The sequence below is a fragment of the Mus musculus genome, chromosome 13, assembly GCF_000001635.26.
Source record: "Mus musculus strain C57BL/6J chromosome 13, GRCm38.p6 C57BL/6J".
NCBI lineage: Eukaryota > Metazoa > Chordata > Mammalia > Rodentia > Muridae > Mus > Mus musculus.
In genome coordinates this window covers 65,174,260-65,246,348 of record NC_000079.6, presented here as the reverse complement: position 1 = coordinate 65,246,348, position 72,089 = coordinate 65,174,260, and the positions used below count along the sequence as shown (strand labels likewise).

Genomic DNA, 72,089 nt, shown 5'->3' with positions numbered 1-72,089 from the left:
TGTGAATACCTCTTGTGTATCTTATGTGATATAGGGACAGAGTTCAAATGGTGAATATATGGGAGCATGAGAAGAAAGCCAAAGGATTAAACTAATCCACAACACAGTAGACACACACACACACAAAACTCTGTCCTGTCTAAAAGAAATGCAGGGGCAAAGACGGATCAAAGACAGAGGGAATGGCCAATGAAAACTCGCCCAACTAGGGACCCTTCCCATGGGCTAGCACCAATCCATGACAGAATTAGTGATATTCCACACAGGAGTCTTGCATAACTGTCTATTGAGAGGCTCAACCCAGTAGCTGACTGAAACAGATGCAGAGAACCACAATCAAACACTGAATAGATCTTGGAGACTCTTATGGAAGAGTTGGGGGAAGGATTGAAGGCCCTAAAGAAGATAGGAACTCCACAGTAAGACCAACTGACTCAACTCTCCTGGACCTGTGTGGACACTCAGAGTCTGAACCACCAATCAAACAGCATACACAGGTTGGACTAAGGCCCCTGGCACATTAGTAGCAGATGTACATTCTTCATGAGGGTCCTCCAACAACTGGAGCAGAGGCTGTCCTTAAAGCTGCTGCCTATCTTTGGAATCTGTTCCCTCACTGAGCTGCCATGTCTGGCCTCAGTGGGAGAGGATGCACTTCATCTACCAGAGACGTGACATACCACAGTGTGGGGATACTTATGGGCCCACACCTCTAAAAGGGGAAACAGAGGAGATTGGGAGGAGGGACTCTGTGAGGGCAAGGGACCTAGAGTTGGGACAGTGATCAGGGTTATAATGAATATATAACTTATTAGAGAAACAAACAAAAAAGCAAGAAAGCAATTTTATTTTTAACTCATACACACTATCATCTCCCCAAAACGAATCTGGAAAGGCTCCTCCTACAAGAACTTCCACAAGTTCCATCTTATCTAGAACTTTTTTTTTAAAAAATCAACTGCATTTAGACCCTGGACACTATAGGCTCATGTTCATCCTGTGATGAAAATGCATTCAGTCTACAGTGATCCTCATAGTGTGTAGGAGACCCTGCACTGTTCAATGTCTAAAGTCTCTTCTGACACTCAAGGCAATATTTGAAGGCCACATACAAAGGATGGACTGAGGCCCCCACCATATATGTAGTTTATGTGCTACTCAGTCTTCACGAGGGTCCCCCAACAATTGGAGTGGGGGATGACCCTTAAGCTGTTGCCTGTTTGTCCAAACTATTCCCCTAACTTGGCTGCCTTGTTTGACCTCAGTAGGAGAGGATGTGCCTAACCTGCAGATTTGACATGCCAAGGTTGAGGGATACTCAAGTGGTTCCCACCCTCCCTGGGAAGATAAAAAGGAGTCAGGTATGAGGGACTGTGTAATATGGAATGGGGAGGGGATAGCGATTAGAATGTAAATTGAATAAATAAATAAATGGGAAAAGTGAAGAAATACATGTAAATAGAATAAAAATATACAAATTAGTACATAATTTTTAGATTTTTGCCCTATTCAGTATTTCAGGGAAAAAGCTGAGTAGGAAAGATTTTTGGCCAAAATATCACACAAATGACCTCTAGCTAAATTTCTCACAAAGTCTATTTTCCACTGACATACTATAACCTGAACTTCCTCTGGCTGCAATACTGTCAACACTCCAATCTTCCAGGTCCTATGAGAGCAACCAATTAAGCTCCATGTACAGCTTTCTATGACTTTTGCCATCTCATTTTCTGATACTTTCCACACTCCTTCAAAAGAGAACATAGATTCTAACAACAAAATCTCATTTTGATACCATTTTTTTGGGTTGTTAATGTTCTAACTTGCTACTCTGCTGCTGTGATTGAATCCTGAGTAAAATCATCTCAGGTAATAAATGGTTGTTGTACATGGTTCTGTCAGATCACAGTCCATCATTCTGGAAAGTTAAAATAGAAACTAAAGGCAGAGAATGAAGGGGAAAAAAACGAAAAACGAAGGACAAACACTGTTTCCTGGCTTGCTTTCTTGCTTGGTCACTGTCACATTCCCACCTAGCTTCATCTAGCCCAGACCCACTTGCATAGGAATATTGACACCCTCAGTAGAAGAGCCTTCCCATATCAATCATCAACACTCTCTCTCATAGATACAGAAAGCAGGCATTCTGCTGAGCGCACACCCTCAATTATAAGGCTCCTTCAAATGACTGTAGCTCTGAAATGTTGAAAATTTAAGACAATTATAACACAGAGACAGTAATAAATGAGGAACTTGTAAAAGCCCAAAACCTGAGCTAACCATTACAGGAGGTCCTGACACCACAAGAGGGAGTTGGAGTTGGGGCTGAGTCAGGACAAAATGGGAAATGCAGCTAGCTCAGAGCAAGGAAGGATACACTGAAATGGGGAGTTCAGAGCCTGTGCTGCCCTGGGGTGAGCTGTCTTTAACCCTGGGTTCCTAGGCCAGTGAAACTAAAGAGATGGCTAAAACAGCAGGAAGGTAAACAGAGGAGCAGATTGCCCAACAGACCTTGAAATAAGACTGCTGGTCTAAGGAAGATATGGTAACTTTGTTGGAATGGATGAAGAACTTTCTATCTACTGACAGCTCCAAGTTCAAAACTACAGAGTCACATATGGCCTGGGAACAGAGTCAATCACATGGGGGATAAATGAGGTCTTTGTCCTTTCCAACCTGTAAAACAGGGTAGGGAGAGCTTGATTTTGCCCTGGATGCTGTCTTGAAGAGCTTTCCGTCATGGGCAGTGTAGGTCCTGGTCCTCTTGGTAAGGATTTAACTCCAAGGTGAGTAACTAAATTGATTGGGATGGAAAGTCTCTTCCTCTCAGTCACAGAATAGTAGTGTCACACACATAAAAGACAGCCACAAGGGGGAGGTAAAGGCCACCCAGCAGATTCCTCCATTTGCACAGAGTAGAAAATGAAGATAGATAGGATGGCAGCTGTAAATTTGCTCTAACCTTCCGAGCAATTACTACCACGGGCACACCGTCCCCTATACCAGACTCTGGAACATCTTCCAAGCCCTTTGTGGCTATGACTCTCCAGAGTATCATTGCAGTGGTGTTCCACATTCGCTTTGGTCATCTCCCTCCACAAATACTCAAGAAAAATCCAAAAACCAAAACACACAGAGAAAAATTTGACAGACAAGCCACTGACACAAAGAACAACAATGACTCATCTTTACAGTCAGCCTTTTGCGATGATATCATAAACAGCCAGGGCCTGGGGGTTGAGGGGGTGCCCTGGGGGAAGAGGGGGCTGCGAGGAGGGGGAGAAATACAAGGCAGGGATGCTGCAGAGGAGGGGGGTGCTCCTCCCTGCAGGCCTGGACCTGCAGGGAGCAGGATGGAGAGGACAGTGGAAAGGCACAACTGCAGCATCAAAGGATGGGGCAGGGGCAGGGGGTGCCAGGGTCACAGGCAGAGATTCAGGCCACTCTTGACCCCTCTGGTCACTCTCACCCCCGCCCCATCCTGCCCCGCAGCAGCTTCGGCCCCGCCCCAGCCCCCACCCCTGGCAAGGAGATTAGCCGGAACATTTTTAGACTCAGGCCAAAGCAGCTGCTCAGAGATGACCCCGAAGACCAGGCTTTTGACCCCTCAGGTCTCTTTAGAGTCACTCTCAGGTGTGCTGGTTGGAACACAGCTATCAGGGTTGGTGCACCTCTCTCCCCCTTCCTTCCTGGCAGTGACCCTGTGAGGTCACACTGTCCGCCGTGGCCACGCCCCCTAACCATCGCCACTCAGGTCCCTAACGGGGACACGGAGCCCACACGTGGCATTCACGAAACAGCCCTGGGACACCCGTGATTCCGCCCTACCCACCCCCGCGCCTGCCCGAAGTCCTGCGGAACCAGGACAGAAAAACGAAGTTGCAACCCCAGGCCAGCTCCACCAGCGCCTACAGCACTGCAGGGTCATTCCAGTCACCACCCAAGGAACGGTCACGCGTGCCCGGGCGGGGGTCCGAGTTCGGCGGGGTGGGAGTGGGGGGTCACAGAGTGTCTCTGGGATGGCGCGGTGCTCCCTGTCCACTGAGGTAACCTCTGACATCCCACGTGACCCTTGACCTGTTATTTGGAGCTGCCCTCACACTTGACCCCGATAACATACGTGAACTCCTAACCTGTGACCCCAACATCTATATTGCCTTGTGACCCCGACTGTACCGGTATACGCCTATCTTCCTCCTCTCACAGCCTCGGCCACTCCACGTCCTGGTCCCTCCCCCACCCACCGGCTAGGGATTCCCATGACCTCAGATGTCCTCCTGTGACGTCACAACCCCCCGCCCCCCCCCGTCTAGGCTTCCACATTGTCACTCACCTCTCTAGGTCCTGTTGTCGTCGTCGTCCTCCTCCGGCCTCGTGCTGGTCGGGCGCAGGCGGGGGCGCCAAGGGACAGCGCGTGGGCAGGGTCAGAGGTCGAGTGGTGGGGTGTTGCGGCATCGTGGGTGGCGGGGTCGGGAGACTCGGAGTCACGAGTGGTTCACGGTTAGAGAGGTCAAGGGTCTTGGGGTCGGGGCTCGCAGGGTGGGGTATTACGGGGTCACGGGTGATCGAGTCAGAGGTCGCAGGGTCGGGGGTCGCGTCCTGGATGCGCCGCAGCCGGTCCGGCAGAGCGCGGTGTGTATTGGGATCGCGGATCCAGCACAGGAACAGCTGGTACATCTTAATCTGCAGCCGAGGCTGCAGCGGCTTCCCAGGCGGCATGGCGGCGACGGAGGTGCGGGATGGGCCAACAGACTGGCCCGAAGACCCGGGACACGTCCGCGGACACACAGACACACAGACGAACACACGGACCCCGGAACAACCGCTAAGATCTGAGGCTTAAAAACCGCGCTCTGGTACTAGTGATCTATTCCGGCGCGGCGTGATGGCGTCACAACCCCGCGACCAAAACAAAACGGCCACGCTGAGCGATAACTTACAGGGCTGAGACTATAACCAGGCGGCGTTGCTTTCGGCTAAAGGGGATCAGTTCACAGGGTACTAAAAGCGGGCGCGCAGCGATTGCGTCACCAGGCGGGAAGACAACAAAGAGGCGGTGCTGACGGACCCGGGCCAAGGAGTGAACAAGGTGGCTGCTGTCAAGTTTCGAAACAGTCTCGGCAGCCCCCGTCAAGAATGCGGGCCAGCAGTGATGGCGTCACTGGCTTCATCCAAAACAAGGCGGTCGCGCAGATGAACAGGGCGTGTGAGGGTACTGTCAGGAGCTGCAGCAGAAACAACAAAAACAAGAGGGCAGGCCCACCGTGAGACTTGGGTGGCCGGTGACAGCACGGACTTGCTTCGTCACATAACAACCCCTAGCGGGCTCACCAGTCCAGGGGAGTAGCCGCGAGGTCGCCCTCGCAGTCTCCCGAGGAGCTCGCGATGGTGGGATTGAGGGGGAAACGAAGAGACTTGTACGCATGCGCACTTCCAAACTCAAAGGCCAGTCCCACAACCAGGCGGTTGGACATGCGCACTAGTGCCCACTCGCTGAGGGGACCGGGACACATGCGCACTGGGTTTTCCATGCTACTGAGGCAACTACATAGTGCGATCTTCCAGTTGGCATGCGCATTGGGTGAGTTGCACGGTGCTGAGTAGCACCTGCACACTGTGAAGATGCTGGCTGAGCCTCCCCACGCCCTCAGGAAATCTTAGTCACTGAAACAGAGGCAGGGGCCTGGCTCTCGTCACTCAACCCTGTCAGTCACAGTGACAGAGGGCAGGACCAGGCTCCTGTCAGTCACCACGCCTGTCAATCACTGTGACAGAGGGCAGGACCCGGTTCCAGTCAGTCACCACCACACCTTCCCCACCCTTCCACCAGTGCTTGCCCGGATCTGGCTCAGAATTGAGTAGGAGGTAGGTGGGGCGGGCAGGAGCTGAGGCACAGAAACAGTGTGATTACGGAGCTGAGGGAGGGGGATGGCTAACCTTCCCAGCAATTAATATCAGGGGCACACTGTCCCCTATACCAGGCTCTGGAACATTTTCCAAGCCCCTGTGGTTACAATTCGGCAGGGGTCCCACTGTACCAGGATTCCAAGTTCCAACTAAAGAGTCAACTCCTTCCAGGAAGACTCAAGAAAAATCCGAAAACCAAGGCAAAAAGTTACAATGCCAACCAAGTGCTTGCTGACAGGAGCCTGATATAGCTGTCTCCTGATAGGCTTTGCCAGTGCCTGGCAAATACAGAAGTGGATGCTCACAGCCATCCATTGGACTGAGCATAGAAGTCCCCATTGGAGGAGCTATAGAAAGGATCCAAGGAGCTGAAGGGGTTTGCAGCTGACAGCTCAGGAACTTTGGGAAGGTCATGGAACACTTGCCCCTACAGAAGGGAGAGAGAGGCTAATTAACATTCTTCTGACCACAGGGCCAGAACCAACCTGTGTCTCCCATAGCTCACCTTCAGACAAGGGAAGTCCTTACCACATCATCCCCTAAAGACCAATCACTTTAAAAAGTCACACTGTTCTGCCAATTACATTGTGCCTAATGACTGCTGCCCTGAAAATGATATAAAACCTCACTGAAGGAGCTGCGCTCGGGGTTGCTGCCACTCCTTTGGGTCTGGGACAACCCCAGTGTCCTGGAACAACAAAGGACATCGTCTCTTCTGGTTCCATGTGGTTCATTCAAGGGGTCCCCAGTAAGCTAAGGCTCTCCGGAGTCTTACATAGCCCCATAGGAACAGCAATACCAACCAGTACCCCCAGAGCTCCCAGGGACTAAACCACCAACCAAAGAGTACACATCTCCATGGTTCCAGCTGCATATGTAGCAAAGGATTGCCTTGTGGGACATCAATGAGAGAAGAGGCCCTTGGTCCTGTGAAGGATCTATGACCCTGTGTAGGGGAATGCCAGGACATGGAAGCAGGAGTGGGTGTATTAGTGAGCAGGGGGTGGGGGGATGGGATGGGGTGTTTTCAGAGGGGAAATGAGGAAAGGATAACATTTCAAATGTAAATAAAATATCTAAACAATTTTTAAAAAAATGTTCTAAAAGAAATGGATAATTTCCTTTATAGATACCACTTACTAAAGTTGAATCAAGATCAGATAAACAGTATATATATATATATATATATATATATATATATATATATATATATAACCCTTGGTGAAATAGAATTCATTGAAAGACTCAACCAAAACATCCAGAGGATGGATGGTATTAGTGGAGAATCCAACCAACCAGATTTTCAAAAAGCCCTATCCTAAAAACATTTTAAAGTATTCTAAAAACTGAAATGGAAGAAATATTACCAATTCATCTTATGAAACCACAATTACCCTGGTACCCAGAGCATATAAATATTCAATAAAAAATTACAAAAATATCCCTCAAGAACATAAAAGCAACAGCACAAAATAAAATACGCTTAAAGAACAGACAAGATCACCCACAATGTTGGAGTAGGCTGCATTCCAGAGATGCATGGGTGGTTTAATATTCAAAAATCAATGAATGTAATCTCCATATAAATAGACATGAAACAAACATATAATAAACCACAGTATCATCATCTTAGACACCAATAAAGCCTTTGACAAAAAAATCCAACACTGGGGGCTGGCGAGACGGCTCAGCGGGTAAGAGCACTGACTGCTCTTCCAAAGGTCCTGAGGTCAAATTCCAGCAACCACATGGTGGCTCACAACCATCTGTAATGAGATCTGACGTCCTCTTCTGGAATGTATGAAGACAGCTACAGTGTACTTACATATAATAAATAAATCTTAAAAAAAATCCAACACACAAATCATGATAAAAGTCTTAGGATATCAGACATACAAGAGACATAATTAAACATAATAAAGGATATATACAGCAAGCCTATACCCAACATGAAATTATATGAAGAAAAACTCAAAACAATTCCATTAAAATCAATAACAAGTCAAGGATGTCCACTTACTTTCATATCTAGTCAATCATGTTCTTGAAGTTCTTGTTAGAACAATAAGACAACTGAAAGAGATCAAGAGGATATAATTAGGAAAGGAAGAACTCAAAGTATCCTAATTGGCAGGTGATATACAAAAGTGACTACAAAAATTCCATTATCAAACTCTTACAGTTGATAAAGTGTAAACACTTCCAGGAAATGGGTTAGATCCATGATTAACTTAAAAAAAATTCACTAGCCCACATATATAAAAATCACAAATGAACTGAAAAAAAATTGGACAAACAACACCTTTCACAATAACCTCAAATAATATAAAATAAATTGGAGTAACTGTAAAAAGCAAGTGAAACACTTGCATGATAAAAATTGCACCATTGAAGAAAGAAATTGTAGAATAAATCAGAAGATGTAAAAATCTCCCATGTTCATGGATCAATAGAATTAACCCAGCAAGAATAGCTATCCTATCAAAACCAATCTACAAATTCAACAGAGTCCCTACCAAAATTCCAACAAAATTGTATAAAAACTTTAAGAGGAAATTCCCACTTTATATGGCATAACCAAAACCCTGGGCAGCTAAAACAATCCCGATCAATAAAAGAACTGCATGGTATTAGCATAAAAGCACGCATTGATCGATGGAATCTAAGTGAATACCCACATATAATTTTACCCACATATATGGATGCCTGATTTTTTATGAGGATTCCAGAAGTACACAGTGGGAAAAAGACAGCACCGTCAATAAGTGGTGCTAGATAAACTATATCTCTTCATGTAGCTGCACATGGCTCCGCGCATGGTCACAGCGCCTCCAGGGAGTCATCCCAGAAGTCCTACAGATCCACAGAGCTGGGCAGGGCCCTCAGCATGCTTGGCTCCAGCTGGAACTTGGGATCGCCTGGGTAAAGGAGCCCGGCTGGGAGAGGGAAGGGGTCAGGGTGAGGAAGAGCGCTGGGATGAGGGGAGTGTCTCATGAGGTGGGGCCTAGCGCTGCTGGCAGGGCTAGACTGGCAGAGCTTAGGGAAAGTGGGCGGGACTATTGCTGATGCGTTGATGGGCAGGACACATAGATGGAGTTGGGATGGGACTTGTCAGAGATCATAGGTCATGGTGTGAGAAGACTGCAACCCCCAGCTGTGTGGGGTAGGCAAGGGGGCTTGATCCGGCCCCACCCCCATGCTCGCCCATCAGTCCATGAGTCCCCTCACCGCCTCTTCTTCCTGGGCCACCAGGAAATCAAACTCCTCAGCCTAGTACTTCTTCCAGTCCGAGAACATGTTGAAGAATGTGCCCACAAGCTTGCAGTGCTTTAGGACCGCAGTGTGGTCCGGCCTGGGGGAGGTAGTGGTCACCCCGGGGTCACACGCAAGGTCACCCATGATGTCATTCGGGGTCACAGAGTCACCCAGGGTCAGGGGTCGCCCGCGGAGTCACAGCATAAACTATGGGATCCTAGGGTTGCCCTCAAGGTCATTAGGGGTCACAGGATCACATGCAGATCCATTTAGCATCAAGGGCCATCCTCGGGGTCATTCAGAGTCACTCTGGGGGTCATAGGTCGCCCATGGAATCACAGTTCATCCAGGACATTCACAAGTCACCCTGGGCCATCACAGGTCACTCATAGAAGTCACAGGTCACTGTGGGATCCTGAGTCCCTCTCCGGTCACAGGTCACCCACAGGTCCCCCCTCGCTCCCCCCACCCCCCACGCTCACCCGGGCTGCGCTACTCGACCAGGTTGAGCACCTGACACTCAACCTATTCTCAACCTGTGGGTTACAGCCCACGCGGTTTATGGTATCTCTTGATAATACTATGTTTTTTGATTAAAAGTAATGGGAACCTACAGCAGCCTTATCCAGACAGGATGACAATGAGCACAGACCCATCAGAAATGAAGCTATGAATCGCTCCTTTAGGAAAAGTGCCAGATTTGCTGAGGTAATTACCCAGGTTGAGGAAAAAACAGAATGAGTAGTAAGGGAAGGTAGTTATAAATATAAACAAAGGCCACATGACTAATTGCAGAAATGGGGATTATAAGTGATGTGAGTGTTCAAGTCATATTTTGTTAAGGTTATATTTCTAGAAATAGTTGTGTTTTCTTTCCTCAATTTCAGTAAATCAATTTAGAGAATATCAGCGGTTATCACAATAGAAGTTGAGCCACTGAAAAAATGTTCCCATGACACATTATAACATTTTTATGTATCTGTGTTTGTACAAGGGATAGTTCAATCATTTTAGGCATAATTATCACCTGGTCCAATATGTAATGTTTTTCATTTTTGTTGGAATAATAACATTTAGGTATTATTATGAGAATTTTTCTTCCTTTGAAAATTACCCATGACATAAGAAGATATGATTGTATGTGAAGTTGGCATGATTTATAGTTGAGATTGCTATCTTGATTGTTAACTCTATTACATCTGAAATTAATTAAAACCCAAACATGGAAGTATTGATTTCTGAGATGAGAGGTGACAAATCTGGTGCAAACTGACAATCGGTGATACTGTGGCTGGATCCTAAACTCACAGAAGGCTTGCGTGGATGTCAGGATAAGACAATTTGCATGCCTACCTCAAGTACTTGTCACTAAAGGCTTCCAGAATTTTCTCTCTTGACTGGGAGTGATCCAGCACAATTGGTTGGAAGCACAAGAGTCAAGTGTAGTCTGGGCAAAAGAGGTGTGTTCTCCAATAAGAACGTTTGTTACCGTCTCAGAGGCCTCACGTGACAGCTACAAAACTCTTTAACTCAAATTGTGGTAGAATCTGATGCCTGCTTCCCACCTCTGTGGAAATTGTATGCATGTAGTGCAAAGACATTCAGCAGAGTGGACACCCATGTATTATTAATTTTTCTTATTAAATAAATGTTATTTTAATTGTTATGTTCCATAAAAGTGTTTTCTGTCATCCTCCTTGCCAGTGTAGTTTTTATTATGTGCACTGCTCCTCAGGGGACTCTTTTCTCTGCACTCTTATTTAATTTAAAATGATATTGATAGGAATGATAATTTGTAGAGTTTTTGTTTAATGTGTGTAAAGGCCTGGTCTGATTCACAGTACTGTAAAATTAGACTTAGTGCCCATTCTTATAACCCCAGCACCCAGGAGTTGGAGCAGAAAGAAAAAGCACTGAAGAATATCTTCAGGCAGGATACAATGAGTTTGAGATCATCCTGGATCACAGTGTATCACTAAATACATACAGTGAGAACAGCACATAGGCCTTTCCCAACATCAAATAGTGACACTTGTCAGATGGCTTCTCTATGGTCCTGTTTTCTTATTTCTTTTTGGCCTGTCCTCCCTTTGAGTATTATATAGTGAAGGTTTTCAAATATCCTAAATTTTGTGGTGTTAACATAAAATTTCTATATCTATCCTGATGTAAATCAAATTGCTCCTACTCTATAAACTTCTTTAACTTACACAAAATGGAAGCACATCATTTGAAATTGTGGTTTAGAGCACAACTCATGCCAGATTCATTAGAAAGTAGATAAAGTATCTGAATAAAGAGAAGATCCTGATGTGGTACAAACTTTTAGTTGTGTGTTTCTGTGTGTGTGTCTGTGGTGTGTGTGTGTGTTTGTTGTATGTGTTGCATGTTTGTCTATATTCTGTCTCTTGCTTTGTGTTTGTGTGTGTGTGTGTGTGTGTGTGTGTGAATTCACTTCAGGATGCTTGTGCTGGGGATTTTTGTAGTCTTTGTTTACATGATGTGATAGACCAAGGTATATTAAAGGAATAGATATATCAAAGCTACAGAGGATGATAAGAACAACATATTGTCTCATTCCCAAGCATGCTCAATGGATCTGCATATAGTCCATAATTCACACAAAATATTAGTTCCAATCAGCATCTTAGGTTTTCTTCAAGGGTCCATTTTATGAAATTCTGATCCTTTGGTTTGCATGGGCACCACAAATTCCTGAACTACCTTCCTTACCTAAGTTGTAGATATGGTTTTATGGCAATGTGTCTTACATTGCCTTTCCCATTCTTCAGGTTTCTCACAAATTCTTCTGTCTTTTCATGAATCCATCACTGGTGATGCTGTGGCAAGATGAATATGAGTGGGTTGTCACTGTAGTCACTTTTGAGAAGATATCTGCCTTTTTTGGTGTTTGTACAATGGATCCTCCTACATTTTTAAAGTGACCAAAGGAGTGATAGATATACAAAGAGCAGCAATTATGGTGCCTCAGAGAAGAGTCCTTCTAAGGGGCCAAAATAAAACTAAAGAGATGACAGAGATTCTGAAAATAATCTCTATATAAAACCTTCTTGTTAAAATCATTACTCTCTTTAGAGCTTTCTAACTTTTTATATATGTTAATACCATAAGATACAATAGATTTAACCCATAAATTCACAATCTGTTGTGAGAATGTTTATTCAGGGGTGGGGAATAAGCAAGTTATATCCCCTCTTTTTTTTCCATTTTTTTATTAGGTATTTAGCTCATTTACATTTCCAATGCTATATCAAAAGTCCCCCATACCCACCCACCCCCACTCCCCTGCCCACCCACTCCCCCTTTTTGGCCCTGGCGTTCCCCTGTACTGGGGCATATAAAGTTTGCAAGTCCAATGGGCCTCTCTTGCCAGTGATGGCCGACTAGGCCATCTTTTGATACATATGCAGCTAGAGTCAAGAGCTCCGGGGTACTGGTTAGTTCATAATGTTGTTCCACCTATAGGGTTGCAGATCCCTTTAGCTCCTTGGCTACTTTCTCTAGCTCCTCCATTGGGAGCCCTGTGATCCATCCATTAGCTGACTGTGAGCATCCACTTCTGTGTTTGCTAGGCCCCGGCATAGTCTCACAAGAGACAGCTACATCTGGGTCCTTTCCATAAAATCTTGCTAGTGTATGCAATGGTGTCAGCGTTTGGATGCTGATTATGGGGTGGATCCCTGGATATGGCAGTCTCTACATGGTCCATCCTTTCATCTCAGCTCCAAACTTTGTCTCTGTAACTCCTTCCATGGGTGTTTTGTTCCCGATTCTAAGGAGGGCATAGTGTCCACACTTCAGTCTTCATTCTTCTTGAGTTTCATGTGTTTAGCAAATTGTATCTTACATCTTGGGTATCCTAGGTTTGGGGCTAATATCCACTTATCAGTGAGTACATATTGTGTGAGTTTCTTTGTGAATGTGTTACCTCACTCAGGATGATGCCCTCCAGGTCCATCCATTTGGCTAGGAATTTCACAAATTCATTCTTTTTAATAGCTGAGTAGTACTCCATTGTGTAGATGTACCACATTTTCTGTATCCATTCCTCTGTTGAGGGGCATCTGGGTTCTTTCCAGCTTCTGGCTATTATAAATAAGGCTGCTATGAACATAGTGGAGCATGTGTCCTTCTTACCCGTTGGGGCATCTTCTGGATATATGCCCAGGAGAGGTATTGCTGGATCCTCCGGTAGTACTATGTCCAATTTTCTGAGGAACCGCCAGACTGATTTCCAGAGTGGTTGTACAAGCCTGCAATCCCACCAACAATGGAGGAGTGTTCCTCTTTCTCCACATCCACGCCAGCATCTGCTGTCACCTGAATTTTTGATCTTAGCCATTCTGACTGGTGTGAGGTGGAATCTCAGGGTTGTTTTGATTTGCATTTCCCTGATGATTAAGGATGTTGAACATTTTTTCAGGTGTTTCTCTGCCATTCGGTATTCCTCAGGTGAGAATTCTTTGTTCAGTTCTGAGCCCCATTTTTTAATGGGGTTATTTGATTTTCTGAAGTCCACCTTCTTGAGTTCTTTATATATGTTGGATATTAGTCCCCTATCTGATTTAGGATAGGTAATGATCCTTTCCCAATCTTTTGGTGGTCTTTTTGTCTTACTGACGGTGTCTTTTGCCTTGCAGAAACTTTGGAGTTTCATTAGGTCCCATTTGTCAATTCTCGATCTTACAGTACAAGCCATTACTGTTCTGTTCAGGAATTTTTCCCCTGTGCCCATATCTTCAAGGCTTTTCCCCACTTTCTCCTCTATAAGTTTCAGTGTCTCTGGTTTTATGTGAAGTTCCTTGATCCACTTAGATTTGACCTTAGTACAAGGAGATAAGTATGGATCGATTCGCATTCTTCTACACGATAACAACCAGTTGTGCCAGCACCAATTGTTGAAAATGCTGTCTTTCTTCCACTGGATGGTTTTAGCTCCCTTGTCGAAGATCAAGTGACCATAGGTGTGTGAGTTCATTTCTAGGTCTTCAATTCTATTCCATTGGTCTACTTGTCTGTCTCTATACCAGTACCATGCAGTTTTTATCACAATTGCTCTGTAGTACAGCTTTAGGTCAGGCATGGTGATTCCACCAGAGGTTCTTTTATCCTTGAGAAGACTTTTTGCTATCCTAGGTTTTTTGTTATTCCAGATGAATTTGCAAATTGCTCCTTCTAATTCGTTGAAGAATTGAGTTGGAATTTTGATGGGGATTGCATTGAATCTGTAGATTTCTTTTGGCAAGATAGCCATTTTTACTATATTGTTCCTTCCAATCTATGAGCATGGGAGATCTTTCCATCTTCTGAGATCTTCTTTGATTTCTTTCTTCAGAGACTTGAAGTTTTTATCATACAGATCTTTCACTTCTTTAGTTAGAGTCACGCCAAGGTATTTTATATTATTTGTGACTATTGAGAAGGGTGTTGTTTCCCTAATTTCATTCTCAGCCTGTTTATTCTTTGTATAGAGAAAGGCCATTGACTTGTTTGAGTTTATTTTATATCCAGCTACTTCACTGAAGCTGTTTATCAGGTTTAGGAGTTCTCTGGTAGAATTTTTAGGGTCACTTATATATACTATCATATCATCTGCAAAAAGTGATATTTTGACTTCCTCTTTTTCAATTTGTATCCCCTTGATCTCCTTTTGTTGTCGAATTGCTCTGGCTAATACTTCAAGTACTATGTTGAAAAGGTAGGGAGAAAGTGGGCAGCCTTGTCTAGTCCCTGATTTTATATCCCCTCTTTTTAAGTTCTCAATAGCAGCACCTTTCAAACTTATCATAGTTCACTCTAGGATAACAGTGAAATTATTGGTTTTACCTCCAGAAATTTGACAAAGTATTTCTCATGAGATTGTAGATTTCCTGTGATCAGACACATTAAAATTGCTTTACTCAGTACATCTGGAAACAAATTCACATTACCTAAATATTTATCCCCCTTCCAAATTTTACAAGTACTGACCAGCTATGTCCTCTTTTTTTGGTAGAGGTTTAGTAACATTTAAAAAGCCCTCCTGTGATTATTTTAATTCAACGGAGGTGAAGATATAAAAATGTTGTTTAAATTAGATGATAAGACACAGCCCTGTATTGAATTTTTTAATCATTATATATTTATTGGTTTTTAAAGAGGCTTTATTGGATATAAATATCTTTTAAATTATTAATATGTTTATATACATATAAAACTTCAAATATGTATATATCATATTTAAAAGCACAGATATGTTATTATTATATAAGTGAGGATAATGTCCATCATGAATAACAGCATCTCCTATTCTAGGAGTGGTAAACTCTTTAAAAGTAACTTAGAACCTTAAGGAATAGAGACCATGTTGTGTACAAGAATTGGGATAGGGTTCAATGAGATAACATTGTGACCAGAATTGTATGATTACATACATCATGTCCTTAAAAATAGACATTAATATTTAAATATATACCCTTATGTTACCTATTCCAAAGAAAGATTTACACCAATTATCATTTTATATTCATTGATTAAAATTATATTTGCTTTTTTCATATTAATTTTAAGTTCAATTTATTATGAATAAAGTAAACTTAGGCCTCATTAACTGGTTAACCTCACTTGTAATCAATTTGCTATTATGTACATGATATGAATAACAAAGTATGACCTCATGTGTATATTTTATACATAAGTAATAAAAGGCCAAATTTTCATAAGCTATGATTTTGTGTTTATTGCTTGTCTGGTATTCCTTTTTTAGAATTTTCATTGTCAAGTGAGAAGTTCACATAGAGTTCTTTAGTCAGCATATTTTTAGTTTGGGCAGAAAGTAAACCAGACAAATTTAGAGCATAAGAGTACTGAGAGTGAAGGAACTAGAAAAAGTACCCAAGGAGCTAAAGGGGTCTGCAGCCCTATAGGAGGAACAACAATATGAACCAACCAGTACCCCCCAGAGCTTGTGTCTCTAGCTGCATATGTAGCAGAGGATGGCCTAGTTGGCCATCAATGGGAGGAGAGGCCCTTGGTATTTCGAAGATCATATGCCCCAGTACAGGGGAATGCCAGGGCCAGAAAGTGGGAGTGAGTGGGTTGGGGAGCAGGGTCGGGGGAGGGTATAGGGGGATTTGGGAATAGCATTTGAAATGTAAATGAAGAAAATATCTAATAAAAAATACCAAAAAAAGCAATAAGTCAGGAAAAAAAGTACTGAGAGCATTTTTCCCCCCTCAGAGGAAAATTAGCTACAGAAATAACTGACAGTGAGACCCAGCATAGGGTAGCATAAATGTTATTTGCTGGCAGCTGTCTCTCTGGCTCTTGAAAACTTATCCTTTGATTATCTATTAGGTTCTGTGAATATCCAAGTACTTACTTCCTTTGTTAGTGTGCTATTTTTGGAGGCGTATAGGTGGAAAATTTTTAGGTTCTTTTAAATATGAGAAGTCATTAAATATGTAAGGTAGAAGCTATCAGAATAAGACCAAAACAAAACATTAAAATATAAAATGAATTCCTTGTAGGCCTGATATTTCTTCTTTGTGTAATTGGGGTACTATTGATTCAGTGGGACCATCAAGAATAATGTTGGCCACCATTTTATCTTGTACCATGTGGTTATATTAACAAAAGCTGTGGTGAAGACATATCATATTTATTTATGATATAATTACCAAATAGGGGCACCAAGTCCCATGATTGCTTCCATCTTATGGGGATCCCCAGGTTAAACTTAGAACAACCAAAGCAGCAGTGGTTTTCTGATCTATGGGTCCCATGGTAAGGTAAAGATATTTTCCATCATGGAATTCCAGGTTCTTGGATAACACACCTGGCACTTTTGTTGTGGCAGGAAAGATGTTGATATTATGAAAAAGAGGACTAGGGAGGCAGGTGAGAGAAAAGAGAGAAGCTAATTTCACATTGCACAACAAATCCTTTGCCCTAACTCTGAGTCTAACACTAACCCTGATGTTTCTTCTTTGTGTAATAGAGATAATATTTACTCAGTGCAACCATCAAGAATAATGATGGCCACCTTAACCTTAACCCTGAGCCTAACCCTGAAATTTAACCTAAACCTCTAGCCCTATCCTCACCTTCACTCCTTAATGTCCTAACCACCCTAACTCTAACAACACTTGTCCCAGTCCTAATCGTAACCCTCTAATCCCCCAACCCTAACTCTAACCCTGCTTACTGTGGGGGATATTTCTTAACTATACCTTTAGAGGTGAGAAACCCTTTCTTAATCTTGATCTTTTGAGATGTTAAGATCTACCTTTAACATAGACAACAGATTCTTTTGGCAACCGGTAGTAATTTCATTTTATCTACTTGCCCTACATATTTTACAAGATGATTTGTTTGTTTGTTTTTTTTTTTAACTGGCATTACTAAGTCCTTATTTCTTCAGAATTCTGGTTAGTACTGAAGATCAGCTGAGATATCTAGCAGCATGAACTCAACTTGACCTTGATTTTTTTTTTTTTTAGTTTCCCTTGCCCAATAGCCTTTATTGGACTAGATGGACCATTGTCTGTGACACATTCTATTAAATCCCCTTTGTATATACATAGAGTCATTCTCTCTATGAGATGAGATATGTTTGTTTAGAGAAGCTGTACTAATGCAACTTATTTTTTCTGCACCTTGCTTCTGAGGAAGATGTGCTGGCTAACAACAGTGCACCACAGTGTTTGTCATCTCATTCCAGCTTCTTTCCCTGGGTTGTTTGATACATATCATCTGGTGAAAGGAATCAGCAGTTTCTCTGAGCCAAGCATAAAGCTACAAAACAAAATTCTTGTTTCCTAAAATCCCTCTTTATTGTTAATAGCCTGGGCACCCATTCATTCCTGGGTCAGAGTTGATACCTCCACTGCACCTTGAGTAATGGGTTATGCAATGTATTTTCCTTGATTTCAGGAAGAAGGCAAGTGCTGTGAGAAAAGCTCAGGCAAGGTCTGAAATCAGGTCCTGATAGGTACAGGATCATGGCTCACAGAGCTGAGTAGCAGGCAGCTGAATAGCCTGAGCTGGAATGGTGGTTTCTCCCCCAGGGCTGAGTGGAGTGAGATTTCTCTTGGAGGACAGGCACAAATGCTAATGCAGTGCAAACCACTCCTGAAATCAGGAAAAGGTCTGACCTTGGACCAGAAGTACACTTTAACTTTAAGGAGGGGTAAGACTCACTGGCCAATCTAGGCCTCCAGGCAGACCTGCCAGTCAGACAAAGAGGCGGGAACTTCTGGGTGCCTTTCTGCAAGTTCGCTGTGGCTGTGCAGGCTTGAATGATTTTTCTGTGTCCTGCTCTGAGACCTGCTGTTGGGTGCATTGAGGGGACCTCAGGAAGCTATGAAATTTAGACATGGTGAGCACAGGATCACTGCCCACAATGGGTAGGGGCAGGAAGCTGAACAGTGAGAGCTGGGGTGGTGGGTCCTTTCTGGGGCTGCATGGGAAGCATCACCCAGATGGGACCACCTGTGAGGTCTCAGGCAGTGACCTCTGAATAACTTCATTATCATAGCTGATTCTGAATTTGTCCAAAATATTTGGACCAGTTGCTTTCTTATAGAAACATGGGTGGTTTCTTTGACTCTGCAGCACAAAACGGTCCAAACACTGTTGTCTTTTCTAGTAGACATTGAGAAGACAGATATGAAGCTAATAGGTCTGCTTCCATACGTTACTTGTTTTTGTTTTGTTTAGCTTTTGTTAATTTTTTTCTATTGTAGTTTTTTATATTTCTTTACCTTATATGTTTAGCGTCTTGATTATTATGTGGCAAAAGGACGTTTCTTTTCCATCTATTTGATATTTTGGATGCTTCTTGTACCTTAATAGGCATCTTCTTTAGTTTAGGAAATTTTCATTTATGATTTTATTGAAAATATTTTTCTAGACCTTTGCGCTGATATTCTTCTATTCCAATAATTTGTAGCTTTTGCTTTCTCATATGTTGTAGAATTTCTGGTTGCTTAGTGCCAGAAAACTTTATAATCCACATTTTTTTGACCAGTGTATTATTTTTTCTATTCATCTTTAACACCTAATATTCTTTCTTCCTTTCCTGCTCTTTGGGTGAACCTTGCCATTGTTGTTGGCAGTATACAGGCAATCTCAATGGCCAGCTCTTAGGGACTTAGTAACTGCGTAAGTCATTACCTATTTTCATCACCTGTGTCTGTTTTCAGGTGTGGCTTTATATAATATACATGGACTACCAGCTATGTCAACTCTCTACTTTTGTTTCCTGTTTTTGTTCTCTGCACATTCCCTTTCTCTATTCTCTTTCTCTGCCCTCATGACTCTCTCTGCTCCCTGTCCGTGTGACTGTCTGCAGGTCCTCTTTTGTACCTCTATCCCTTCCCCAGGTTCTCACTCCTCTCTCTTTTTCCAAACAACCTCTTCTGCACCATATCTGTTGAATGTTTTAATTTCTCAGCACCTTCTGTGATAGGATAGCTTGGATTTCTTGTTGACATATTTTTCTGACTGTCATTCATTATATTCCTATGCTGGTTGTTGGGAGCCATTAAGGCAACGCTATTGTCCTGATCTCTGAATTGGGCCTCTCCCCCCAAGAAGAAAAGAGGGTCAAAAGCGGGCCACCGACACATGGATTCCAAGAACTACGGGATGTTCCAGCCCTGGGTCATCCTGACCACACCCTGACACCACCAAGTTCCTGCTTCCCCTTGTAGCTGTCAAAAGAAAGAATTTCTATTGCCCCCCCTTCCCATAAGTACTTCTCCTTTTGCTTGTATTGCCCTTCCCACTGATAATTATCTGTACTTCCCCTTTTGCTTGTGCATTTAAGCCTTGGACCTTTCTCAATACATGGGGGTCTTGATACAACTTCAGAACAGTTTCCGTGTTGTTACTCGTACAAGACCCTCGTCTCTCTCTACCCCCCATTTGGTTCTTAGGAGGAGGTCCCCTCGAGATCCTCGAATAACTGGACCTGCTGGACGGGTCAGCTGGTGTCTAGGCCTCTGAGTTTGAGGTGATTATTGGTCTAGGTACTGGTTTGGGGGTTTGTTTTCTTTGGGTGGGAGTTTTGTTTCTGGGTTACAGTTTGCTGTCTGAATTTGTCTGAGTGTTGCCACTTTTGTTGACCTGTTTGGTGAGTATTTTCAAGAGGGAATGCTTGCTACTGTTGAAAGCTGGGAGAAGAGGGCTGGGATAAGAGGAGGGTAGAAATAGATGATCTTAGCAATCCACAAGGAGACATAGTGAGGAGAAAGGTTAAGCTGCCTCTGGTGTTTAGTACAATGCTAGGAGATAGTGTGAAAATTGTATTTTGGATAACAAATAGTGTAGTAGATCTATATAAAGCTTAACTTGTGTATTTTCAGGCATGGAATGTGGTTGAACAGTGTGTGTCTGCCCAAGTCGGGGCTGAGACACAGGAAAGAAAGTGTATGTGGGGATTGTCTGTGGTATCTATAGGACGCATTCACAGGGTCAAGGAAATTTCCACTGATATTTTGTTCCAGTGGCAAGGACAACTGATATTAGGGTTTGAAGTAACAGATAGTGGGTTAGATTTTTGGGCAGAGTACCTAGTCTATTTGCAGGCATGACCTGTAGCTGAACAGGAGTATTTCCTGATAATGAGGGGCTCAGACACAAAGATGAGTTTGTAAAACCCTACCAATTTCTGTTTTTGAAAATGCACAAAGTCCACTTGAGCAAACATCCAGTGACAACCCCCCCCACCTTCAACAGCCTGACAAGGCACAACAGCAGTGTTAAGCTACCTATAGATAACCTTATAGGAAAAAAAGCTGGCCTACCCATTATGGTTGTTAGATGGTTTTGCCCCCTTATTTGGTTTCTGCAGATTATACCAGATATACAGTTTTGTTTTTTTTTTAAAGATTTATTTATTTACTTATTTATTTATTATATGTAAATACACTGTAGCTGTCTTCAGACACTCCAGAAGAGGGCATCAGATCTCATTACGGGTGGCTGTGAGCCACCATGTGGTTGCTGGGATTTGAACTTCGGACCTTCGGAAGAGCAGTCAGGTGCTCTTACCCACTGAGCCATCTCACCAGCCCTACAGTTTTTAAAATATTAACTTGATGATCTTTCTGAACATTCCCCAATCTTGCTGTATCTGCACTAAATACCCAGCTCTCCTAGACTTGGTCTCTCTGTTTGGACCGGATGCAAGATTGAGTGCTGAAAGAGTCCTTGTTAGAGAGCTCATAATAAAGAACTTAATGTGTTTGCATTGAAATAGGCTCCTTGGTGGTCTTTGGGGTTCCTGTGACTTGGGCATAACATCTTGGTGCATTGACTTGAACCCCAAGAAACTCAGGACCCCCAATTGAAGGGTTGAAGGGCTGGCTGCTAAGATGTGTCATTGCTGCTTTTTGTGTCAGTGGATTATCGGCTATATTTGTGTCTGTGTGCCTTGGTTTTTAGATTATTCTTGAGTATTTCTGGAAGGATATGACTAAAGCAAAATTGGAACCCCACTACAGTGGATACACTAGAGAGTTGTAGCCACAAAGCTACACAAAAGCTGCTCCCTATCTTTGGAATCTGTTCTCTCACTGAGCTGCCATGTCTGGCCTCAGTGGGAGAGGATGCACTTCACCCACCAGACACTTGACGTACCATGGTGTGGGGATACTTATGGGCCCACACCTCTAAAAGGTGAAACAGAGGAGATTAGGAGGAGGGACTCTGTGAGGGCAAGGGACCTAGAGTTGGGACAGTGATCAGGGTTATAATGAATATATAATGTATTGGAGAAACAAACAAACAAACAAAAAAGCAAGAAAGTAAGAAATATTATTTTTAACTCATACACACTATCATCTCCCCAAAAGGAATCTGAAAAGCTTCTCCTACAAGAACTTCCACAAGTTCCATCTTATCTAGAACTTTTTTTTTAAAAAATCAACTGCATTTAGACCCTGGACACTATAGGCTCATGTTCATCCTGTGATGAAAATGCATTCAGTCTACAGTGATCCTCATAGTGTGTAGGAGACCCTGCACTGTTCAATGTCTAAAGTCTCTTCTGACACTCAAGGCAATATTTGAAGGCCACATACAAAGGATGGACTGAGGCCCCCACCATATATGTAGTTTATGTGCTACTCAGTCTTCACGAGGGTCCCCCAACAATTGGAGTGGGGGATGACCCTTAAGCTGTTGCCTGTTTGTCCAAACTATTTCCCTAACTTGGCTGCCTTGTCTGACCTCAGTAGGAGTGTTTTAGTTAGGGTTTTACTGCTGTGGACAGACACCATGACCAAGGCAAGTCTTATAAAAACAACATTTAATTGGGGCTGGCTTACAGGTTCAGACGTTCAGTCCATTATCATCAAGGTGGGAACATGGCAGAGTCCAGGCAGGCATGGCACAGGCAGAGCTGAGAGTTCTACATCTTCATCCAAAGGCTGCTAGTGGAAGACTGACTTCCAGGCAACTAGGGTGAAGATCTTATGCCCACAAATAAAAGAGAAAGTGGGGAAGAGCCTTGAGTGAGCACATGGGCACAGGGGAAAATTTCCTGAACAGAAAATCAATACCACATGCTGTAAGATCAAGAATCGACAAATGGGACCTCATAAAATTGCAAAGCTTCTGTAAGGCAAAGGACACTGTCGATTGGACAAAACGTCAACTAACAGATTGGGAAAAGATCTTTACCAATTCTACATCCAATAGAGGGCTAACATCCAATATATACAAAGAACTTAAGATGCTGGACTCCAGAATATCAAATAACCCTATTAAAAATGGGGTACAGAGCTAATCAAAGAATTGTCAACTGAGGAATATTGAATGACCAAGAAGTACCTAAAAAAATGTTCAACATCCTTAGTCATCAGGGAAATGTAAATCAAAACAACCCTGAGAGTCCACCTCAGACCAGACAGAGGGGCTAAGATAAAAAACTCAGGTGACAGCAGATGCTGGCTAGGATGTGGAGAAAGAGGAACACTCCTCCATTGCTGGTGGGATTGCACACTGGTACGTACAACCACTCTGGAAATCAGTTTGGTGGTTCCTCAGAAAATTGGACATAGTATTACCCGAGGACCCAGCAATACCACTCCAGGCCATGTACCTAGAAGATGCTCCAACTTTTAATAAGGACACATACTCCACTATGTTCATAGCAACCTTATTTATCGTAGCCAGGAAATGGAAAGAACCCAGATGTCCCTCAACAGAAGAATGGCTAGAGAAAATGTGGTACATTTACACAAGGGAGTACTACTCAGCTATTAAAAGCAATGAATTCATGAAATTGTTAGGCAAACAGATGGAACTGGAGGATATCATCCTGAGTGAGGTAACCCAATCACAAAAGAACACACATGGAATGCACTCACTAATAAGTGGGTATTTGCTCAGAAGTTCAGAATACTTGAGATACAATTCACAAACCACATGATACTCAAGAAGAAGGAAGACCAAATTGTAGATAATTCGATCCTCCTTAGAAGGGGTAACAAAAACCCTTGGAAAGAGTTACAGATTCAAAGTGTGTAGCAGAGACTGAAGGAATGACCATCCAGAAACTGTCCCTCCTTGGGAGCCATCTCATATACAATCACCAAACCCAGACACTTTTGTGAATGCCAATAAGTGCTTGCTGACAGGAGCCTGAGATAACTGTCTCCTGAGAGGCTCTACCAGTGCCTGACAAATACAGAAGTGGATGCTCACAGTGGACTGAGCACATGGTCCCAAATGAAGGAGCTGGTGAAAGGACCCAAAGAGCTGAAGGGGTTTGCAGCCCTATAGGAGGAATAACAACAATATGAACTAATCAGTACCCCCAAGAGCTCCAAGCCTAAACCACCAACCAAAGAAAACACATGGTGGGACTCGTGGCTCCAGCTACATTTGTAGCAGAGGATGACCTAGTTGGTCATCAGTGGTAGGAGAGGCCCTTACTCCTGTGAAGGCTCTATGCCCTAGTGTGGGGGAATGCCAGGGACAGGAAGCAGGAGTGGGTGGGTTGGTAAGCAGGGAGAGTGGCGAGGGTTAGCGTGTTTTAGAGTGGAAACCAGGAAAGAGGATAACATTTGCAATTTAAATAAAGAAGATATCTAATAATAAAGAAAGAAAGATATTGTAGGTTAAAAACCATATAATAATGAAATTGAATTCTAGAATTCAATGAAAATGAACATACAGCATATCGGAACTTATGGCATGCAGTGTAAGTTGTAATAAGAGGACTGATGATAACACTAAGTGCATACATGAAAAAAGTAAAGAAATCTCTTTCTAGCTACTTAATAGAATACCTGAAATCTCTAGAACAAAAAGAAGCAATCACATGTAAAAGGACTAGACAGAAACTATTGAATCAAGAGCTGAAATCAATAAAATAGAAAGAAAGAGAATGATACAAAAAATTAGTAAAACATACAGTTAATTATTTGAGAAAAATAAACAAAATAGGCAAATCCTTATCCAAGCTAATTAAAGATAGAGAACGAATATACAGATTAAAAATCAGAAATGAAAAAGACATTGACAACTGACAATGAGAAAATCCAGAGCATCATAAACACATAGTTTAAAAACTTGTACTCCAAAAAATTAGAAAATCTCCCAGCTATGGGAGAACTTTCCTGGTGATTTGTGACTAAGCGTCTCCTCATAAAGCCGAATAGACAGTGACGAAAGTCCAAAGAAACTATTCTACTCAAAATTACTAGCCTGGTGAGTCAGGTAGCCTATACTGATTACTTCAGGAATAATGGAGAAGGGTCAGTTAAGGGAATATGGGCACCTAATAGGCAACTGCACCTTTTGAGAAGAGTCACTGTAACACTGATGAGGAAAAGAGGCGAAAAGCAGAGGTGAAAGAAGAAGATGGGAAAGGAGGAGGTGTCATGGTTTGTATATTCTTGGACCAGGGAGTGGCACCATCTGGAGGTGTGGCCTGGTTGGAATAGGTGTGACCTGGTTGGAGTAGGTGTGTCATTGTGTGTGTGGGCTTATGACCCTCACCCCAGTTGCCTGGAAGTCAGTCTTCCACTAGCAGCCTTTGGATGAAGACGTAGAACTCTCAGCTCTGCCCGTGCCATGTCTGCCTGGATACTGCCATGCTCCCACCTTGATGATAATGGACTGAAGGTCTGAACCTGTAAGCCAGCCCCAATTAAATGTTGTTTTTATAAGACTTGCCTTGGTCATGGTGTCTGTCCACAGCAGTAAAACCCTGACTAAGACAGGAGGAAAATAAAAAAGAGAATAAATTATTGTGGAAGGGACAAGATGTAAAGAAAGAAGTGAAGGGGTATGGAGAGAATGAGAAATGGAAAGGCAGTGAGGTGATAGGGGGAGAGGAGAGAGAAGAAATGATGCTGGAAATGAAGTATGGATAGAGAAAGAGCAGAAAAGAGAGGAGAGGAAAAGAGAATTCTAAGAGGCAGTGAAGAGGATGGAAGGGGAAAGGATTTTGTAACCAGATTTCTGTCAGTGTTTTTGCTGTTTTTATATTATTGCACTCTTTTCATGTTACTTTTAGTATCTTCTGAATTATTTTAGAAAATAAAATTTTTCAGTCAAAAGTCATTTACAATGGGCAATTTTATATCCAATGTCCTTCTACATATCAGGAAATTGATTTATTTTCTCTATGAAACTGAGGATCAGTATGTACTGTAAGCCCTGATGCTCCCTCAGTGTTTTGTTTTTCTTTGTTTTTTGTTCTGTTTTTTTGTTTTGTTTTGTTTTTCTGAGAGGGTTTCTCTGTGTAGCCCTGGCTGACCTGGAACTCACTCTGTAGACCAGGCTGGCCTCGAACTCAGAAATTTGCCTGCCTCTGCCTCCCAAGTGCTGGGATTAAAGGCAAGCACATCACTGCCCAGCTCCCTCAGTGTTTTATTTATGCAAAAACCTAAATGTTGAAAACAGACAACCTAATAAATTAAAAAGCTTTTAAATGGACCTTTCTTCATGGTTTACACTCATTTTTTGCCTCCTGACCAACCTTGTTTTGTGTAAATTCATTTTAGGTGTGTTAGATTTTCTCTACATCTGGGTACTCTTCACCAGTGTGGTTCTGATACTTCATAGCACCAGATCTTTAAAATCCAAATTCAGTGGTGACTGACACTTGGTAACCATCAACTCCACAGTAGAGCACACAGTAAACATTGTCTTTGAGAACAGAGTAAAAGAATAACTCATCTCACAGTAATTTGGGGTGTCAGTTTCTCCCCATTATATGATTTTTTAAAAATGAATCAAATACATTTGAATAATCTTGCAATGTTACTCATGAATCTGTATTGACTATATGTAGTATTTTTCCACTATACGTTCTGGAAGTTATTTGTGTCTTCATGATAGCACTGGTATTTAAATAGTACTCTGGTTATTGTTGAGTGCTGTGTTTAAATGTTTAGTTTGTTTCTCCTAAGAGAATTTAGTTTAATTTTTACTTTACTTTACTTTATTTTAATTTAGTTCTTAATTTTATTTAATTTAGTTCAATTAAAAATTTATGTTTAATTAAATTTATTTACCACATACATAAATAATTTCATAATTTAACCACTTGACTTAATGAAGTTTCCATTCACATAAACTAATTTGTACTATGCAGAAAGCTTATATTGTCAATTTTACTAGCAGACTTCTTATAGATTACAAATTATTGATGAGTTTGGAATTTGTGGGGATGACTATAGATAATGGTATAGCTGTTTTTGAGAATTCAGGAAGAAATACCTATTCAGCCTGGATCAGAAACTGATGATGAATCAAGGGGATGCTTTTATCAATGGTTAGATGGTGGACCAATGATTTTTTTTTTAATTTTTTATTAGGTATTTAGCTCATTTACATTTCCAATGCTATATCAAAAGTCCCCCATACCCACCCACCCCCACTCCCCTACCCATCCACTCCCCCTTTTTGGCCCTGGGGTTCCCCTGTACTGGGGCATATAAATTTTGCGTGTCCAATGGGCCTCTCTTTCCAGTGATGGCCGACTAGGCCATCTTTTGATACATATGCAGCTAGAGTCAAGAGCTCCGGGGTACTGGTTAGTTCATAATGTTGTTCCACCTATAGGGTTGCAGATCCCTTTAGCTCCATGGGTACTTTCTCTAGCTCCTCCATTGGGAGCCCTGTGATCCATCCATTAGCTGACTGTGAGCATCCACTTCTGTGTTTGCTAGGCCCCGGCATAGTCTCACAAGAGACAGCTACATCTGGGTCCTTTCAATAAAATCTTGCTAGTGTATGCAATGGTGTCAGCGTTTGGATGCTGATTATGGGGTGGATCCCTGGATATGGCAGTCTCTACATTGGACCAATGATTTTAACTGGGGTACTTAGAAGACTATAGGTGATTACCTGAGATTCTTAGCCATGGGGTATATGGAACCTGAAGTGGCTACCTCCTCTAACCAGGAAGGATTTCCATTGGAGGGAGGGAAACACCAAACAACCAAAAACCTTCAATCCCAAATGTATCCTGCCTACAACATAAAGATAAAGGTGGATCATAGATTGAAAGGGATGGGCTAAACAATGTCTGGCCCAACTCATCCTATGGGAAAGTGTCGTGTCCCACTCGACCAGCAAGAAAGATGCAACCACTGGTTCTTCTTAATGCAGTTTACTCAGGCAGCTACTTACTTCAAATCCCCCAGCCTCTCTAGTTACAAGTGTTTTTCTCTCCAGCCACAACCACGCCCCCACCAATCACCACAGGTCACATCACCTCACCAGGCAGGCTTGCTCAGCCAATCAGGGATTAAGGGTGGGCCATCCACCAAACATGGGCTTGTTTACTACCTGGAGCAGACTTACATCCTGCTGACCAGGAAGTCTGGAATGGCTCTCTACAGGAAAGAGTCAACCCCTGACACTACTAAAGATATTCTACTATGCCTAGCATAAATGAGAAGCTTTATGCAGCAACTGATGGAAACAGAAGCAGAGAGCCAAACAATATGTAGAACTCAGGGAGTCTTGTGGGGAAAAAATGGCAAGTAAGGATTCAAGAAGCTGGAAGGGTCAAAGACACAAGAAGCCTATGTGGTCAACAAACCTGGGCCCATGGAGACTCACAGTCGGAACCACCAGCCAAAGACCATACATGGGCTGAACCCCCATGGTCAGCTACACATATGTAGCAACAGTGTTGGGTTTGGTGTCTGCAGACAGGATGGATCCGCAGGTGGGGCAGTCCCCGGATAGCTCTTGAAGGGTATGAGTGAGAGCTTCTGGACTATGAGTTACTGAATGCAGCTGCATCATCTAAGACCCATCCCAGCATGGACAGAGTCATAGCATCTCACCTCTATTGTAGTCTTCCAAATTTGCAGAAGCCCACTCAGTCAGTCAACAGGTTCTCCAGTGCAGGAGTGAGGATTAAAAAGAAAAAAGACAGACAACATTGTAGCATGGCCCCAGCCAGTTTTGAGACTGTGGCACATTTTTTTCCAATCCGCTTATACCATTTTAATTACATGTAAGCATTAAGGGCGAGTAGTACAATGATGAATAAACAAGACAATAAATACAAATAGTCAAGGAACAAACAAGACAATAAACAAAGTCCCATGATCACTGCTTCTAAGGGCTTATCAGAATGATCAAGATGTCTGAGCCTACTTCCCTGTCCTAGCCTAAAATCATATTCATGCCTGAAGCCTACTATTTTTTTTTACAGTTTTTTCTTTTTTTTATTAGATATTTTCTTTATTTACATTTTAAGTGTTATCCCTTTCCTACTTTCCCCTCCAAAAATCCTCTATCTTCTACCCCCTTCCCCCTGCTCCCCAACCCAGCCACTCCCACTTCCTGGCCCAGACATTCCCCTATACTGGGGCATAGAACCTGAAGCCTACTTCTTTGTTCCACCTTAAAATCAGATTCTTGCCTGAACTTACTTCCTTGTCACGCCCTAATGTCAGATTCCTGCCTGAACTTACTTCTTTGTTATAACCTAATGTCAGATTCTTGCCTGAACTTACTTCTTTGTAATGGCCTAAAGTCAGATTCCTGCCCAAAGCCCATTTCCTTGTCCTTGGCCAATGTCATATTGGCCATTCAAAGGCTCTCCACACAGCTACATTAAGATAGTCATCTATGTCCCAGAAATTGCTTGTTGCTTCTAGGAGCTTACAAAGGGTTCTTGTGAGTCTTGTAAGTTCCAGCTTTCCCAAGTCCTCCAAGTGTTGTGGGCTTCTGGATACTATGGGTCTCCCTCCTACACACTGAAGGAAATGTTTCAATGCATAGGAAATAGCCACTCAAAGTATAATTTTGGTGGAAAAACAAAACAAAACAAAACAAAAACAAAAAGAAAAGGATCACAAATGCTCCTAGGTATGGTAGACAAGAAAGATTATTGTAGATAATAGATACACTAGTCCCTTGGCAATCCAAGGATAACTGGAGGTAAGGACATCTGACAGAATTTATGATCAATTAGAAGTTGTGTAACAGGTATCCTTGGGAGGATGCAATGTGGCATATAGTAACATTAGTTTTCTATAATAAGATTAAATGTTCAGATAAAATGGTAAGAAGTGAAGGGGAATACTATAAATAATAATTAGTAGATAATATGTACATAATATATTTAATTCTATAGGTAAAAATAAGAGTGCAAGGGAAGATAACGGTATTCTGGGTTCTCAGAATTTGGGCTTGTGTAATGTCAGGCATCATGTGTTTTAGTATTTCTAGGAGAAAGGGTTAATTTTTTTAAAAAGTAAGCTTTCTTCTCCTGAGGCTACTTTATTCATGTGCTGTCTTTCTGTTACTGACATAAAACATCACAACCAAAAAGCAAGTTGGGGAGGAAAGGGTGTATTCAGCTTACATTTATAGATTGCTGTTTTTGTTGTTGTTTGTTTTTGTTTTGTTTTTAACCAAAGGAAGTCAGGATAGGAAGTTAAACAAGGCAGGAACCTGCAAGTAGGAGCTGATGCAGAGACCAGGAGGGGTGCTGCTTACTGGCTTGTTTCACATGGCTTGCCAGCCTGTTTCTTATACAAACTAGGACTACCAGCCCAGGAATGACCTGGGCTAATCACCCACCATGAGTTGGGCCTTGATCATTAGTTGAGAAAATGCCTCAAAGTAGAATCTTGTGGAGGCATTTTCTCAACTGAGTCTCCTTCATCTCTGATGACCCTAGATTGTGTCAAGCTGACACACAACTCAGTATGTTTGGCAGTTTAGGTTTTCTGCCAATTGTATCCCAGTGCATTAATCAATTTGGTGAAAAGTAATGAGTTCACTCAAGGTTTTTTTTTTTTTGAGATTTTAATATAATTAAACTATTTTCCTCTTCCCCTTTTTTCTTCCAAATCTTCCCATCTACCCCTCCTGGTTTTCTTTCACATTCATGCTCTCCTTTTTTATTAAGTAGTGTGTGTGTGTGTGTATGTGTGTGTATGTATGTATGCTATTTTTAATCATAAAACTGATCACTTGTGAATGGACAAATTAGAAATTACAATTACCAGCATGTTCATATCAAATAACATGCCATCCTATTGTGATTAGAAGATTAATCATCACCCAAAGGCACACATTTTTAATGTTTGGTCATGGGTTGCTGGAGCAGAAGTATTAGCCTATAGAGGAAAGGCATCTGCCTCAGAGCTTGAACAGGACAATGTTCTGTGACTTTAGATGTTATACCTGGAGTCCAGTCCCTTCTTACAATCTGCTATCTATGTAAAGAGCTGAGGAAACTCCTGCTGCCCTGATATTCTCCTAAAACACATTGGGTCAAAGAAAATTGTACCAAACCCCTAGAAGCATGAACCAAAATAAACCTTCCATGAATTTTTGTCACAAGTATAAATAGCTAGTTAATATGCAGGCTGAAGAGATGGCTCATTCCTTAAGAGTACTAGCTTCTCTCCAGGAGGGCCTGGATTTGACTCCCAGCACCCTTATGCTGGCTCACGGACATCTGTAACTGCTGTTCAAAGAATTCTGATGTCGCTTCTGTTTATACCTGTCATACATGTGATGTATGAACTTACATGCAGGCAAGCACTAAGATATAGAAAAATAATTTAAAAATTAGTTAAAAGAACAGTAATTAATATAAATTTAATATATAAGCCTTAGATGTGCCATTCTGGAATTTTAAAATGTTAGATATATTTAAGAAAAAATGTGTTTTATGCTATTCTTTAAATTTCCATCAATAGTATCAACTAGAGTATGATAAACAACAATATATAGGAAATGATGAGATGGATATTTATTTAGCACCCAAATAATAACTCATATCCACATATAACACCAGTTCCAGGGAATCCAATGGCCTCTTTTGTCTTCAAAGGTAATTACCTACACCCGGTACACATACAACATCGTAGGAGCTTATATAATTGTGTACAGTAAAAACAGATTTTTCTGAAATAATTCCATGCTCAGATGGAGGGGATATTCTCCAGATCCATCCCCTCGATGATGTTCTTTGGCAATTGATAGCTGCTGAGGGAGAGGGTATCATTTCTTTTGGAGTTTGTAGACACTATAGGTGCCAAGGCTCCAGTGGATGATCGTACATTCATGCCTTCATGAGCAATCTAATTAGACTTACTGCGTTATCAAAAAGAAAAAAATATAAGAAAGAATGGAGGGAAGATGAAGGGGATATGTATACATATATATTCATATTTCATTATATACATATATCAAAGATTTGCAGCCTTGCCTGGAGGAAGAAAACTTTATTCGATGAGAGACTAAAACAAGGTATTTGTTAAGGTCAGAATTTTTAGGCTGGTCCTGACCACTTAAAAAGACTGCATCTAAGCCGGGCATGGTGGCGCACGCCTTTAATCCAAGAACTTGGGAGGCAGAGGCAGGCGGATTTCTGAGTTCGAGGCCAGCCTGGTCTTCAAAGTGAGTTCCAGGATAGCCAGATCTATACAGAGAAACCCTGTTTTGAAAAACAAACAAACAAACAAAAGACTGTATCTAAAAGTCACTTTCTATGTATGTTATTGTGAGACTACTCAAACCTCAGCATGTACATAATGATGAAAGAAGATGGAAGGAGAGTCATCAAGTTTCATAGAAAATGAAGTATTTCAGACAATACAAGGCTGGGCAGTGGGAACCATGAAAAGTGGCAGACCATATAAACAAACATTGTGCAAGATGTCCATACTATACTGACATTTGCTAACCAGGATGTAGAAGAATACAACTTCAGTAATGACCACAAAGCTTACATATACCAACTCCTAATGTATATCTCGTCTAAAATTTAAATAGAAATAATGAAACGTGTATAATACCACTCAGGATGTGAACTGCCAATTTCTGGTAGTGTCATGTGATGCAGACTCACGTGATGTTTTGCTTGGGCAAGACCTGTGGAAGGACACATGATATTAGGAGAGAATGTCAATAGGACTCAATGGACAGTGAGGCAAGTGACACCAACAGAATACGAGTGATGGAAGAAAGAATCTCAGGCATTGAAGACACAATAAAAAAATAGATATCTCTTTCAAAGAAAGTGCCAAATCTAAAGAAAATCCTAGAACAAGACATCCAGGAAATCTGGGGCTCATGAAAAGTCCAAGTTAACAAATAATAGAAATAGAGGATGGAAAGAAACTCAAATTAAAGAAGAAGAAAATATTTTTTAAAAATACCATAGAAGATTTTCCTAACCTAAAGATAAAGAAGACTATCAAGGTGCAAGAAACATAGAGAATACCAAGTGGACTGGACCTAAAAATACTAAACATACAGAACAAAAAAAGAATATTAAAAGTTTCTAGGGGAAAAGACCAATTAGCATATAAAAGTAGACACAATAAAATTATACCTGACTTCACAATGAAGAATCTAAAACCAGAAGGGCCTTTATTGATGTACTTCAGACTCTAAGAGAGCATAGATGCCATCCCAGATTAGTGTGATCAACAAAATTTTAATCAGCAATGATGGACAAAATAAAACATCCCATGAGAAAACCAATTTTAAACTATTTCTATTTATAAAACCAACGTTACAGAAGGTCTAGGAGGAAAAGTCCAACTTAAAGTGGTTAAACACATCTAAGAAAAAACAGGGAATAAATAATACCAGACAACAAGTAAAAGGTGGGGACACCCCCACACACACACACAAACACACACGGAGCAAATAACAAAAATCAACAAAACTGCTTAGTGATGTCTCTCAAATTCAATGCTCTAAATTTCCCAATAAAAAGACATAGACTGACAGAATGGGTGGAAAAACAGGGTGTGTCTTCTCTTGCATACACAAAATAAACCTCAACATCGAGGATAGTCATCGCCTCAGATTATAAGGATTGTGAAAGTATTCCAAATGGATCGAAGAAGCAAACTGATGCAATCATTTTAATATCTAAAAATATAGACTTAAAACTAATCATAACAGATAAGTAAAGACATTAGATTTTCATCTAAGGAAAACTCCACCAAGAAGACATTACAATTCTTTCTTTCTTTCTTTCTTTCTTTCTTTCTTTCTTTCTTTCTTTCTTTCTTTCTTTCTTTCTTTCTTTCTTTCCTTTCTTTCTTTCTTTCTTTCTTTCTTTCTTTCTTTCTTTCTTTCTTTCTTTCTTTCTTTCTTTCTTTCTTTCTTTCTTTCTTTCCTTCCTTCCTTCCTTCCTTCCTTCCTTCCTTCCTTCCTTCCTTCCTTCCTTCCTTCCTTCCTTCCTTCCTTCCTTCCTTCCTTCCTTCCTTCCTTCCTTCCTTCCTTCCTTCCTTCCTTCCTTCCTTCCTTCCTTCCTTCCTTCTTTCTTTCTTTCTTTCTTTCTTTCTTTCTTTCTTTCTTTCTTCCTCTCTCTCTCTCTCTCTCTCTCTCTCTCTCTCTCTCTCTCTCTCTCTCTCTCTCTCTCTCTCTCTCTCTTGCCTCTGCCTCCCAAGTGCTGGGATTAAAGGCGTGCGCCACCACTGCCTGGCAGGACATTAAAATTCTTAATATCTATTCCCCATACACAAAGATACCCTAGTCTGTATAAGAAATACTACTACACCTTAAGTTACATACTGAGCACCACACACTGTCAGTGGGAGACTCCAGTACCCCATTCTCATAATGGGCATGTCTTCCCAACAAAATCAAAACAGAAATTCTGGAACTAACAGATGTCATAAAACAAACGGATCTAGCAGATATTTAGAGAATACTTCACCAAAACACAAAAGAATACAGCATTTTCTAAGCACCTATGGTAGTACAGATATAGTAATAAAACTGCATGATACTGGTACAAAAACAGACACATTGACAAATGTAATAAAATTGAAGCCCAAGACATAGATCCACACACCTATGGACACCTAGTTTTTCAACAAACAAACAAACAAACAAAAATCCCCCAAACCCAGAAATATACACTGGGAAAACAATGGAGCACCTTTAACAAATTGTTCTGTTCAGACTAGACGTTTCCATATAGAAGAATGAAAATAGATGCACACTTATCACAGTGTACAAAACTCAACCTGATATGAAGGCAGAACCTCAACATAAAAACTGATATACTAAACCTAACAGAATAGAAAGTGGGAAATAACCTTGAATCCATTGTCACAGGGAAAGATTTTCTGTACAAAACACGGTCTTCACAGGCATTAAAATCAACAATTAATGAATGGCACCTCATGAAACTGAAAAGCTCTGTACAGCAAAGGATAAAATCAGTTGAACAACACAGCAGCTCACAAATGGAAAAATACTACACATCCAACAGAGGGCTAATAATATTCAAGACATATAAAGAACTCAAATATCTAGATATCAAGAAAACACACAATTAAAAACTGGGGTAGATATGTAAACAATTTCCTCAAAATGACGAATCTCAAATGGCTGAGAAAAACAAAATTAAATGCTAAACATTCTTAGCCATCACAGACATGAAAATCAAAACTACTTCAAGATTTCATCTTATACCTGTAAGAATAAGAAAACTAGGGACAGCTCATGCTGGCAAGGATGTGGAGTAAGGAAACATTAATCCATTGTTGGTCAAATGCAAACTTGTACAGTCATGGTGGAAATCAGTGTGGCAGTTTCTCAGTAAGATAATTATAGATCTATCTTAAGATCCAGCTATACAGCTCTTGGGCATATACCCACAGAATGCTTCATCCCACCTGAGTCCCTTGCTCCACAAAGTTTATTGCTGTTTTATTCATAATATCAGAAATTGGAAACAACCTAGATGTCCCTCCACAGAAGAATGGATAAAGAAAAAATGGTGCATTTACACAATGAAGTTTTATTCAACCATTAAAGAAAAAGTGACATCCTTCAAAATGTGATAGGCCAGTGGTAGCACAGAATTTGTGGGTTTGGACAACTAATGTTTGGCTTAATTTGAGGTCCATGCCATGTGAGGGAACCCACAGCCAATACTGCCTGGATGTCCAGGAACCAGGGACTAGAATTGCCCAGAGAGCTAGTGTAACAAAACAGCTAATAATGATAAGATTAATAATGAAATAGCAACAGCAACACAATGATTCCTAATGTTATTCTGAAATACCCATAGATGGGTATCTTGTCCAGTTGTCATTAGTGAGGCTTCCTCTGGCAGCACATAGGAAAAAATAATTTAAAAACATACTGTCATGAAACTAAGAGGTAAATGAGTAGTACTAAAAAAAAAAATCATGCTGATGGTGATAACCCAGACAGAAAGACAAATATGGTATGTATTCAGTTGTATGTAGATATTAGCTGTTAAATCAATGAACAATGGGCTACAGTCAGATGAACTATAGAAATCTGGTATGAAGTAAGAGACTGGGAACTGCTGCTAGATCTGGTTAGGAACGGGAAATGGAATAGACAGTTATGGATTAATGGGGGACTGGAATGGGAAGATTAAGTGGAGAAGTAGATGAAGAGGAGAGATAGAGCAATGTAAGGGTAGTATGGACACCTAACACAGTAGAAGCTTTAAGCTGGTTATCATTGTATACTAGTCTTCATGACAACACATGCTTTTATTTATCTCTAAATACCTAGAAATAGAACTGCTTGATCTTGGGGGTAGAAATATGCTTGAATTTTAAGAGGCTATGAACTCAAATTGACTATATTGTTTAAATATGTGAGATTGCAAATTTCTCCACACCCTCATAAATATCAGCAGTCCTCAAAATTTTTTATTTAGTTAAAAAAAGGAAAGAGACAGAGACCAAGACAGAGAGACAGATATGTCAAGTCCAAAAGAAACTCCACTTCTCCAAATTTCAAAATGCAGCAGGGACAAATGGCCACCAGTGGTGCCTGTCAGCATACCAAAGAGCATTCTGGCCTTCAGGCTCCATTAGCGTCACCAGTACCTGTTACACATTTCAAAGTGGATGCTGGCATCCTGGCTATTCTCACTTCCTCCCTTACTCCTCCAGCTCATGGTCCTCTCTCTCCAGCTGTTCATCCTCCATACAAACCTGCTCTTTCAACTCTGCCCTTTCCCAGTCTCCCTCTTCTCTCTCTCTGCTCTCTGGCACTCTCCCTCTATGTTCTTTTATCTCTCTGCTTCTACTTCTCTCATGGTCATGCTGGCCATGTTCAATCTTCTTCTTTCTTTCTAATTCCTGGAATATTCCAGATGTCTATGACTGTTCTCTCATAGATACAGTAAAAAAAAAAAAAAAAAAAAACAAAACCTTTCACTTTACCATATCATAGAGTAGTCATGGCATCAGTTTATGAGAGAGAGAGAGAGAGAGAGAGAGAGAGAGAGAGAGAGAGAGAGAGAGAGAGAGAGAGAGAGGAGAACACTGAACCCATGGAAATAAGAGGATGGTCTCAGGTTCAAGTCCCTGCTTCCATCTTGTTTGATACTGGGTCTCCTCTTCGGTTGCTCTGTAACTGCCAGGGTAGCTGGCCCATGAGCTTCTGGGAATTTTCTTGTCTTTCCTATTATTACCAGGGTAGGACTACTGAGGATACAGCCCTGGGCTCCCAAGCTCATCTTTTACATGAGTCCTGAGGTTTCACACTTGGCTGGCAACAACTTTTTAATACCTAGTCATTTCCCCTACCCCATTACTGGGATTCTTGAATTCAATCTACTGAGATAGATACAGAAATCTGTGGCACTGTGGTTTTCATTTTTCTAATGATGTTGGGTATGTTTTAATATGCTTGACTTATATCTGTGTATCTTTTTTTGATAAAGTATCTGTTCAAAAAATATTTTTGAGACCAGGTCTTACTATGTAACCCTAGCTGGCTTAGAACATGGAATGTAGACTAGGCTGGCCTTGGACTCATAGAAATCAGCCTTCCCCTGTCTTCCAAATGTTTGGCATTAAAGGAATATGCCACTACACATTGGTAAAATTTTTACTTAGTTTTAAGTGTGAGTTTTTGAAAATTAGGCTTTGAGAACACTTGATATAATTTGTATATAATTTTAATTGAAAACCATATTTAATTTGCAAATAATTTCCCTTTTGTCTTTACATTCTCTTAACTATTTTTTAAATCAAAATATAATTGCATCCCTTCATTTTTACTCTTTAATCTATTTAACATACCTCTTCCTCTGATTCCTTTTGAAATCATGACCTCTTATTACTTTAATTGTTGTTATTACTGGTATATGATTAAATATTTAAATACATCCTACTGATTCTGTTTAGTGTTGCCTCCAAGGCCACAGCAACTCCGCACAGTGAACATAATAAACAACAACAGAAACACTGTCACACTTGTACATTTCTAAGCTAGACTGGGCACCCCAGAAATCTTGCTCATTGTGGGTTTTTACAGCTTCTCCTGATTGAAAAATGCTCCACACCCAGATGATAATGTCAGAACTCCTAGGGCATCAGACAAGGACTTCACAGGAAGACATCTGGAGGGCACAGAAGACAATGAACTTCTCCACACATAATTTCAATTTCATATAGCTAAAGATGCCATAAACTACTAAAAAATAAGATATGACACCACTTGCCAAGGTTCCGTGTAAATCTGAGAGATGTCAGAGATGCTGTGGAGGGCCACCGAGTTAGCTCCTTTGGTAAAGGTGCTTGCCATCAAGTCTGATGACCTGAATTCAATTCCTGGGATCAACACATGCAAGGAGAGAACTGGCTCCAGAAAATTACTCTCTCTTAAATATTAAATAAAAAATTAAATAAACTTCCCTAAAAGTAAATAGATACATGTGCAATGTGTGGGATTATAGTGGTGAAGGAGGACTTCCTAGACCAGTGTTTTTCGACCCCTTGTGTGTGGTTGGTCAAACTACCTTTCACTGTATCAGATATCCAGCCTATCAGATTATGATTCATAAAAATAGAAAATTGCAGTTATGAAGTAGGAAGGAAAATCATCTTATGGTTGGGGGTCACCACAACATGAACAACTGTGTGAGAGGACAGCAGCAGCAGTAAGGTTGAGAACACTGATCTAGCTCCTTAACTCAGGATTCAGCATTCTAGAATCACCTGGCATCTGTAACCATCACTGAGGACCTATTCCCACCTGCAGCTGTCTCCTGAAATCAGTCAAGTGTTCTGAGTACCATTAGTGACTGTGACTGTGACTCCTCCCATCATGCACCACAAAAGAAAAATGATGGTCTTCTCAGTAGACTCAAAGGAGGGAAATACAAAAGATGTAATCTCTCTCTGTATTCCCAGGACTTTATAAAATAGAAAAAACCAGAAAACAATAAAGCAGTCCAAAACTGAAGCAGCAAAAAACCCATGATGAAAGAAAAGATCATTGAAGATGATACCTTTGATTTTTTAAGTGTGTGTGTGTGTGCATGCTCGCACGCATGCATGCATGCATGCATGTCTCCATGTCTATGAGTGGAGGTCAGAGGAAAACTCAGGAGAGTCAGTTCTCTCCTTTTACAAAGAGAGTCCCCAGGGTCAAACTCTGGTTCTTGGGTTCAGAAGCAGCAGCTTTTTTTTTTTTTTTGGTGGGAGTGGGGGTTGGCTGAAGGTGCGGCACTAAAAGGAAAACACTAGAGCACATTGGACAGTGGACAGGGTGGAGCTCTAGTTTAGTGAGGGAGCAGTTGTGTGACATGCTTAGGGACCCTGGTTGAGTTCCACAGCCAGCCAGCCATGATTCCCCCCCCCCAAAAAAAGGATACAAGGCCAGTTTGATCAATACAAAGTCAATATATAAACTTGACCATCTTCCCAATATATATATATATATTTTTTTTTACAGTGTATTTACATTGATCATGTATGTCCATTTGAAGCTGTCCAGTTGATGTGTGAGACTAAGATAGAACAGATCCTTATTAGATCCCTGTACATTTTTTCATATATTCACCTACAGAAGTTTAATCAATACATTAGGCATAGCAAATTATTAATAACTTATAACTTAAAATATGATTAATAACATAATAAAGCAGAGTAACATTAATTATACACAGTAACAGTTATTTAATAATATCGAGTTCTTTATTTTTGGTATTTACCACTTAACTTTTAAGACATTTATTGCATTTATTTATCCATCTATAAATTGTGTGTATGTGAGTGAATGAATCAGAGGACAACTTCCAGGAGTAAGTTTCTCCTTCCACCATGAACTCAGGTCTTCAAGGCTTGATGTCAAGTACAATCAGCTGAGTCTTCTCACTGCTGGCACCTCCCCCACTTAATATTTTCAAGCAGCAGTTGACTTTGGGCAGCCTAAGCCTGGGAAGGGAATAGACTTGGTAATTATAGTTAGAACTTGAAATTTAGCCGCAGGTGTCGTACACACCTGTAGTCCTGGCACTCAAGAGGCAGATACAAGACAAGCCCGAGTTCAGTGTCAGCCTGGACTTCATGGGGGTTAGGGGACAAAGACAGAGAGACTGCCTACCCTTATTTATACACTCTTTTAAAATGTGAGATAGTTATGGCACACATACAAGAATAACCACAGGCAAAGAGAATGAAGGGATGCATCCGTGCAATCGGAAGCCTTGGAGATCCCCTTATCTGGAGTTTATCAGGAAGCCTATATCCAGATTCACTGCAACATCAGCGATGTGTAGAATACCAGGACTTGAGGGCTGAGACACACACACCAACCTCTAACATCAATCATATCCTTCCTATCTTTCACCAACCCCCCCGCCCCCCCCCCCGCCGCCCGCTGCTCGACCAATGAGAGGGAACGACACATTGGCCAATCACATAGCACCATAGACTTTTTCTACCCCCGTTCCAGTTGCCATATATTAAGGTATGACCTGGAAGACCTAGGGCAGTGAGTCAGCAAATCTTGTCTGTCTTCTGCTTCTTTTCTCTTGTATACATTTATTTGCTTTGTTATTTGAGTAGGGGGTGTGTGCCCTTCATTTGTCTTCCCTTTTTTCGACCCACCAGAACCAGTTTGTATCCTCTGCCGTGGTTATTTGGATTTACTTTAGCTGGGTAGCCAAGACTTATAGCAGTAATTTAACTATTTTACTTCTTAATTTTTTTAAAGGAAAAAAAATCACTACTTGTCCAAATCATCCAACACTTGCTCCAGCTGGATCCATAGACAATCCTTCCGACTGTATCTGGCTTTTCCCGACTTTGAAGTAAGTAGACTGACCACAAGAGATTGTTAGCTGGGCTGCAGACTTCAGAGGAGCAGATACTCCTGAGGCCTCCCAGATACAAAGAATAAATAATGTGTATGCATCGTGAGGGTTGGATATCTGAAACTGTAAAGGGTAGAGATATATTTATATATTTATGTTTATATTCGTGGGTGTGAGGCTGATAAACAACACAGAGAAGCAGGCAGGTATGGACCTAGTATTTGAGTCTAAGCTCTTCACCTGAGTTCTCCCTTTAAAGACTCATATTATTTTTCCCCTTAGCTATTAGGTAAATGCATGGGCAAGGTTGCTTGGATAATAATAAAAACTGTCTTTACAGTTGGCTGGAGTGTTGAGTTGTAGACCCTGAGTGAAACAAATATATCAAAGTCCTGAACTCTAATACCTCCAAAGGTGGAAAAAAGAGACTGTCGATTTAATTAATCTTTCTAAGGGTAACCATGTGGAGACTGGAACACCAGGAAACTGTAATGTGATAATCAAGGCAGATACTGGAGTTGAGTAGTTAAATATTTGTTACCACTTCCAACATGTGCCTCAAACACTTGGGGTTCTGACACAAATGTGTGTGTTCATGCATAGTCTGAATCCTCTGCTCCTGTAAGAGGTGTGGGTGTGGTATGTGTAAAATAAGTTCTGGAGGGACAAAATTAATTTGTTTTGATCCAACTTACTGATGAAGATGTTGGAACCTGAAGTCTTGGGGAGGAATTTGTTTCACCTGGTAAAGTTAGCCTTCAACATTTCCCTTTGTGGTTGAAGGTTTAGCTTAGTGGTAGGCAGACTTGGCTAACCTACTTAAGGTCCTGAGTTTGGTGCCCAATGCTGAAATAAAAAAACCTTTTAAATAAGAAAAAATGGAAGGTGAAGAATGTCTTTTTCCAATAACCTGCATATATAAACAAAATCATCAATTTTATGGGTTGAGAGTTGTGACTGTCCCTGCTTTTAAAACCAGTAGGATATGTGGTGAGGTTTCTGGATGCTTGCTGATGCTTCTTTTTTTTTTTTTAAGATTTATTTATTATTATATATAAGTACACTTTAGCTATCTTCAGACACACCAGAGGAGGGAGTCAGGTCTTGTTACGGATGGTTGTGAGCCACCATGTGGTTGCTGGGATTTGAACTCTGGACCTTCGGAAGAGCAGTCGGGTGCTCTTACCTGCTGAGCCATCTCACCAGCCCCGCTGATGCTTCTTATTCATTGGTTATTCTCCTTTTGGTTTTCTTTCCATCTTTTTTTCCTCTTTTTTCTTTATGTAGCACTGGCTTGATTTAAACTCAGAGATACACCTGCTTCTGCCCTCCTGAGTGCTGAAATTAAAGGCATATGCACCACCTGGTGACATTTGTTTTTGTTTTGTTTTTTTTTGTTTTGTTTTTGTTTTTCTGGCTTTTTGAGACAAGAATTCTCTGTGTAGCCCTGGCTGTCTTGGATCTTACTCTGTAGACCAGGCTGACCTCAAACTCAGAGAATCTCCTCCTCTTGCCTCTGACTCCAGAGTACTTGGATCAAAGTTGTGTGTCACCACTGCCTGCCTTATTTTACTTTTTAAAAATTACACCTGTTGGGGTTCTCAAAGAATCTCCCTGACTTTGAGTCTCAGTCAGCCCCCCTCTCTCCCTCTCTCTCTCCTCTCCTTTCTCATTCTCCCTCACTTATTCTATTTCACATATTATTATTTTGTTCTGATTTTGGTTTCCATCTTTGTTGTTTTTTCCCTTAGTGTATATAAATTCATTATGAGATTTCAAGCTAAGTGTAGTCGAGTTAATATACATGCACAGCTTATAATAACCCATTTGAACTCTGGCAACTACTAGGAGTGTGCCCTCCTCATTAAAGAATTGTTCTCAGCAGCTATCAAGTGCCATTAGTTCCTCAGTTAGGAGAGGGGCCTTATCACCACCTTTTCCATCCATGCTAGACCGTTGATTATGTCCCAGACACAGCTTTTTACAGTTCTCCTTCCTGTATTTAAATTCTTCACCAAATTCCCCCATCAGATTATTTCAGAAAGCAAAGCCTTAGCTTCATTCATAAGGAAGACTGCCCATAACATTGCAACTCTGCAAACTGCCAGCCACCTGTTAGAGGAAAGGGGAGCCTAGGGTCTCCTGTTTTCAGTCCTTGATTCTTTGATCTCTGAGTTCAGAGCACACTGAAAATGGATCACAATTTATTTCTTACAATGACCATGAGAAAAGAGGGGCTATTCAGGTATGTGGCCTGAGCAGAAGTCTCGTCTGGGTTCTAACAGTTTCACTCTTCCTACAGTGTCTGATCCAGTTGTGTTGTCACTAATGATAGAAACACAGCCTCACACCACACTGGCAGCTGCATGGAGAATTCTTTTCAGACTCACCTCTCTCCCTCCCCAACCCAAGACAAAACCAGGATATTTGTGTGGCTTCAACAAAGTAATAAATTTCAGAACAAGCCAGATGTGAAGCCAAGTTGGATTTGTACCTTTCTCCCTTCTCCTTTCCTCCCTTCTCCTTTATTCACATGCATGTGATTTCTCAATTTATGTTGAAGTTGTATCTCAGTAAAGTAGGCATTGTATACTTGTAATTTTTAGTAGATTCATTGTATTTGTCTATTGTATGTACATAAGGATTAACACATGCCTACAAGTGTCTCTGGCACTAGAGCCTTGCTCATAATAGTCAGTATTCACTTGCATGTGAATTCCTATGTCCAACCAACAGTAGGTTTTATATTACTTCATTCATTCATTTGCATTTGATGCTAGAACAGAACTAGAGCTGCCTGCTTGCTAGGCAAATATTGTACCATCTGAGCCACATCCACAGTCCCTGCTCATTCCCATGGGTATATGAGGATATCTCTCTATTTTCATTTTCATATTAATGATGAATAATGCTTAGCATCTTTTTGTGAGTGTGAATGCACAGGTGTGTGTGGGGACCAGAAGGCAACCTCAGGTGTCATTCTGCAGGAGCCAGTTCATTTTATTTTACACAGAGACTGTTGTTCTAGTACCATTTGTTGAAAGGACAGCCCTTTATGTACATTTCCACTACTTACAGATAAGTCTATTTCCTTTAGATTGTAGATGTGTTAGGTGGATATAAGGTAAGATTTTCATATTTTCTGGATGATTATATTTCTACATCTAATGTCTGGTGAGAGTCGTCCTTTCTGTGTTCTTGGACATCATAATTATGTTAAGCCTTCCTCTGGATGATTTTGTCATATCTGATTGTTTTGTTTTTACTGAAGACTGAATCTAGTGCAGTGCATACACTACACAAGCACTCTACCACTGATCCAGAAATCAGCCCTCTTTTTTACATTTTGTTTTTATATACTTCAAAAATCATATTTATTTATTCATTTATCTTGTGTATGAGTGTTTTGTCCATGAGCAACATATATCCCTGGTGTCCAGATAGGCCAGAATAAGGTATCACATGCCCTGGAGCTGGAGTTACAGGTGGCTGTGAGCCATCTGATATAAGTGCTGGTAACTAAACTTAGGTTTTCTGCAAGATCAGCAGGTACTCTTAACCCTGGAGCTGAACTCCACCATCATTGTAAGCCACCATGTGGATGCTAGGAGATGAAGCCACCATGTGGATGCTGGGAGATGAAGCTAGGTTCTTTGGAAGAGCAGCCAGTGCTCCTAACCACTGGGCAATCTCTCTTGCCCCACTTTGAGACCTGGTTTCACTAAGTTTTCTGGGCTTGCCTTGACCTCACTATGTTTGTAGACAGCATTGAAATTTTATTTATTTTTTATTAATTTATTTATTTTTGTTTCTTGAGACAGGGTCTCTCTGTATAGCCCTGGCTGTCCCGGAATTCACACTGTAGACCAGGCTGGCCTCGAACTCAGAAATTCACTTGCCTCTGCTTCCATGTTCCAGAGCCACCATTGCCCGGCTAGCATTGAAATTTTAATTCTCCTGCCTTCAGCATCAGATATAGCTAGGATCCCAGGCCATGCCATTGGACCCAACTACATGATTATATTACAGCTGTATTATGCCAGAAGAGTATCATGTACCATAATACTGTTATCATAATAGCATCATAAATACTGTTCTGTATTAGCATTGCATGTGTTATCGCTGAGTTACAAGTACCAGTAATCCTTTCAACATTTATTTATGTGTTTGCTTGTGCCTGAGAGTATGTAGGTGCACTATATGTGTGCTCTGCCTGCAGAGACCATAAGAGGGTGTCAGATCCCCTGGAGCTAAAGTTAGTGACAGCTGTGAGCCCCACAGTATAGGTACTGGAAATCAAACCTGAGTCTTTTGCAAAAGAAGCAAATGTTGGTAACTGCTGAGCCATCACAACAGCTCCATTCTTTAGAGTAGTACATCTCACTTTTTTGTTTTCCAAGTGTTATTGCAGTGGCCTTCAACTGGGGGGGGGTCAATGACTATTTCACAGGGGTCAGCTAAGAGCATAGGAATACACAGATATTTATATTTGTATTCATAAAGTAGCAAAATTGCAGTTATGAAAAAGCTGTGAAAGTAACATTACGGTTGGAGGTCACCAAATCATCAGAAACTGTATTAAATGGTTTTATTTTTGAGACCATTGAGAACCATTGCTTTATTATTTTAATGATTCTTTTCGGTGGGATGAGAGTTAAAATGAGCCCATACTGAAAAACTCCCTGCCCTTATTTAACACCCAGAGTGAACAGTGTATTGTGTGATAAGTTAGTGACCAAATGTATGCATTGAGATAGGGAATGGGGTGTCTCTGTGGAAGCCAGATATTGAAATCAGGTTTCTTCCTTGGTTACTTACTCTTTACCTAATTTTGGAGACAGTTTCTCAGTAAACCAGGAACTCATCAAATTTGGCTAGGCAAGGTGGTCTGAGGCCCCAGCAATCTCCTTCCCTAGTGCTAGGATTCCAGGGCTGTGCCATCACACCCTGCTCTTTTTGTTTCTTTATATATATCTTGACCTCAGTTTCTCCTATCTACCTTCCTCTAAGTCCCTCCCAACACACACACTTCCCCTCTCCCCTCGATCCACTTCTCCCTCCTTGTCCTTCAAAATTAATAAATGAAGGGAGAAAGAGAGAGAAAGGGAGAGAGAGGGGGAGAGAGGGAGAGAACAAAAGAGAGGGAGAGAGAGGGAGAGTGAGAGTGAGAGAGAGAGAGAGTGCGAGCAAGCTTCACAGAGGTAGCAACTGAAAGCAGAATATCAAATTGCAATAAGACTATGCACCAACCCTCCTATCCAGGCTGGATGAAGCAACTCCCTAGGAGGAAAAATCTTCCCAAGTTTGAACAAGAGTCAGAAACAGGCCCTGCTCCCACTATTTGGGATCCCACAAGAACCCAAAACTACACAACCATAACATATAAGCAGAGGAACCAGTGAAAATTCCATGCAGGGTCCATGGTTGTCCCCTCAGTCTCTATGAGGCCTCTGTGACCCCTGCTTAGTTGATTCTGTGAAATGTGTTATCATGGTGTCCTTGACCCTTCTGGCTTCTACACTCCTTCCTCCCCTCTCTTGTGGGGTTACCCTGGCTTGACATATTGTTTGACTGTGGTCTCTTCATCTGCCCCTCTCAGTTGCTGTATGATGCCTCTGAAGACTATTAGGACACACAGCAATCTATAAGAATAGCAGAAAAATCTTTAGGGGTCATTTCATCAACCTTTTCTTTTTTCTTTTCTTCTTTCTTTTTTTCCTTCTTAATTTTTTCCTTTTTCTGTTTTTTTTTGTTATTATTTGTTTGTACTTTTTGTTTTTCTAGTTGTGTTTGGGTCTATCCTTGATGTCTGTGATGACCAGCCTCTGGCTCCTGGTCATCAACATAGTGGAAGACATGGGTTCCCATTCATGCTGAGGGCCTCAAGTTGAACCAGTCACTGGTTGGCCACTTTCACAAGTTTTGCATCATCGTTACCCCAGCACAACTTGGAGGTAGCACATATTGGAGGCTGAAAGTTGTGTGGTAGCATACCCTACCTCTTACAAGAATGCTGAGGTCCCAGCTTGTGTCCTTACACTTGTGAAGCAGACACTTCAGCTCAGTTCTACCACCTACTTAGCCATTTGCACCTCTCCCCCACCCCCCTTTTTTGCAACTCAGCTGCTTGCCTGATTTTCCCACAGATCCTGTGTCTATCTTCCTGAAGACAAGATGGCATCTTTCATTTCAGATTTTGGCCTTATATGGTATTTGAGAGAACTAAATAAGAAGGAATTCATGAAGTTTAAGGACTTTCTCATACAGGAGATTCTGGAATTGAAACTGAAACAGGTATCTTCGACCAAAGTGAAGAAAGCATCTCGGGAAGATCTTGCCAACTTACTTCTGAAATGTGGGGAGAATCAAGCCTGGGATATGACCTTCAGAATCCTCCAGAAGATCAATAGGAAAGATCTCACTGAGAGGGCAACAGGAGCGATTGTTGGTGAGTTGGTCAAAGCTGCTTTACGAGAGTGAGATTTGTGTCATAGTTTTGATAACTCCTTTTTCTTGCGCATCTACCATAGGGCCAACAGGTGTCATGGCACATTATTCTCCTTGAAGAAAGAGGCAGCTTCATGTAGACATGGTAGATCTAGGCTTTGTATTCAATGTATGAGTGTATCATGCCCTAACCTAGATGGCTAAACTTTTGCCCAAGACATTAATAATATTCCCTTCAAATCTAAGTGGAAGAATTAACTTTAGGGTGAAATGGTAGCACTGTGAGTTTAGGCTAGCATCAACAGAAAACACTGGCAATAAATCATATTTATGGGGTCTAGGAAGATGGCTCAGTTTGCAAGGTACTTGCTATGTAAACAATAATCTGACTTTGTGTCTCAGCAAACACAAAAGAAAGGCATGGTAGCAACCTGGCCAGTTAGTTTGGCATGTTATGTTCTAAATTAGCTGAAAAAATTTGTTTCAAAAAATTAGATGGGGAGGGGGTGCGGGAAAGATTGTTCAGTGGTTAAGAACACTTGCTCTTATAGAGAACCTCTGTTCACTTTCCAGAACCTACACATTGTAGTCCAAAGCAATCTGTAACTACAGTTTCAGGGTATCCATGCCGCCTTTTACCCTTTGAGGGTAGTATACACATCTGGTATACGTACATGCATGTAGACAAAAGTACCTATTCACCAAAATTTAAAAAAATAATAACTCACTTTTTTTTTTTTTTTTTTTTTTTGGAGACAGGGTTTCTCTGTGTAGCCGTGGCTGTCCTGGAACTCACGATGTAGACCAGGCTGGCCTCGAACTCAGAAATCTGCCTGCCTCTGCCTCCCGAGTGCTGGGATTAAAGGCTTGCACTACCATGCCCGGCTTGGATGTCCTCATTCTTAATAGCTGAGTAGTATTCCATTGTATAAATGAACCACATTTTCTCTATCCATTCTTCTGTCGGGAGACATCTAGGTTGTTTCCAGCTTCTGGCTATCACAAATAAGGCAGCTATGAACTTGGTGGAACATGTCCCTCTGTGACATGGTTGGGGACATCTTTTGGCTATATTCCCTAGAGTGTTATAGCTGGGTCTTCAGGTAGATCTATTTCCAATTTTCTGAGGAAACTCCAGATTGATTTTCAGAGTGGTTGTACCAGTTTGCCATCTCACCAGCAATGGAGGAATGTTCCTCTTTATCCACATCCTCTCCAACATGTGTTGTCACCTGAGGTTTTGATCTTAGCCATTCTGACTGGTTAGGGTAAAATCTCAGGTTCCTTTTGATTTGCATTTCTCTAATCACTAAGGACTTTGAACATTTCTTTCGGTGTTTCTCAGCCATTCCAGATTCCTCAGTTGTGAATTCTCGGTTTAGTTCTATACCCCATATTTTGATTGGGTTGTTTGGTTTTTTGGTAATTATCTCTTTGAGTTCATTATATATTTTAGATATTAGCCCTCTATCAGATGTGGGGTTAGTGAAGATTATTTCTCAATTAGTAGTTTTCTGATTTGTCTTTTCAACTATGTCCTTTGCCTTACAGAAGCTTTCCAGTTTCATGAGGTCCCATTTATCAATTCTTGATCTTAGAGCATGAGCCATTGGAGTTCTGTTTAGGAAGTTTCCCCCTGTGCCAATGAGTTCAAGGCTCTTTCCCACTTTCTCTTCTCTTAGATTCAGTGTATCTGGTTTTATGTGGAAGTCCTTGATCCATTTGGACTTGAGCTTTGTACAAAGTGACAAATATGGGTCTATTTTCATTCTCCTAAAAACAGACAGCCAGTTAGACTAGCACCATTTATGGAAGATTCTTTCTTATTCCATTGTTTATTTTTGGCATCTTTGTCAAAGATCAAGTGTCAGTAAGTGTGTGAATTTATTTCCTGTGTCTTCAAATCTATTCCATTGATCAACATGTCTGTCTCTGTACCAATACCATGCAGTTTTTATCACTATTGCTCTGTAGCAATGCTTGAGGTTTTCTATTTCCAGGTTTGCCTCTATTTGTGTTTTCTTTATTGTTTCTCCTTCTACTTTTTTTCTTGGACCACTTTATGCAATTCCTTCACCTGTATGGTTGTGTTTTTCTGTATTACTTTAAGGGCTATTTCCTCTTTAAGGGCTTTTCCCTGTTTACCTGTGTTTTCCTGTATTTCTTTCAGTGAGTTATTTATATCCTCCTTAAAGAAATCTATTATCTTCATGAGATAGGTTTTTAGGTTAGCTTCCTGATTTTCAGGTGTGTTGGTGTATTCAGGGCTTGTTGTGGGAGAACTGGGTTCTGATGGCTTCCACTTATATTGGCTTCTGTTTCTTATGATCTTTTGCTTGCCTCTCTCCAATAACTCACTTTTTAAAAGCAGAGAGCAGCTGAAGAAGACACCCAATGTGAAACTCTGGTTTCCACATGCATGTATATTGTACTCCTCCCCCACTTATTCTCCCACATAGATATCATGTATGTATTTGAAACAGCTATGTTTTTGTTGTTGCTTTAACAAGCAAAAGCTTATAACAGAAAAGCCGCTTTTCAGCTAGGCATGGTGGCGCACACCTTTGATCCCAGCACTTGGGAGGCAGAGACAGGCGGATTTCTGAGTTCAAGGCTAGCCTGGTCTACAGAGTGAGTTCCAGCACACCCAGGCGATACAGAGAAACCGTAAAAAGAAACCGCAACCCCCCCCCCAAAAAAAGCCACTTTTCATAAACACTATGATCTTTAAAGTCACACTTTTATTTATCCTGGTATAAGATACCATGAATGCTTTAAGGTTTAATTCACTTCTTTGTCTTTGACATTCCACTGTCATACTATGATAAGCCTAGATGTACCTTTTCTTGTTTCATTTTTTCCTAAGCTTACTCTGCTTGGGATTCATTGATAATCTTAGATTTGTGGTTAGAAAATATTCTTTACTCTTCAGTCTATATTTGTTTCAAGATTGTCTCTGTGCTGTTCTTTCTATGACACCTTCTTCTGGGATTCTAGTTGCAGAAATTAAATCTTTAATCCATGATCAAATATATGAGAACAGTTAGAAGCTATATTATGTGTATTTGAGCATATCATCATGCATGTATGTGCTACATGCCCTTGAAGGCCAGAAGAAGACCTCAGATCTTCTGGTACTGGAACTACAGAAGGTGGATGCTACCATGGGGATGCTTGGAACTAAACCCAGGTCTTCTGTGTGCTTTGCACCACTGAGCCATCTCTTGATCCTCACGTGTTAGATCTTAATATAATGTCTTGTATATATTTCTTTTTTTAAAATCTTTCCTCTGTGCTTTAGGCTGGATTTTGTTTCTAATTATCCTTAGGCTCTTCATTCCATTTTCTACTCTTTCTCTTTAGTAACAAAATCAACCTGTTGACTTCTTTTGACTTTTCTTGCATCTATTTTTTTGTGTATACACATACACACAATTGTTCTAGGTGTATTTAACACCTCTGACTTCCATAGGCACCCACTATCACATAATTAAAAATTTAAAAAAATTCAGGGTACATTTTGAGAATTAAACTATTGAAATCAGACAATATATAGGTGAATATTTAACTTTGATATGTTGTTGATTCTTCCCCACTTGGACTCACCGACTCAGGAAACCCAAATTTATATCGAGATCATTTGAAGAAAAAACTGACCCATGATTGTCCCAAAAAATTTAACGTCCGTATTCAAGATTTCATTAAAGAGACTTTCATTCAAAATGACTATGATGCTTTTGAGAACCTTCTCATCTCAAAGGGAACTGAAAGGAAGCCACACATGGTGTTCCTGAAAGGCATGGCTGGAGTTGGCAAGACACTGATGTTGAAAAATTTAATGCTGGCCTGGTCAAAAGGCCTGGTGTTTCAAAACAAATTCTCTTACGCTTTCTACTTCTGCTGTCAAGATGTGAAGCAGTTGAAGACAGCCAGCCTTGCTGAACTTATCTCCAGAGAGTGGCCCAGCCCCTCGGCTCCTATAGAGGAGATCCTATCCCAACCCGAGAAACTCTTATTTATCATTGACAGCTTGGAAGGGATGGAATGGGATTTAACCAAACAGGAATCAGAGCTGTGTGATGACTGCATGGAGAAGCAGCCAGTGAGTACACTGCTGAGCAGTTTGCTCAGGAGGAAGATGCTCCCTGAATCCTCTCTCCTCCTCTCCACTACCCCAGAGACTTTTGAGAAAATGGAGGACAGGATTCAGTGCACAGATGTGAAGACAGCAACTGCATTTGATGAGAGGAGTATGAAGATATATTTCCACAGATTGTTCCAAGATAGGAAGAGAGCCCAGGAGGCCTTCAGTTTGGTGAGAGAAAACAAGCAGCTGTTCACTATATGTCAGGTCCCTCTGCTCTGCTGGATGGTGGCTACTTGTCTAAAAGAGGAGATAGAGAAGGGAGGAGACCCAGTCTCCCTCTGCCGACGTACCACCTCCCTATATACCACTCACATCTTCAGTTTGTTCATTCCCCAAAGTGCCCAGTATCCAAGTAAGAAAAGCCAAGACCAGCTGCAGGGCTTATGTTCTCTAGCTGCTGAGGGCATGTGGACTGACACATTTGTGTTTGGCAAGGAGGCTCTCAGGAGAAATGGGATCTTTGACTCTGACATCCCCACACTTTTGGACATTGGAATGCTTGGAAAGATCAGAGAATTTGAGAATTCTTACATATTCCTCCACCCATCTGTTCAGGAGGTCTGTGCTGCCATCTTTTATATGCTAAAGAGGCATGTGGAACACCCTAGCCAGGATGTTAAAAATATAGAGACAGTCTTGTTTATGTTTTTAAAGAAAGTAAAAACACAGTGGATTTTTTTGGGCTGTTTCATCTTTGGTCTTTTACAGAAATCAGAACAAGAAAAGCTAGGGGTATTTTTTGGCCACCGGTTGTCCAAGAACATACACCATAAGTTATATCAGTGCCTGGAAACCTTAAGTGGCAATGCAGAGCTTCAAGAACAAATAGACGGCATGAGATTGTTTTCCTGTCTGTTTGAGATGGAAGATGAAGCCTTCCTAGTAAAAGCAATGAATTGTATGCAACAGATTAACTTTGTGGCTAAGAATTATTCTGATTTTATTGTTGCTGCTTATTGCTTGAAACACTGTTCTACACTGAAGAAACTATCCTTTTCAACTGAAAATGTCCTGAATGAAGGAGACCAGAGTTATATGTAAGTCCATTAACTATCTTTTTTTTCAGTCTAATTTTCTGATTCTGTCCCTGTGTATTTATGCTTTATATAGACAGATTCAAAACTCATCCATACTGGTTATCCAATGGTGAGTGGTCAGCCTAGAATCTACTTCCACACAAACAACAAAAACAGACTCAACAGGTTGTTTGTGTGTGTGTGGGTATACATATGTCTGTATTGTGTATGCATGTACACACACACATATATATGTATATATGTTGGAGGTACAGAATAAGGATATAAGGGGGAAAGTGATGTAATTCTATTTCAATTAAATGGTTTAAAAAATTTAAAAACAAAATAGAACTTTTAAAGGAAAAACAAGAAATTCACCTGTTTTGACAACAGTTTCTATTTTTTTAAGACTCATTTTTATTTTATGGGTTTGTGGCTGCAGGTTAGTATGCATACAGGTGGAGATGGCCTCAGTGGCCAGAATAAGTCATCAGAACCCCTGGAGCTACAGTTAAATGCCAGATGTGGGTTCTAGGATCCAAATTCTTAATATCACTCTTAAATTAACCACCAAACTGTCTCCAGTCTGATAGATGCCATCTTGAGCCCCAGACTGACTTTTTTAAAGACATGTTATTTGATCTTATTAATATTTATTTTTGTTAATTGTTTTGAGACAGGATCTCATTATGTTGTTGTGGCAAGCCTGGAATTCAAATATCCATCTGCCTGTCTCCAAAGTACAGGAATTAAAGGCATGTGCTTTCTTGCCTAGCTATTTTTTATTAGTTATTAGTTCTGCATATTTATTGATTAGCAGTGATATACCAGTTCATATAGACAAGGACCCAGAAAGTAGCTCAGTTCACAGAGTACTGCCTGCTATAGTGCACACATCCTGGGTTTGTTCCCTAGCATCATATAAAACCAGAGTGAAGTGGTACATGTAGCTAATGGAGGCAAATCTGAAATTCAGGGTCATCTTTGTTCATATAGCAAGTACAGGGCAGGCCTAAAATACATAAATGTATCTAAGGAATCAAACTGAGCCAGGTGGGAGCTTCTCATGCTTGTAACCATAGCACTCAGGAATCTGAAGCAAGAGGTTTTCTGAGAAAAAGTGGGTTTCAGGTTAGTCTGGTTTAAAGAGTGACATTCTGTTTCAAAAAAATTTGAACAACAGAAGTACATGTGTATAATAATTTATGATCTCTTTTTTTTTTTTGGTTTTTTTTTTTCGAGACAGGGTTTCTCTGTATAGCCTGGCTGTCCTGGAACTCACTTTGTAGACCAGGCTGGCCTCGAACTCAGAAATCCGCCTGCCTCTGCCTCCCAAGTGCTAGGATTAAAGGCGTGCGCCACCACGCCTGGCTAATTTATGATCTCTTGACACAGTTTTTTTTTTTTTTCAATTCTGAGAATAGAATCTAGGGCATCATATGTACTAGGCTCACACTTTACTAGAAACTACAGCCCCAGCTCATGTCTAGAGACATGGTTTAGCCTTCTATTCATTCTTAACCAAGGCTGCCTTAACCTTCTGATCTTTCCGCATCATTAGAATAAGTTAAGTTTAGGAACCCTGGAATTTATCCTTGAGACTTTCCTTTTCTTAGTTATAGTGGCCTTATTATCAAGACAGCAATGATAATTGACCCACCATACCGTGAGGATAGCGTGTGATGGTTTATGTCATGTGAGCTTTTTCTGCCCTTCTGAGATACAAACATCATACTCGGGCTCTTTCTTGATCCCCTAACTGCAAACTAATTCATAAAGGTTAAGTGTTATGGGGAATATGGTGATAGCTTAGTTGCTGCAGAAGTATGAGAAGTTCAGTTTCATCCCTGGAATCCACATTACAAACAAACAAACAAACAAACAGCTGTGCCTACCACCATGTACTATAATCGCAGCACTAAGGAGGCAAGACACATGGTTTCCACATGCAAGCACATGCAAGCACATGCAAGCACACATATGCACATGCACTCACAACTATATGCACACAAAAATATGTTCTAAGTTGACTCGTATTCAGAAACATGTAAGGTGAACTGCCAAGATGGCCTAGCAACTAAAAGGCGCATGACCTCAAGAATGATGACCTAAGTTCAATTACTTAGACTGCAAGGTAGGAAAAGTGATTCCTACAAGTTCTCCTTTGACCTGCACACACATGATGTAGCACACACACAGTAAGAAATGTTACAAGGCAAATTTGATCATCCTGCTAGAGTTGAGGAAAGTAGACAGAGAAGTCACATATCATCCAAGATACGTACTGAGTAAGTAGTGGCACCTGAAGCTTGAGCTGGGAGATCTTTGCTCTAGGTTTTGACTCAGTAGCTCCAGAACCCTGCCTCATATTTTTTTCCATTCTAAAACTACCAAGGTTATCTGTAAGGCAGGATTTTTCAACTTCAACACTGCCAAGCTATCTGGGTTATCTTATGCTGTTGTGGAAGTTGGGAGGGTAGGTGAAAGCCCCAGACATGCATGGTCCCCAATGCATAGGATTCCCAGAATCCTCTGTCCTTTTCCAAGTAGACATTAACTGCATCTCTACATTCAAACTATAACATCTAGAATCCCACAGACCTTGACATATATCTAACTAAGAACTGCAAATATGAAATGACCTTAGGTCACTACCCTTACTCAGTATGGGAGTCAGTTTCCTACATTTATGTGCTGTGAATGTCTGGACTTAACTTTTTGTAAAAGAGTAGAATTTGAAAGCTCCAGCAGGTTTTATCATCTGTTTATTAATATTTTGTGGGTATGAATGTTTTTGCCTACATGTGTACATGTACATGATGTGCATACAGTACCTATGGTGGATGGAAGAGGTGTCAAATAACCCGGAAATTGGTGTTACAGATGTTTGTGAACCACCACGTTAGTGCTGGAAACTGGCCTTGGGTCTTCTTCAAAAAGAGTAAAAGGTCTTAACCACTGAGCCATCCCTCCATCCCCTTGAATTAACTTTCTAACAATGCAATATATTCCTTTCTCCTCTGTAACAGGGAAGAGCTACTTATCTGTTGGAATAATATGTGCTCTGTGTTTGTAAGGAGTAAAGACATTCAGGAACTCCGAATAAAAGACACTAATTTCAATGAGCCAGCCATTCGAGTTTTATATGAATCTCTGAAGTACCCCAGCTTCACCCTTAACAAACTTGTGTAAGTTAAAAGTAGACTTTGATTTAGTCATATCAACGAATTAACAGACTAGCCTTCCCAACATCTCTCAGCTAACTGCATAGATGAAGGCTGATATAGTCTAAAGTGGAATCTTTCTGTCTTGACACTTCTAATGTCTACTGCTGACCATTCTTCATTGAGGTATGGCCCATGAAGTTTATGATGATGAAAGCACGTGCAGGGCTCTGCTTTCTAAATGCCAGTAGCTTCCTCATGTGATGGCCAACCTTGCCTCAATATGTTTCTCAGAGTTCTACATGGAAGAGAAAAATTACCCAGCTTGAGAACCAGCGAGCTGGTACTGGGGGCTACAAAATTAGAGCTATGTGGTCAGTATGGGATAGAGGATTTTGCCAAAGACAAGAGCTTGAGCTGGATGGAAATTGATGGATAACTTTTCTTGTTCTGCAGGGCAAATAATGTGTCCTTTGGTGATAACCACGTGCTCTTTGAGTTGATTCAGAATTCCAGTTTGCAATACTTGGACCTCAGCTGCTCATTTCTGTCCCACAATGAGGTGAAACTGTTGTGTGATATCTTGAACCAGGCAGAGTGCAACATAGAAAAACTTATGTAAGTCATTGTGTTTTCCTAGATTACTGACTCCCCTCAAAGGAGACATCTTAATTTTGATCCATCTTGCTATGACAAAAGTGCTCTGAACTTAGCAATAATAGAAACATATAAATCATTTACTGGATTCAAAATTTCAGCTTATAGGCTATTGCTGTGGGAAGTCAGGGGAGCAAAAACAATGGAAACAGCCCCATCACATGCACTACTACCAAAAGCAAAGAGCATTGTATTGATGCACACATGCTAGTGCTCAACTGACTTTCCCCATTCATATATAGATCATGGCCCTGTTTCCTGAGGAATGGTGCCCTTCACAGTGGGCAGGACTGACTTACTCAGTTAACTTAAGAAATTGCCCATAAACATGTTCACAGGTCTTCCCCGTATAGAGAACTAGTCATTGAGACTCCCTTTCTTTGTGACTTTAGATTGTATCAAGTTGACATTAAAACCATCACAGGACAACAGTTTTTAATTTGTGTCCTTGTGTCCTATTTTTCTACTGTTCATATACAGACTTCCTCACTTTAGGAACCAATCCCAGCTGGTCAATGAGATGGATCAGTGGATTAAGGCACTTTCTGCCAACTCCACTACCTGAGTTCTATCCAAAGACCCACATGGAGAAAGGAAAGAACCAACTTCCACAAGTTGTTCTCTTTTGTTCTACATTCAGCACATTTGTGTTTTGCATGCTATAGCATATATACCTGAACATGAACACACAATGTAAATACATACATGAATGCAATTGATAATAATTTAAAACACTGGATTGTTACGACAATTTGTTGCTCTCCCAGAGGACCACAGTTCAATCCTAAGCCCCAACTGTCTGTAACTCTAGTCCCAGAGGAAGTTATAACTTCTGATATCTACAGGCACGAGTTTTATATGTGGTAACAGACACATGCAGGCAAAAAACTCCCACATGAAATGAAAACAAGTAAGTCTAATTTAAATTTTACTTAAAATTGAACTGTTTATGGAAAGTGAAAGTTAATTTCTAGATGGGTACATCCACTTTGGAAACCATGGCTTCAGTTCAGACTTTATGGCTTCTGACTTACCTTAGAACTCAGAATTCTCACTGGTAAGTGTAAAGTCTATGGTTACATGACTCCATTTGCTGAAAGATGGCTGCTTCCTAAATCATTCATACCAGGTGTTCATACCCCTGAAAAGTTGAAATTCTGACTGACTATAGGCTGGTTAAGAAATCCATGGCTATTGGCTAGACGTATCTCAGATATTGTTGGTGGCACGAATTTGATTCAAAAAGGGTGTCATGTGCTTCACATATACAATTCAATGATAGACAGGGTTATGGTATTAGAGGGAAGGATAGTGGTACCTGTTTTGTGGCTATTGACAGAAAGGGGGTGGGAATGAATATGAAGGACTAGTTCTTGATATGTACACTTTTATTCTGTATGGATCTATGATAACTATACTTTTGTTTTTCAATGATTAAGTTTATTGTGCTGTGCAGAAAGAAAGAAAAAAAATAAGTAAGTAGCAGAAAGTAGCCACAAATATCTAGCAAATTATTCTCAGATCAAAAACATCATCTGAAGAGTCTATGATAGCCCAGTGAGAAAGAAAACTAAAGGAGACATCATATTAGAGACTTGAATACATCCAGCACAAATTGACTCAGGAAACCTCTCTGAAGCAGTCAGAGGAAATCCTGATCTCCTGATCTGAGATGAGGAACAGGGTATACATTTTGGGCCCTAAGTAAAAGAAGAAAGAACAGCAGATAGATAGTATCTAGATAATATCTGCAAGTAGCATGAGTAAGCAAGGTGCTTTGGATCATCTAGCAGAAATAACTGGGGAGGGAGTTCATGACACAGCCTTGCTGGAGTTCCCCATTGAGAGTTCCGGGTAGAGTAGAGCATTCTCTCCGCCCATGAGTTCCTTCCTTCCTTCTCTTTCATGATGTATGCCATGGTCATGTTGTGACAGAAATAGTAGTAACTTTGGTTGGTACTGGCTTATCATCCAGCCATTCTCAGGAACACAGTGGTTTTTCTCTTGGGCTGTGCTGTGTGATGTTTATCTCCATTCCTTATTACAGATCCAGACAGGCCAGCCCATCCCTGTACAAAGAGTGTTTATTTGCAATAAACATACTGGAGTCTAGGACAGAAAAGACCTCCTTATTCTCAGAGTTCAATTTCAGCAAGCTTAAACAGCATATCACAATTTACTGAGATAATGTATGTTACATCTGGTATCTTAATGGAGTCACACGCATACACACACCAATAAATAAATGTAATTTTAAAACTCAGCAGGAAAGATGGTTGGGTGGGTTAAGGGTCCTTGCTCTTCGTGCATAGAAACATTCACACTCTACACCACAGCTTACAATCTAGTTCTAGGGGGATATAATACCCCCTTAGTGTCTGTCTAGGTATCAGCCATACATTTTGATGTATATATAATCATGTAGGCAAATACTCATTTCACCTTAAAAATAAATGTTTTTGTTGTTTAATAAAGAACATTGTCACATTCTGAGAGGTTCAAAACCTTCTTCATGTGGATAACAATAGAAAATTCCATGAAGTCAGAGAAGAATATGATGTTATCCTTTTCCTACAGGATAGCACACTGTAAACTTTCACCTGATGACTGCAAGATCTTTGGCTCCATCCTGATGAGCAGCAAGTCGTTGAAGGTTCTTAATTTGGCATCCAACAATTTGAATCAAGGAATATCCTCACTGTGCAAGGCTTTGTGCCACCCACACTGTACTCTGGAGTACTTAGTGTAAGCAGTCTTGGGAGGCGTACCCTGGGGAGACTATGGAAGTAGTATGAAAGTTGCCTTTGTTTACTAGAATGTGTTGCTGACACTTCTGAGCCAGGCTGAGCTTGTGGGAGGCTGACTAGCTAGGGAAGGGTGCAGGGTGGGTGCCTCTGGTGGCATTTTTGGGAGAGCAGATCTCTTCCCTGAGCGGCACTGTTCTAGCACTTATTACAGAAGCTCTCAGAGGATAAGAGTAATTCTCACACACCTTTATTATTCCTGGATAGGATTCTTATATATAGTTTTGGGGTGGATCAGAGTCTGACAGTAGGTATCTTCCTATTGGCTTGGTCTGAGAGTTTGGGTATACCTTATCTACATGTAGGAGAGCTTTGGGTGCTGTCCCTATTTGACTGATGGCCACAAACCTCTCTATTGGGGCCTGTAGGGAGCTGTAGCTACAAGACAGGAGCCTGGCTTTAGGAGCAGGCAAGGCTTCCTACTGTCCCTTCTAGGTCTCTAGTGCTTTAAACCTTAGCTCAACCTTACCAGGCTTCCTCTCACACCCTTCTGTCCCACAGAGAGATGGTTAAGTGGTTACGAACACACATTGCTCTTCCAAAGGACCCGTCTGTTTCCTAATACCCAACTTAACAAACACTTATAGCTCTAAGTCTGAGGAATCAGACAAACATCACAGGCTCCCTCACTCACATGGACAGACCCACACGTAGTAGTCACAAATGAACGTAGTTAAAATTAAATCTTTTAATACACACACACACACACACACACACACACACACCATAGTTTGTTTCACATTCATGTAGTTCCAACTGTACAGGAGGCTGAGATAGAAGGATTTCAAATTCAAGTTTAGCCTTCAAAACAGCCCATGAAAAGGTGTAAGGAGAGAACCAACTCCACAAAACTGTTCTGACTTCCAGATGTATACTGTAATATATACCTACACACATCATAAACACACATATACAGAAAAATAATCATTCAACTTTTAAAATTTGTTTTGAACTTAACACTTTTAGTTTTTTCTTAGTTGTTATTCCTTAGTCAACATGGCAGAAAGTTATTTGGTGTTTAAATTGTATTTTATATTATAAGAAGACCAGCGGATTTTGAAACTAGTACATGGGAGAGTTTGGACAGATTTGGACACATACTGAACTGAACCACTGTACATAAAGCTCTTGAGTACCTGCCAGTTTTTACCCACATGGATTCTGACCCCACATCCACACATACCCCTGCTACCTTTACATACCAAGGGATAAATGCACTAAATTTCAAAAGATTGTGGAATAGACTAGAGTTTGTATAACAGGCACATAGCACTGATTCAATAACTTGTTCTTAGAATGCAGAATGGACTCTCAACTGGGACATTCACAGAGTAAAATGCCTATGAATCCGTTGACCTCATTTCATACTGAATGTGCCTCTCTTGCAAATTGTGGTTAAAAGAAATGGGTAGTCTAACATGGAAGAAAATTAAGGTCTTTTAGGCCTTAGCAGAGAAAGATGATTTAGAGAGTTCGATGAAAACAAGTGATTTCATATTGTGAATTCCTATATATTTCATATTATGATGGTTAGTGTTAGCTGTCAGCCTGGCACAATGGAGAATCACTTGAGAAGTAAGAGGCAATGAATGAGTGTCTAGATCAGGTAGGCCAGTGAGCATGTCACTGAGGGATTGTCTTCACTCTGCTTATTGGTCTGTGAAGACTAAGCCCATGGTGGGTAGCACCATTACCCTTAATTTGGGTCCTGGATTATTTAAGAGTGGAAAACATAGGCGCATGCATGTATGGATTCTCTGTGACCTTGATTCTAGACATGATGTGACAAGCTGTTTGACGTTTCTGTCCTCTTGACTTCACATACTGAGAGAGTACAATCTGGAATAGTGAAGTAAATTAGAGCTTCTCTCCCAAAATTGATTTTGTAAGGATGATTTTTATCACAGGAACAAAACTGAGACTAAACCACATACATGTTGTTTCTCAAAATATACTTTTCATGCAGTTTATTACACAAGATAACATTGATATGGCTATATATTACAATAATCATTTAGCTTTAAAAAGTGTCATTAGAGACAGTGATTGAGTTACTGTGAATATAAAGGATTTAGGTTAGCTTTGGGTAAGGTCTTCCAAATATAAGCATTTTGAATAATTTACCCAGTTTCAATACTTGTTCTGACATGAATCAAAAGAAACAAAGGGAGATGTGTTTGGATAGTGTGTAAAGTTGTGGAAATGTTATGTTTTTTTCCCTGCACATGCCCTTCCTTCCCTCCCACAGGCTGTCCAACTGTTCCCTCAGTGAGCAATGTTGGGACTACCTTTCTGAAGTTCTTAGGCAGAACAAAACTCTGAGCCATCTAGACATCAGCTCCAATGACCTGAAGGATGAAGGACTGAAGATTCTCTGTAGGTCTCTGATTCTCCCATACTGTGTCCTGGAGTCACTATGGTAGGTTTCTTTGATCTTGTTCTTAGGGGCCCTGTTTAAAAATCTTGGGAATTTGCAGGGTAGAGTCACTCACCTCTCATTCCTGAAGACTCTTTTCTTAGAATAGATCTGTCCTTTGACCTCTGTGTCATGGTTTTGATATATAGTGTGCAGCCAATCAGAATAGAGACACAAAGAACTGTGAGAAAGAAAGGAATTAAGCACAGGAGTGGTGGTGTTTGGAGTGGGTGGTAGAATATAAATAGTGATTTTTTTTTTGTAATCAGATTAAGGGATGCAGGGTTTATTGTAGATCATGTTATGGAATGGTCTAATCTCTACTGTTAAGAGAAAAACTATGGTAAAGTGGGCTCATAGAGGTAGAAGTGTGTATAAAAATTCTTCTCATCTTTGTGGATTAAGAAGCAGAGTGTGGAACCAAAATCAGGGTCTAGGATAAGTTAAGTCCACACTTAGTGGCCCACATCTACCTGTTGGACCCCAATATTCCAAAAATCCCACAATTTTCCAAAACAGTGGCTCCATCCTTGGACTAAGTGTTTAAGCACAACAGCCTGGAGAAGACATTTCAAGTTCAAAGAAAGAGGAAGTCATGGAAGAGAGGACTTTAAAATACATATGTGAATTAATTAGAGTGTATGAAAATTCTACTTTGAAAGAATAAACTGCAGTGTAACAGTTACAGGGAGAGAAATGGCAGAACTCTTGATTTCAAATTATAAAATTGAGAGATTTTGGGGCAATTTAATGTGGTTGTTGTTTTGATCATGCCAAGTGGATTAGTATTCCAGGATTAAATGGCTTTTGGTGACAAATCCAGATGTGAGGGACCTGGGAGAACACTGTTACCTAATCTGTTGTAAAATCTCAGAGTCACAACATTTTTGTCCTCTCTGAAAAGAAGATAAGGAAAAAAAAGAAAACACAAGTATAGTGTGCTTTTCCCTCATATAATGGCTTTCTAAAGCCCATTACCATCAGATATATTCTGAAAACATTAAATGTATCTATGATTCGCTAGCACCATAAAGAAAGAAGAAAAAGTAGTTTAAAAGTATAAACCACTTGATGATTCTCAAAATACTAAATATGCATTTAAAAATTTGTTGAAGGAACAAAAATCAGTTTTCTCCAATGGAACGAAATTTAGTATATCATCCATGGTCTAGGGTAGGCTCCATACTCAGGAATAGTTGGCCAACAGAAAATGGACCTTGTTTTTTGTGCTTTACTTGTTCAGCTGGTTTGACCAAACTTGGCTAGAATGAGATACCATGTCTTCCTTCTTCCCTTGATATAAGTATAAACTTTGAAAGCTGTATAGTAGTCCCTCCTATCCCTACCTTATACATGTTTTGTGTTACCCATAATGCCAGAGTCCATTTCTGTATGAGCTACCTATATTCAATTATTGCTTAAAGGTATTATTTAACATATTATTATTTTAACTTATGAAATGACTTTTTTTTTTGCTTCACCTAAAGTGTGTGTCCTTCTGAGTGTTTGAGTGTGCAAGTGCCTGAGGAAGCTTCAAGAGGGAATTGGATCCCCTGGGACTGGAGTTACAAGTGCTTGCGAGGTGCCTAACGTGGCTTCTGAAAACCAAACCTGCGTCTTCTGCAGGAAAAGTGTACTCTTAAACTCTGAGCCACCTCTCCAGCCCCCTGTTTTAACTTCCATTACAGTATATTGTAGTTGATATTATACACCATTTTAAATATCTGAGTATGTCTGGTATACTCAGTTTTTGTTGTCTATGGATCACTGAGAAGATGGTGTTTTCTGAATCACTGAATGCTGCCTTCACTTTTAAGGCATCACTGAGCTTTGTGAAATGCTCCCTCTTCAGACTAGAGAGTAACCACTGTATTGTGATTTGTCTCTTGAAGTTTGAGCTGTTGTGGAATCACCGAAAGGGGCTGCCAGGATCTGGCTGAAGTCCTGAAGAACAACCAGAACCTGAAGTACCTACATGTTTCATACAATAAGCTAAAAGACACTGGTGTGATGCTGCTGTGTGATGCTATAAAACATCCTAACTGCCACTTAAAGGATCTACAGTGAGTGTCATCAAGCCTGTAGCTGTGTCTTTGAGGATGGCAAAAAAGGGGGTGATTAATGTACAGAAAAGTAAATTAAAACTCCATGGGGGAAGGAGAAAGGCTCCGTAGTTAAGAGCATTGGCTGCTCTTCCATAGGACCCAGGTTCAATTCCTTGCAACCACATGGCAGTTCACAACTGTGACTACAGTTTCAGGGGACCCACTTCCTTCATACAGACATACATGTAGGCGAAAGACCAATGCACATAAAATAAAAATAAAATTCCAAGGGGAATATATAGCAGTTAGCAGTGGTAGGTAGGTGATTGATGGTTGCAAGTATAGATGTACACATGTCTTCATGTATGGCAGCCCGCATAGATAGATAGCTCTTATTAGGATGGGAACATATATGGATACTGGATGCATGCATAGATAGTTGGATGCATGCATGGATGAATGTCCAGTGGAGATAACAGGAGTGATGAGACCACATCTCATTGACATATTTAGACTAAGGTATATGACAATGCTTTGGCTGTCCTGACAAAAATAGATTGAGTGGATCATATAGTATGGATTTATTGATAAACAATTTCAGAGGCTAGAGAGATTACGCATCAACAGGGATGGCTCCTTTAGAGGAACAATACAAGGAGTATATTCCAGACTTTTCCAATGATGTGAAAATGGTTATCTTCTCCCTGTATCGTCACAGTTATACAAGATTAGATCCCACCTGATAGTTCTCATTTTAACTTAGTTATCTCTATAAAGACTCTATCTCAAAACTCAGTCCCACAGGACACTAGGGATTAGAACTTCAACACATGAATTTTGATTGTATGTAGTTTAGTTCATAGCAGAATAAATCTCAGTGTTTCAAATCAAAAGGTTTCAAGGAACTTGAGGTGTAGGCTTAGATCTTCCCAACCTTTGTTTCACTGTATTACCCAGTGCAAGGGCCAATTTTATCCCATGTTCAAGGGCTGGGACAGCAGATTATTAGTGGAACTATTAGTTCACCACAGACACGGACACTAAGAATAAACTATTGTGGTCACATCTGCCAATGAAAGGAAAATTTATTGTTGTGAACACTTGGTGTTTGAGAGACTGTCCACAGAGGCTACGGAGTGAGCATAATCTAAATAACTAAGTCACCTCCCACATACATTCCTTCTCACCCTGATATAGAACTGTTCCTTTTTGTTATAGGTTGGAAGCCTGTGAAATAACTGATGCCAGTAATGAGGAGCTTTGTTATGCTTTTATGCAGTGTGAGACCCTGCAGACGCTCAACCTCATGGGGAATGCCTTCGAAGTCAGTAGAATGGTTTTCTTTCCCAGGTTCTGAGACAGCGAAAGTGTTCCTTCTGTTCATGTACTTGGGTGAGCTGGCCTCTGTTCTCCTTGATGAGTCCTTAGGGATAAGAACAGATGACTTGAGATCTAACATGTGCAGCTAATAATATAATCATTGAAGATAGAAATAATAGCTGGGGAGATGTCTCAGTCCATAGAGTGCTTGTTACACAAGCATAAGGATGAGAGATGTATCCCTAAAAACTACATTTAAAACCTAGACATGGGATTTCCCATTGTAATCCAGTACTGGAGAGGTAAATACAAGAGGATCTTAATGTTCACTGGGTATCCAGTGTAGTCATAATGGTGAGTTTCAGAACTAATGAGTGACCTCATCTCAGAAATCAAGAATGATACCTGAGCTTGGCCTCTGACCTCTGCCTGTTTACACACAGTAAACACAAATAACTCAATAATAAGGTGTTTGGTTGCACCTGTAATAATCCTGGAACTGCTACACCAGTAAGCATTATCTTATCTAGAAACTCCACCTCTTACTCAAGGACTACGGCAAGTTCATTGGTGTCTGGAGCGGGGATGCCATAAAATATTATTAAAATTTAAATTAAAAATAAATTCAAGTAACATTTTCACTGCCAGAGGGTGTATGTTGCATGAGTATTAGGTTAAATATAAAGCCTTTCCTTGCTCTGTGACTGGTGAGTGCCCAGGTACTGGTGATACTTAGTACTATTATAAATATAATTTTGTTTATGCAGATAGTCCTGACTTAAGATTGTTTAGATCTATAATATGTTTAAGATCTACAATATGAAGGCATACCCAGTCATTCAATTTTTTCTTCCAACACAGTACTCATCAATTATATGAGATGACATATTAACATTTTAACATTTTCATATAAAATGGTCTTTGTTAGGTGATCTGATTTTTTTCCCACCTGGAGCCTAATGTGAGTGCTCTGAGAATATTTAAAATAGGCTAAGGAAACTAGAGTGGTCTGCTTGTAGACAGAGATTTACATTATACATTTGTCATATACATGTAAGTCAGACTACTTTATATAAGCATAAGATATTATATAAGTATGATAATTTAAAAAATCTTCAGCATTTATCTCTGTGGTTTGTTGCCCCCCCCCCACCATGGTCTTTAAATCTATATGAGATCAAGGTAATTTTTGTGAAAATATGTGAGTTCAGGTGCACATGTGTCTGTGGATTGTGTATACAAGTGTGGAGACCAGAAGACAACCTCTAATGGCCATCCATCATCAGATGCCATCCACTTCAGTTATTTTTGAGATGGGATCTCTCACTGGAACCTGAGAGTAACAAATTCTGTAAGGGCTGGTTAGCCATCAAGTGTTACGGATGTGTCAGCCTCTGCTTCATTGGTTCTTGGACCACAGTCATATGCCACTATTTCCAGTTTTTTCATGTGGGTGATAGGAATTAGCCTCAGGTCCTCATGCTTGTGTAGCAAAAATTCACTAGGAAAACCATCTCTCCTGGCCCTCAAGATCAGCGTTGTTTTAAGTAGTTATTAAGCCACTCATTTCTAGGAAAGTAAAACCTTATCAGAATGTCCAAACTTTTGACATTTCAACATGGCATACATACATACACACACACACATACACACACACACACACACACACACACACACACACACACACACACACACACACACACACACACACACAGACCCTTACTTCAAACTCAAAATATGCAGTTGGCTTATAGAAAAAAATCTTATTGTTCTGAGTAAACTTATTCTTTTGTGCTAGACCTTTTCATAGCTGCATATTAGCCCATGAGTTGCAGGTTGAATATGTCTGCCAGATGTTGGATTATAATATTTATAACTCTAGTTGTCTCTCCTGGAAGAACACAAAAGCTCACTTCTTTAAGATTTACTCTTGCAAATTCCCCTCCCCTCTGGAAATGTTGAGTTGCCTGCAAGATTTCTTTCTTTCTTTGTGTTGGTTGGACTTTAAGAGGGTACCAAGCTGGAGTGGATGCATAAGGAAGTAGAAAGAGGTGAGTTACATGGAATTTTCTGAGCCTTCCAGCTTTGCATTTGTTTCCAATTCAGTCATGTTTACTCTGCACCCTGGGCAAGCTATCAGTTCCTCAGATTTGATCTGCAAAGTAAGAGTTATTTGACATGAGAAAGTAAAAAATTACAGGTGTCAGACAATGTGATAGATATTATGAAACCAAGTAAGTTTCTATGGTGTCCTCTCATTCCACCATGTAAAAGTCTGAGACAGACATATACTACAATTAACATATGCCCTAGGAACATGGTTTATTCCTAGAGGACAAAGCTACTTTAAACATAGAAATATACATAATGTGATGGTTTGAATAAAAACACCTCCCATAGTTTCAGATGTTTGAATATTTGATCTGTAGTAGATATTGCCATTTGGGCAGGCTTTGGAGGTGTGACCTTGCTGGAGAAAGCATGTCACTGGGACAGGTTTTGAGGTTGCAAAGCTTCATACCATTCCCAGAGCGTTTTCTCCACATATTGCTTATGTTTCAAGATGTGATTCAGCTTCCTGCTCCTCCTGTCACTCTTCTCTGCCACCATGGTGATAGACTCTTACCCTGCTGGAACTGTAGGGGGTTTTAGGCAAACCGGCCCTTCCTCCTGAATGTTGGTTAGTCATGGTATTTTACTTCAATAATTAGAAAGGAGTTAATTCAGAACAATAACAGAGGCAGGAAACAGAGTTTGTGTGTGTGTGTGTGTGTGTGTGTTGTCTGTGACTGTGGTTGTATGTGTGTAGATACACATGCATGAGAACAGTTAGCCAAAGGGCTAAGACCAGACAGTCATATTATGAAAAGAATTATTGTTTGGGGCTTGAATAAAAAAAATCCTCACTCCTTTTTTCAAGTCTTCTGTGCAAAACCCTCAGGCTTAGATGGAATCATTAGAATCCTACCACCATTCTGAATGTTGATATCAAACTGAATAAACCACACTTGGACCGATGGGGTGTAATTCATAGCATAGAGATGGCCAGAGCAGAAACTGTGAAGAGACTCAGTTAAGTAATGTTCTTGCAGCAGAAGTAGAAGAACCTGAGTTCAGATCTTCAGCATATGTCTATAACCTTAGCGCCAGGGAGAGGGAGGTTCCCTTAAGGTTATTGACCAACCAGCCTATGAATGGCAGGTTTGTTGAAAGACAATGTCTCAAAAACATAAGGTGGAAGATTAATGAAGAATCCTGATAGTGACCTCTGGCGCGCGTGCGCACGCACACGCACACGCACACGCACACGCACACACACAGGCAAACCAACAAATTAATTTTTCCTTAAGTTTTAAAATTTTATGTGTATGGATAATTTGCCTGCATGTATATTCTGGTTTAGAGGCCAGGAGATGGTATGAGATGCCTTGGAACTGGAGATACAGATGTTGTAAGCTGCAGTGTGAAATTAAACCTGGGGCCTTCACAAGTATAGCCAGTGTTCTTAACCACTGAGCAATCTCTCCAGTCCCCAGTCCAGACCAGTTTTATGAAAGAGTATGGATGCCAAACATGTATCAGCACACCATCTCATAGCATGGATGTGTCACTCCATTTAGAGGGAATATCAGCATCTCCTTAACTTGGCCTTAGAAAAGAAGTACAAAAGGAAAGGGTGAGGGTCTAGGGAAATGGCTCTTCAGTTAAGAGCACTTGCTGTTCTTGTAGAGGACTCAGCTTTAGTTCCCAGCACCGAACATGGCTGCTCACAACTGCTGTAGCCCAGGCTCCATGGGTTCTGGCAACTTCTGACTTCTACAGGCACCTGCACACACATGGTGCACACAATAAACTCACAGGCACACACACATTAAAAAACCTTTAAATCATAAAGGAAGAGTGAATTGATGCTGTTTATTTTTCTCCATCTTTCTAGACTGTGGATTACTGACTTTGATAATGAATTCCAGGCATTTCTGCTTTCTGTGAAAAAGAAAAATCACTTCTTGACCATCAGAGGCAGTGTGGAAGCAGACGGAGAAAAGAAGGGTGGAGATTCTGATGCAAGAACCATGGGCGAACTGTCCAATGAGATATGATTTCTTTATACCTTATTCAGATGTGTTTTTGCAAGACAGATGTGGTTTTTTGTTTGCCCTACAGTTTCAGAGAGGCCATTCAAAGATATTCATGCTAAAATGACTACTTTATAGTGACTTTTTTCCCATACAAGTTTCTTAACACTCAATACAATGTTAAGTATCTTTAATGCTTTAGGATCTCTTAACAAGAGTTTTGCCTTTTGTTGGATTATTTATTGGAGTTAAAGTGTAGGTCCAGGCTAATGTTACCCAAAAAGTTTTTGGGGAAATTTTATTTGGCTATGCATGAGAAGCCTTCAGCAGAGGGGTATAGACTGGATACTCAGATAATGGAAATTGCTGCTGTTTTGTGTTTTATATTAAAGAATAGTAGTCATTTCCCAAGTCTACTGACTTCTAATCTCAAATGTTAATGCACAAATGGTTGTGTGGATATGTGTGTGTGGATGTGTGTGTGTGTGTGTGTGTGTGTGTGTGTGTGTGTAAATGAGCATAGGTACTTGCAAAGGCCATGGTTGTACCTCTGGGCCCAGGGCAGAGGCGTGTGGAGTGGCAGGGGATGCTACACAGAGGAGCCCTGTGTGGAGCACAGGACCCTAGCAGCCCGCTCTACATCCAGCTGAGCATCGGGTCCCCTCCCCAGAAAGTGGGGTTCAGCCTGTGCTAGGCATGTGGTATGTGGGGTGGGGAAGGATGCAGACAGCGGCGTCCACAGCCCAGCCGGGCACGAGCAGCCATGAAACTCATCCACTCGTGACACTGGGCCACGGCTCGGCCACACAGAAGCCATAGTCGGATGCAGCTCCTCTGCAGAGTGTCTTCTGCGTGCTCAGATCTGCGGTAAGGATGGCCCAGGGCGCTGCTACTTTGGGGAGGCGCTGGGCATCTGGCTTGGGGAGAGAAGCTGGCCTACTGTGTGCTAGGCTCAATCCTAGTTTCAAAAATGGGAGGGAGGGAGGGGGGAGGCAGAGAGAGAGGGAGAGGGAGAGGGAGAGGGAGGGAGAGATTGAGAGAGGGAGAGATTGAGGGAGAGATTGAGAGTGTGAATGAGCGTGATCATCCAGCATAAGGCCAGCTATCCAGACATCACTGGTCTTTGTCAGGCCTCCATGGCGCCACCGTGTGGCCATTTAGTAGAAAGACAGGAATTTTGGGAAAAACTCAAGAAGGGGCTGACTTTAACCTCTGAGCCACAGCCCTAGAACGGCAAGCCCTTGTTTCCTAGAATATAAGAGAGTGCACAGAGGAAGCGCGGGTGGGACCGATGGGGACATGCGCACGACACGGGATATCGTGGAAATCTCTGCTGACCGGAGCCAGCGTGCATGCACCGTGTTCCGCGGGACGCAGTCTCTTTCTGAGCCGCAGGGATGGATGGACGCTCCATCCGCCCTGAGACCTCATGAGACCTCGAGGGCAGAACTGGGCACGGGCGGGCGGGGACGCGGTCCGAGGCTGGCCCATCCCGGGATGTCCGTGGGACGCCAGACTGCCTCGTCCCTGCACTGAAAGAAGAGGGCTGGGAGGAGACGTGACACGGCATGACCCGACGCCCCAGTGGTCTCTCTGTCCACCCCGTCTCCCGTGTCCCTAGTCCACGTGTCTCTGTGGAAGAGCGAGTGTGACACACACACACACACTCCCCTGACGTTGCTCTGCACCTGTTCTCATATCCTCGTCTGCTCAGCCCGTCTACCCCCTCCTTGAGTGAGCGGGGTCTGAGATCCTCTCCGCCTTATCACTGTGGACGTGGCCTGGGAGGCGGGGTGTGGGAACCAGAGACGTCCAGGTGGGGTAACCTCAGTTGGGGATAAGGGATAGCCTCAGATCAAACATCTAATCATCTTGCCTCTGACTCCTGAATGCTGGGATTACAGCCATGAAAACCACCATACACAACTCAAAATGGAGTCCTGAATTTATATTTGTGGCCTTGTACATTTTGAGCCATGTGTTGCAGGAGTTTATAAGGACAAACTTATAGTACACTTATTTTCCCATGGGACTTTGTTATTTTCCAAGAACTACAACCTCTAGCATTCCAGGAAGTTACCTGGTCCCTGGGCAGGTGAGCCATACAGATTTGGGCATTATACAGCCTTGATCTGTTGTCATCATAATCTCTTCATCTCTATACGTTTTTCCTCTAGTAAGTAGTGTGATGTCATTTATATATTACAAATGAGGTATTGCATATCAAGTAATGGGTATAGACAAAACTTCTATGGCTATGACCCATTACTAGCTTGAGTCCATTCTCAATGAATTTAAATGAATATACACACACACACATATACATATATATATATATCACTATACTATATATATATGGTATATTATATATGTGTATATATATGATCTATATATGGTATTAAGCTCTTATATTAAACTGACAAGATGATTTCTATTTGAATAGATGGACATGTTTTATTTGGAAAACACTGGATTTTCCCATATTTGTAAGATTCTATATAAATAGGCTAGTTCAATAATACATATACAAACCCTTCTGTTTAGGAAAAAAATAAGACCAGGCTGATTTATTAAGGCAGCCTAAGTTCAGCTTCTCATTCCTGTGACCTGAGTTGGGTCCTCCTAGTTCTCTCGATCATAACACAGGATGACTTTCCCAATCTAGCAAAAATATTTTAAACACCTATGACTTACAAAACAACAAGGGGGGATGGAAATAGGGGTCACTGCCTTTTAAGGAAGAAATAATAATCCTTTGAAGAAGGTAGAACAAAGAACATCTGGAATTTGAGATGGACAGTGTTGTTGGAATTTCCAACCCCAGTAAGCTCATATAAAAACCACAGAATCCAGTTATTATAATTATAAGCTATATGCCTAGATTGGGCAGATACAACACTGTACTAACTTATTCCCCAGCTATAAAATCCCCTTCCTACTTATGGTTTCTCTTGGCCACATGGTTCTGGTCCATCATGCTTCCTCCTCTTATGTCCTCTTTCCTTTCTCTCTTGTTGTCTTCTTCTCTACCTGCCTCCACCATTGAACCTCCAGTCCCACCTTTCCCCTCCATTGCCCAATCACAGATTCTAGCCTTTATTGACCAGTTAAAATGGGGAGAAGGTTCATAAGAGATCACCTGACTCATGATGGACTGCTCGCCTGGGGAAGCCCTCTTGAAGAAGCAAAATTAACATTAGAATAGGAACATCATCCAGCTAACCAGCAACTGGACTGAACAAAAAAAGGAGTGTTGGATGAGAGT

General features: G+C 41.0%; 1 protein-coding gene and 1 long non-coding RNA gene across 2 annotated transcripts in view; one reads left to right on the top strand and one right to left on the bottom strand.

Annotated features, from left to right (window-relative positions):
* Positions 1–4,834, bottom strand: part of Gm36445 (predicted gene, 36445) — an 8,652-nt gene extending 3,818 nt beyond the window's left edge. The window contains exon 1 of the long non-coding RNA NR_165655.1: positions 4,177–4,834. This is a non-coding gene — a long non-coding RNA (predicted gene, 36445). The remainder of the gene's footprint in view (positions 1–4,176) is intronic.
* Positions 4,835–40,632: 35,798 nt separating this feature from the next.
* Nlrp4f (NLR family, pyrin domain containing 4F) lies at positions 40,633–69,238 on the top strand. Its single transcript, NM_175290.4, has 10 exons — positions 40,633–40,729; positions 46,879–47,180; positions 50,794–52,363; positions 55,372–55,530; positions 55,963–56,124; positions 58,741–58,908; positions 61,216–61,386; positions 63,276–63,446; positions 64,647–64,820; positions 68,686–69,238. Exons 2-9 carry the CDS (start codon positions 46,907–46,909, stop codon positions 64,783–64,785), a joined length of 2,814 nt encoding a protein of 937 aa, NP_780499.3. The 5' UTR covers positions 40,633–40,729; positions 46,879–46,906; the 3' UTR covers positions 64,786–64,820; positions 68,686–69,238.
* The last annotated feature ends 2,851 nt before the right edge of the window (positions 69,239–72,089 follow it).

What these genes read in the sequence shown, in the direction of transcription:
- Nlrp4f (NM_175290.4), top strand. Translation starts at nt 46,907, where the DNA reads ATGGCATCTTTCATTTCAGATTTTGGCCTTATATGGTATTTGAGAGAA. An exon ending in GGCAACAGGAGCGATTGTTG is followed by an intron (nt 47,181 to 50,793) that starts GTGAGTTGGTCA and finishes TCACCGACTCAG; the next exon opens with GAAACCCAAATTTATATCGA. An exon ending in TGTACTCTGGAGTACTTAGT is followed by an intron (nt 58,909 to 61,215) that starts GTAAGCAGTCTT and finishes TCCCTCCCACAG; the next exon opens with GCTGTCCAACTGTTCCCTCA.